General features: G+C 44.0%; 2 protein-coding genes and 1 long non-coding RNA gene across 5 annotated transcripts; 1 reads left to right on the plus strand and 2 right to left on the minus strand.

Moving 5' to 3' along the window:
• Positions 1-6,741: 6,741 nt before the first annotated feature.
• Positions 6,742-13,663, minus strand: yju2 (YJU2 splicing factor homolog). Of its 2 annotated transcripts, none has more exons than XM_042342717.1 (8): positions 13,547-13,663; positions 12,570-12,670; positions 12,314-12,458; positions 10,734-10,868; positions 10,325-10,506; positions 9,304-9,430; positions 8,034-8,202; positions 6,742-7,011 (listed from the first exon to the last, which is right to left on the minus strand). In XM_042342717.1, exons 1-8 carry the CDS (start codon positions 13,568-13,570, stop codon positions 6,896-6,898), a joined length of 999 nt encoding a protein of 332 aa, XP_042198651.1. In that variant the 5' UTR covers positions 13,571-13,663; the 3' UTR covers positions 6,742-6,895. The 2 variants fall into 2 exon arrangements, with proteins under 2 accessions (XP_042198651.1, XP_007899314.1); XM_007901123.2 differs by having other exon boundaries at positions 8,034-8,205.
• Positions 13,664-14,462: 799 nt separating this feature from the next.
• On the plus strand, positions 14,463-36,590 carry LOC103183554. The gene is made up of 3 exons (XR_488427.2): positions 14,463-14,577; positions 16,200-16,321; positions 36,392-36,590. It is a non-coding gene; the product is annotated as an uncharacterized LOC103183554 (long non-coding RNA).
• LOC103183555 (cathepsin L1-like) lies at positions 23,003-37,998 on the minus strand. 2 transcript variants are annotated; one of them, NM_001292822.1, is given in 8 exon segments: positions 23,003-23,527; positions 24,363-24,468; positions 27,479-27,641; positions 28,476-28,697; positions 30,208-30,372; positions 31,160-31,282; positions 34,044-34,173; positions 37,963-37,998. In NM_001292822.1, coding segments are annotated over 7 exon segments (996 nt in total). In that variant the 5' UTR covers positions 34,164-34,173; positions 37,963-37,998; the 3' UTR covers positions 23,003-23,430.
• Positions 37,999-71,881: the final 33,883 nt, after the last annotated feature.

Below are 71,881 nucleotides of genomic sequence, written 5' to 3' on the forward strand. Positions count from 1 at the left end.
TCTGCCCTTTCATCTGCTACTCGGAGACGCAAGAGAACAGATTGATTGGTAGGAGAAAAAAATCTCGATGCGGGAAGCTTTCAGACATCTTTGACATTTTAATCAGAGAAGTTTCCTATCTTAAAGGGGTTATGTCATCTTTCGGCATAAAAAAGGAGCTGTTGCAAGCTGTTTAAAAAAAGACATTAATAGACACAGTGCGGAGAGGCGAGACAGCTTTAATAAATAATCGTTGCATTTGATCCACAGCCTTTTATGCCGAAATATCTCTAAGCGCTTCGCAGGGAATCGATGTCAAGTGAAGTGACTATAATTCGTAAACAAATACAGGGGCTAATTTGCACACAGCAAGGTCCCAAGTCAAGGTCAACACTTCACACCGACTTCTATCTCTTCTTTTGGGGATTTTGAACGAAAGATCAAATAGATTTAAAATATTTTTGCAAATACATTGGGAAGAGAGGCAATCTGGGGAAATATATTAAGTCGAGTGTATCAGGCTTAACTTAACTCTTTCGCTCACAAAGTATTCAGTCAATTCACTTTACAATTTATTCTGTGAAGAGCTTGTAGATATCTCAACGACGTGATAAGGTGCTATAACAAAAGCAAGGATTATTATATTATTAACTCTTCTCTTCCTCCTGGCTTTTCATGTCAGGAGGACGTTTCAAAGTGCTTTACAGGATTCACTATGAAGTGCAGAGACTTTGTATTTTGTAAGTGAATGTGAGAGCCAATTTGAGCACAACAAGGACCCACAAACAGCCAGGAAGTGAATGATTTATTTTATGCGGGGGATTGATTGGCCAGGGCATCGAGAGAGAGAAACTCCCTTCCCTTTATCAATAATGCCGTGGGATCTTTAACATCCACACGAATGGGCGGACAGGACCTCGGTTTAACATCTCATCTGAAGGACGGCACTTCCGACAATGCAGCGGATTCCTGAACTGGAGTTTTTGGGCTTAAATCGTGAGTTCAAACTCCCAATGTGGGGCTCGAACCCACAACCTTCTGACCTAGAGGAGAGAATAACACCGACCAAAAATGGCACAGCTCCTTTAACTCAGGCCGTTCCCTTTTTATAGGGAAGTTAATTTGTTTGATTGCATTTAAATCAAGTGAGAATCAATCGTTCTGTACAAAACCAATCATCCATTCAAAACCAATACAGTAGCTCAGTACCAAGGCAAGAAATAATGTAAATAAGGCAAGAGGCTGTTGCAATGTGGGATAGGAAGCAATGAACGTACAACGTTCATAGATGTATTTAAGGCAAAGATGTAATTAAGGGAAAGCGAGATAGGTACACGAGGGAGAAAGGAATATGCTTTGAAGGTTTAGTTGAGGAAGGGCAGGAGGAGGCTCATGTGGAGCATAAACACCGGCATAGACCTGTTGGGCCGAATGGCCTGTTTCTGTGCTGTATATTCTAATGCATTCTAATGTAATGGGGAGAGGAGACATAGGGACAAATGGATATTGGATGTTTGTATAAAATAATATAATATCCTCGGGGTGTGGGGGATGTAAGTGGGGTCATCTTGGAGCTGAACAGTCTCCAAAGTGACACGTTTGGCAACGGAATATCAGAATCGAGCCAGTCCTCTATTGGGGACTGTCTCGTAGATCTGGTTCCTGAGCCATGCGGGTCTGCATACTCCAGGGCACTGCTGACAGCACAGTCAGCCTGGTTCATGGATAGTACTTGGAGGGGTAGAGGGGTCACCGAGGGCAGGGGTTCTTTCCATTCGGCATCGGGCTCTGCCACTGTTAAGTGCTCCAAGATGCCATCCGGCTTGAAGGGCGCTTTCTAAATGCAAGTTGTTGTTAACTCTGCAAGACAGAGCCCTAACAGGTAGACAAGCAGCGCAAAAAACTTGTGGGACAGAAGGTTGTGGATTCAAATCCCCCCCCCCCCCCCGCCCCCCACATCAGAAGCTCAAAGTCTAGGCTGACATTCCAAAACAGGTGGAATTCTGCAATGTTAGATGTGCCATCCTTTGGATGGGACGTTAAACCTAGGTCCTGTCTCCCTGATCAGATGGATGTTAAAGATCCCATAATAATAATAAACCTTGCACTTGATCCCATAATAATAATCCTTGCACTTGATATAGCACCTTACCACGTCTTCCAGACATCTCATAGACCTTCACAGAATATACTGTAAAATAAATTGACTGTATATTCTGTGAGTGAAACGCGGCAGCCAATTGTGCACAGCAACGTCTCACAAACAGTCGTGGATTGGAGTGACCAAATTATTGGTAATTTCTCTTGGTATTCAAAAAGCCTCCAGACTAATTGGTCATTCACCCCATGGCTGTTCTGTGCCCAAATTGGCTGCTGGATTTGTCTCAATAAGAACTATTGAGACACATGTTAGTAGTTTCCCGAGAAAGAAACTTTCTTAAGATATGACAGAATTCTAGGAGCCGTATGAAATGTATCTGCTGTGTTGTGGAAAGCGGAGGACCAGGGTTGGAGCACCACCTACTGGGCTATTTAACATAATAAATCCTCGCATTTGGTACAGCGTCGGATATCTCATAGCTCTTCACAGGATTTACCGTAACGTGTAAAGGACTGTGTATTCCTAGGTGAATGCAGCAGCCAATTTACACAAAGTGACGTTCCTCAGATGTGAAGTGAACGATCAATTTTTATTTGGGGGATTGTTGGCCAGGACACTGGGAGAGCGAAACTCCCTTCTCTGTTCAAATAGAGCCGTGGGATCTTCAACATCCACCTGAATAGGCAGACGGTTCAAATGTCTCATCTGAAGGACGGCACCTGGCTCAGTTAGTAGCACTCTCGCCTCTGAGTCAGATGGTAGTGGGGTCCAGCCCCTCCACGATGGAATTTGAACTCACATAAATCTAAGCTGACATTTCAGTGTGTTGCTGGGATGTGTTGCAATGTCGGAGGTGCCAGCCCTCAGATAAGACGTTAAACTGAGATCCCGTCTGCCTGTTCAGGTGGACGTTGAAGGTCTGGAAAAGAGAAAGTAGTTTTTCCCACTGTCCTGGCCAACAATCCCACAAATAAAGTGGTAAATCATTTAATGGTTGTTTGCCAGACATTGCTGCGTGCAAATTGGTTGCCGTGTTCTCCCACAAATACACAGTCACTACATGTGTATCCTTTTTAGCGAAGCACATTGAGACGTCCTCTCTTATTATTCAGCACAGCCCTGACTCCCCTCTCCTGCTGGCTTTGTTATCCTACGTGGTTCAGTGAATCGAAGCAGTGTAGTGACATTGCTAGAGATTTGTTATTCTACATAAACCTGCCTCTGTATAGCTATGACTGTGGCTCCAATACACATTGCCCAGGAAAGTCGGAGCAGCATGTTAGTTATGATAAATAATCCTCATAATAATTGTCATGTTTTTATACAGCGCCTCAGCACATCGTCAAAACGTCTCAAAGCACTTCACAGGTTTTTAGTGTGAGGTGCAGTGACTGTTTTTATAGGTGAACGTTGTTAATAAAATAATAACTTGCTAGTGCCTTTCATGTCAGGAGGTCATCTCAAAGTCCACAAAATACACAGTCACTCCACTTTAAAGTATATCCTGTGAAGCGCTTTGAGATATCTCGACGACAAGGGTTCTTATTATTTTATTAATATTATGAAGCACGTCACAAGATTTACTGTAAAGTGGAGTGACTGTGTGTTTTGTGGGTGAATGTTCTCTCGATATCTCAGTGGTAAACAGAGGCGTGAGGAGAAACTTGCCTAAGGCTTTGCCCTGCCAGGGAATTGAACCTGGGTCCTCCGGCTTGCGAGGCGCGGGCTCTACTTCTACCGGGACTGACCTGTTGACACGGCCTGTCTGTGACTTCAATCAAGTGGTCAAGAGCCCTCCTGATGGGCTGTTTACACTCTCGACCCTGTTTGAAATTGGGTTGTCAGTCTGCAAATTGAAAAATAAATCATTTAATTCTCTAACGGAGGGCAGCCCGATGCCTTACTGACATTCTCCATTCTATTTTCCCAATTTAGTTCCACTTTCCGAGGAAATGATGTCCCAGTCATGCACGTAATAGGATTTTCAAATATAAAAAAAAGTAATGATGTACAGCATGGAACGGGGAGCGAAGGAGTCGGGGTTTGGGCGACGTCTAATTTAATAGAATGGAAAAGAAACAAACCTCGAATTAATAATGTTATAATCCAAATCTGTGCCACCTGCAAATAGACGTGCGGTGCATATTCAGCATCGAAAACGGGAGTCGAGGACAAGCGCAGGAGTAATGGGCTAGGATGTCAGATGCGGTGTGAATGTCAGCGTGTTCAACGACCCTGTCACAATCAGTAAAGCAGGCAGGAGAGTAATATTTGAACGCAGCGATTTCAGCCCCCACCCCCCACCCGCAACTCTGCTGCGAACAATTGATCCTGTGTCCGTTCCACTCTGCTGGAGGTTGGGGGATTCTGGAGTGGCAAGAGCCAGCATCTTAACCGAGCTGCTTATATTTGCTGTGTATAATGCTCAGATCAACTAACTCAACAGAGGCCAGAGATCGGGCTTTCCTTTTTACATCAAAAACAAATATCAAATGCATTTCGTGTCATTATTATTCGTGTGGAAATCAGTGGAAATGGTCTAAGAGAGCCAATCAGTGAAAACGACTGCATTGACCAGAGGTCAATGGGAGGCTGGGGACCAGAAGCAGTGAAATGTAATCGGACAATAAATTCATATTAAAAATAACTGGGATTTATTAAGGGAAGGGGTGCCCACTCTGCCCTGCATAACCGTACCTCAGGTGGGCATGGCCCACATTTGCTGGCATTAAAGCCTAAGACATCACCACCAACAAATTGCATTTATACAGCAGCTTTCATGTCGGGAGGATGTTACAGGTTAAGCTCCGATAATACTAGTCCTTTAATAACGATCCTTGTATTTGATACAGCGCCTGATCACGTCAAGATGTCTCAAAGCTCTTCACAGAATACACTGTAACCTGAATTGACTGTGTATTTTGTGGGCAAAATATGGTAGCCAATTGTGCACAGGGACCCACAAACAGCTGTGGATTGAAGTGACCAAATTAATATATGTATTTTTAAGGGATTATCATCCCCGGAAAAGTGATCCGCCAATCGACTAACAACCGAGTTCCCACTTAGATCTGCTAACAGAACAGACTGGGCGAGGATTGGCCTGCATAGCCCAGCCATTGACTGGATAAATATGATAGGGGAGACAAACTGATTAACATCACCAGATATTGAGCTACGTTAACTCGTTCGATTGACACAGCACCGTATCAAAATGTCTGAAAGCTTCATAGGATATAACGTAAAATGATATTTACATTGGCTGCCGCATATACAGCAATGAAGTGAATGACCAATTTTATCTGGGCAGATTGTTGGCCAAAACACTGGGAAAAAATCCCTTCTCTTTGCAAATTGTATCATGGGATCTTTAACATTTGTCCACCTCGGTTTAACGTCTCTTCTGAAGTTTGGCACCTTCAACAATGCAACACCACACCCCCCCACCCCCACCAGCACTGCATCAGAGTCAGCAAAAACTATATGGGGTCCAATTGCTGACGTGGGGCTTGAACCAATCTTCTGACTCAGAGGTGTGGGTGCCACCAACTGAGTCAGGCTGACGCAAGGTAACATGGTGAACTATAAATACAAGAGGCAAAATCATTTATGATAACTCACCTGAAGCCCGAGATTAAGACACTGCTATGAAATCGCTAATTATGTTCCTGACTGGCTGTTGGTAAACAGTGACTGGAAGTTGGATTGTAATGCTGCTCCCTCACCCTATCGTCCATTATTCCCACTTACTGGCTGCATTGAATCACGGGCAATGATGTCCTGACCCGTTGAAACATGGCCACTTACTGGTTGGCTGCATTGAATCGCGGGAAACGTAGTTTTGACCTGTCGACGCATGCGGAGAAAAACGTCATTTCCCGCGATTCCATGTGATTCCAACACTTGGTGGTGAGTGCGCATTCCACGACTGATCGACATGTGTGGATCGCAGTAGTCTTGACCCGTCACCGCATGTCCACTTAGCGGTAAGCGTTGGAATCGCATTGAATCAAACTTTCTCATTCGCACTTACTGGCTGCATTGAATTCTGCATATGTAGTGTCGCATATTGATTAAATCGGATTTTACACGAACTGTAGTTTAGTTTGTCTGTACGACCTTGTGTAAATCATATTAAATGTTATGGTCACGACTGATACGACTTACATAAATTTTACTGTATAATCCCCGTTCCCCCCCCACCGTCCACTGCACAACACTGATCAGATGTAAATACACTAAACTCATTACCTGTTAGTAAAGAGATTAGAGGGGAGCTCATCGGTTTTATTATACAGTATTTGAGATAAAACAGAATTTTAGATCAGAATTTTAAAAAAAGTCAAGAGTAGAAAATCCCATCAAAAGAAGAATTTATAAAGCGAAGAAAATAAATTATCCCGAGGCCAAACAAGAGAGGGAAGAATTTCGATGCATTTCTATTCTGGAAATTGACACAAAGCTCTTTTTTTTCAGGATGGTAATTCAACCCCCCACCACACACACACACACACACACACACACACACACACATATGCACTCATGTTCTTATGCACACACTCGTATGTACTCATATTCTTATGCACACACACACCAATGCGCACGCACACACATACATACATACATGCATGCATTCATACACACACCCACGCACTCACCCACAGGGAAAACACACAACAACAACTTGCATTTACATAGCGCCCTTCACGCCGGTTGGCGTCTCAAGGACGCTTAACACACATAAGGCAAGTTCTCATAACGGTGAAGACTTTCTCAAAAGTACCAGAGCAGCCCTGCTGGGAAAGTGAGCGGCTGTCACTCGCTGCTCTCCTCACTGTCAGAGTAGGCCCCCAGGAGACTGAGCGAGGAACTGCCGCTTGCTGACGAGTGCCTTTCTGGAGGACCCGGAGCTGAATTCCGATCTCCAGCACCTGAAACAGGAATGTGACAAAAGAACAATAGATCCGTCACCATTTTTGACATAATTTCGGTCTTGGATTCGTCACGGTTTCCCCTTGCGCAGTCTCCTTCCTTGTATAGCCAAGCAGTTTGCGATTCATGTCACCTTTTGAGCCAAAAAAGCTGCTGCTTGTTCTGTCTGTGGTGCAGAGGGCCTCCTTGTGGCCCAGTTGGTAAACTGCAAATCGGCAGCTATACAATAATAATCCTTGCATTTGATATAGCGCATTATCACGTCTTCGAGACGTCTCAAAGCGCTCTGCAGGACAACAGCAAAGTGAATGGACTGTGTATTTTGTGGGCGAAACAAGGCAGCCAACTGCGCACAGCAGGGCCCCATAAACAGTCGTGGATTGAGTGATCAAATTATTATTATTTATTCATTTAAACCAACCGTGATTTATGCCATCAATCAAGAAATATTCAAATCAAGATAAAAAAACTGAAAATACACTACCGATGAAACACGGACTTGCCTAGACCTGTGCGAATGTTCAGACGCCTAAAAAAACAACTTTTCAGAATAAGAGTAAGGAGTTGCCCCTCTAATATCTGTACCACATCCAAATTCATCAACTCTACTTCCCCACATCTCAGATCAATTGGTCACTGATCTCATTACCAGTACAGATTAGTTGATCCGTAACAGTCACTACACGACAAAGTAATTCATTGCTGGAAGGGCTTGGCTGTGACCTGATGAGGCACTGAATCGAAAGCAAGGATTTTATTTATTAGTTTACTAAGCCGATTGAAGCAGGAAGCATCAATGCACTTAAGAGGAAACCTAGTTTATATGTGGGAGAAGGGGATAGAGGAGTACGGATGAGTGAGGGGATGTGGAGGCTCGTGGGGACTATTAACAGCAGCACAGGCAAGTTGGCTCGAATAGAGCGCGGAGTTGCAGTGGGTAAATTCCCTTTTATTAACACGCGCTGTGTATTATTTTGAAAACAATAATTTAGACTCGGCTGAACTTCAAGACGACACTTACCATTGCTCGTTGCACAGCCTTCTTGTTTCCCGGTTTCTTTTCCTGGATTCACTTTCATCCCTGATGGTTTCTTCACCACCAGCCCAGAGAGACGGGTTTTTCCGCTCAGCGTTCCCACGCTCCTTTCCCAGCTCTCCGGCTTCAGTTTCTTATTCTGATGATCCGGTTTCTGCTGTGAGGTCACACACAAAAGATGAAAGACGACAGCTAATTCTGCACAGGCCAGTATTGCTGCACTCCCACCCACCCTCGGTAACCAAATTTTCAGTCACCATCTCCCCACTCAGTAGAACTTTACTGCCCTAAAAGCCCTTTTAATAATAATCCTTGCATTTGATCTAGTGCCTTATCACTTCCTTGAGACGTCTCAAAGCACTTCACAGAATATATTGTAAAGTGGATTGATTGTTTATTATTGCTTTTATTATTTTATTGCTAAATAAAATGAATAAATAAATGTATTAATAAATTTATCCACCAATAAGCAGACAATAACTCAGTTTATACAATAAAATTAAAATGGCCTGTTTTATTACTTTATTGCTGTGCGCAACTGGCTGTCACAATTCACCCACAAAATATAGTCACTACTTTACAGTATATAATGCAAAGTGCTTTGAGACGTCTCAATGACTTGATAAGGAACTGTATCAAATACAAGGATTATTATTATTTATCCCACACACTCTCTCACCATTTTCAAACTGCTTCTTAAAAACAATACCGCTTTGACAAGTGCTTTCACTCACCTGCCCCATCCCTTGCTTGCTAAGGAGAGGAACCCTACAGAGGGTAGGAGGAATAGGAGAGTGAGGGAGGCAGGTGAGGAGTCCTTCGGTAAAGGGTTCTACAAATCTCCACTCAATAGCCTCCAACCTGCTCCATATCCCCATCCGGCCCACCCCACCATCGGCCAGGTCTTTAGCCCCAGCCCACATTCCCTCCTTTGCCTCCTTCAAGGCACGTCTCACCATGCCTTTAGCCAACTTCCCTGCGCTCCATCCTCCTCTGATTCCAGCCCCCCTGCTCAGGTTCAAATCCCTGACTGTCTAGCGCCTTGGGACATCCACCCAACGTGAAAGGCGCTATTTTGTATTGTATTGCAATCTCATGGTTATAGGAAAGAATGAGTCAAGAGGGGGATGAGAGCAACTAAGCAGATAATACCTTAATTTATACTGTGACAAGAAGTGTGTGAGAGAGGTGCTACAAAGTTTGTTCATCACTCGTTAGTTAACGTAACTAAAGCATGCGAGGAAATGAGACTTACTTCACTGAGGATATCTGTGGGCTTGAGCGTGGATCGCACCTTCTGGTTGTGAACTGGTTTGGGCACCTCCTCGTCTGAGTCTGAGTCATCCAGAATTCTCTTTTGCTGTGCAATTTCCAACATGGACCTTTCAGGACAGAAAGGATTTACGTTCCTTTAGTGCCTCATTGCCTCCAATCATCTTGAAGCACTTTACGCAGAATAAGGTGGATTGTAAAGCATGGAATACAGACCATTTGACCACCAACTAGCCTGTGCTGGTGTTAATACTCCCCATAAGCCTCCACTTCCCCTCACCCGTACCCTTTATAACCCCTTCTCCCACATGTATATCAGGTTTCCTCTTATAGCTTCTATTCCCCTTTCCCTCACTTAAAGGTCCAGCTTCCTCTTAAAGCATCAATCCTACTCTTAAAGGCACTGATGCTTTCTGGTTCAACCACAGCCTCCGGGAGCAATTGCTACCAAGTGTAGTGAGTGAATTGAAAGGCAAATTTTGCACACAGCAAGGTCTCCCAAAGAGCCATCCGGCGAATGATTAATTTATCTGGAGAATTGTTGGCCAGCTGTGTGATGTTACACGAGGACTGAAACCGGGATGTGAAGTCCTAGTGGGTGGTTGAATGCGCTTCTGCCTCTCACAGTCAAGGCTCCCGTGTCAACCACGGCCATTTGTCTGTGGAGCAGACCACAGCAGAAATGGGGCTAAAAAAATATAAAAGTAAGGAGAAGAGAAATCAGAAGGAGAAATGCTGGGATGGGGGAAGGAAAAAACAATTCATAATAATATTCTTTGCATTTGATAATAGCGCCTTGTCACGTCTTCTAGACGTTCCAAAGCGCTTCAAAGAATATACTGTAAAGTGTAGTGACGTATGTTTTGTGGGCGAAACCCGATGGACAGAAAGCACACAGGGACCCTGCTCAATGCAGGCTAGTGTCAGACTGACACAGTGATGGGTCTTGAATCAAAACAGGCAGGGTATGGAGAAGGCTCTTTCAGTCTGAGATTTGAACGTACTTTGTCTCTTGCTCGTCCTCCTCCTGTTGCCGCTGTTTCTGTTCCTCCTCAAATTTCTGATACTTCTGTAACATGCCCTCAAAGTCCACGTTGGCCTGACGCTGGTTTAACTCCTTCAGCTCCTGCAGGTTCTCCAGAACCTCCATCTCCAGCTTGGAATCTTTTGTCCTGTTCTCCAGCACCTTAAGGAGCAAACAGATTGGAAACTGAACGTCAGCCTGGCTCAGTTGGTAGGACTTCTCGCCTCTTGAGTCAGAAGGTTGTGAGTTCAAGCACCGCATCGGGATTTTGAACTGCATTGTCAGAGGCGCTAACCTTGGGAAGAGATGTTAAACTGAGGTTTCACTGAACAAAGCGCCCTGAGACGCCACCCTCGTGAAGGGCTCTATAGTAATGCAATTCCACCCACCTTCATCGGGTTGTTCAGCTCCTCATCCTCCCGTTCCTTCTGTAGACGTTTTTCCTCTTGTTCGAGCAGCGCTTCCGCCTGAAAGTTGCGCGTTGCTCCGTGCTCCATGAAGTAATCCGTGTTCTCTGGATCGGTCTAAGGGTTACAGAACAACAGCGAATCAAACGAGGTACAGGGAATCAACGTACTGAGAGCAATTCATGACCGAACAAAATCTCTCACACTTTCTTTTAGAGAAGAAAAAAATCACACCTGCCCCGATGGTCTAGTGGGTAAAGACACTCTCCGTGCTGTACTATGCCACTCAAACCAGAGTTGTAAGTTTGACTTAATGTTGTGTCAGTCTGGCTCAGCTGGTAACACTCATGCCCCTGAGTCAGAAGGTTGTAGGTCAAGCCCCGCATCAGGACTTTGAACTAATATCGTTTAGACTGACACTCCAATGCAGAGCGCTGCATGGTCAGAGGTGCCGTCCTTCAGATGAGACTTTAAACTGAGAGCCTGTCAGTTGGTGCCTGTTCAGGTGGACATTAAAGATTGGTTGGCACTAAAGGAAAAGAGAAGGGAGTTTCTCTGTGTCCTGGGCGACAATCCCGCAAACTAAGTTTACTTTACTTCATGGCTGTTTAAGGGACATTGCTATGCACAAACTGGCTGGCTCTTTTGCCCACAGTCACTACACTACGGTGTATCTTTTGAAGCGTCTGAGACACCCTCCCCACGTGAAAGGCATTGTATCAAATGTAAGGATTTTTTAAAACTCCAGTCTGTGTTAGTTGATGTCAGTCGGGGGCTATAATTAGCCTCAACGACAGGAGGAGAGAATATCAGTCAAGGTTCTGGCTTCCGCTTGCTATTCTGCTGAAAAGTCTTTCAGTGAAGGCATGGTGGAGCTCTGCTGTGTCTGGGCAAGATAACACAGCATGAGTGGTGCCCACTGAATATTACACTAACACACAATCACAGGTGCCTGAAGTAGGGAGGAGCGAAAAGTGGGAGAAACAAGTTGGTAAAGCAACCAAAAGCCCCGTGTAGGGATGAGGGCTCACAGTAAAGGGCAACGTTTAATGCATTAATGGGGAAACAGCGATATATTGTCAGAGGTGCCACGTGCTTTGGACAAACTGTTAAATCGAGGTCCTGCCTGCTTATTCAGGTGGACATTAAAAGATCCACTGCACTATTAAAAAAATGGGGAGTTTCTCCCGGGATCCTGCTCACCGATCATCAATTGGTCGTTCACTTCAGTGGAATTAGGTAACTGGGATATTTCCCTCCTGGGACAGAGTGCGCATTCCATCCCAAACACGGGAATTTCCATTTGTAGGTGGCAGACATATCTGGGGACGCTCAACTTGCTTTGCATACTCTTTCGCACAGTGGTGGCTTTCCATTTATGTCAGACACCCGGCTGACCGCAAAAAACGTCATTGCCATTTGTGGGACCTTGCTGCGTGCAAATTGGCTGCTGGGTTCACGCATAAATACACAATTACTTTAGTTTTGAGCTACTACCTCTTTCACGATATTATAGGCGCTATGCCAAGCATTGGATTATATCACAAGTGATCGAGACCTACTTTGAATGTAATTTCTGCCAGACACCGTGTGCACTTGATGTAGAAACGGAAGATGGGGAGTCCCAAGTAGGTCTCGTTCTGCACCGTCTCCTTCCGTGCATTGAATTTCTTCCCTTTGTAAATGTACTCTCCACATGTCTTACACCTGGAAGATTACAACACCCCAACAAGTAAGTTACCCGGCAAACATGTCTGGTCGATCTGTTATTTTCCCTGAAAAGCACCCGAAATGCGCAGAAGGTTTGACCCAACCTACCTCATGTTGAAAGGAGCCATCAGTCGCACCACATACTGACGATCTTTCGGAAGTTTGAGTTTTGGGATCTTTGACGGATCAAAGTCTGGGGGGTAGTATTTCTGTTACACAAAAAAACACAAGAAATGGTCAACTTTAGCCAATTTCAACCGCTCAGATCTAGTTTGGGGGATGGGGTAGATGGATGGAGGGACTGGGGTAGATGGAGAGACAATGAAGAGTGCTCTGGGGCCCCTAAACCTCAGCTCTTGACAGCCTCCGCCTAAGATCAGGTAATCAGGAATGTTCTCCCGAAGTGAAAGGCATTGGGTCAACAGTAATTATCCTTGAATTTGATATAGTGTTTCATCATGTTGTTGAGACATCTCAAAAGCGCTTCATCGGACATATCCCAAAGTGTAGTGACTATGTATTTTGTGGACGAAACACAGCAGCCAGTTGTGTACAAATAGCCATGGAGCGAGTGACCAATTTTATTTGGGGGATTGTTGGCCAGGACACTGGGAGAGAGAAACTCCCTTCTCTTTTCGAACAGTGCTGTGGGATCTTTAACGTTCACCTGAACAGGAAGACGGGACCTCCATTTAAAGTCTCATCCGAAGGATGGCACCTCCGACAATACAACACCCCCCCAACACTGCACTGGAGCATCAGCTTAGACTATGTGATTCCAAGTCCCGACGTGGGGGGGGGGTTTGCACCCACAACCTTCTGACCGAGAGGTGAGAGTACTAGCACTGCGGCAGGCTGGCATACTAAACAATAATAATAATAATAATCCTCGCATTTGATACAGCTCCTTATCAGGTCTTCGAGACGTCTCAAAGCGCTTCACAGGATCCGCTGTAAAGTGAATTGACTGCGTATTTTGTGGACGAAACAACGTGAAATATAAGGATTATTGTAGCGGAATATTATTATGACATATCCCATGTGCGGGGACCGCTGGGTCCGGAGACGGAAGGCGAGACACTCACATTCAAAACCTTCCGTTCCGACATCTTGTCGCAGACAGTGAGCGCAGGGGCCCGGCGCTGGCGAGAGGCCTGTCTGTGTGTGTGTGTCTGTGTGTCTGTGTCTCTGTGTGTGTCTGTGTCTCTGTGTGTGTGTCTGTGTCTCTGTGTGTGTGTCTGTGTCTCTGTGTGTGTGTCTGTGTCTCTGTGTGTGTGTGTCTCTCTGTGTGTCTGTGTGTGTCTCTCTCTGTGTGTCTGTGTCTCTCTCTGTGTGTCTGTGTCTCTCTCTGTGTGTCTGTGTGTGTCTTGTCTCTATCTGTCTGTGTGTCTCTGTGTGTGTCGGTCTCTACCTGTGTGTGTGTGTCTGTCTCTATCTGTCTGTGTGTCTCTGTATGTGTCGGTCTCTATCTGTGTGTGTGTGTGTGAGGCGCTCTCTGGGCCTATTCCCGCTGCTCCTCAACTCAACTCAACACTCACAACCCGCCTCGCTGGCGGCTCCCACCCTCCCGCCTCTCATTGGCCGCCACCTTGCGTCAATCACAGTATTCCGCCTCCCATTGGTCACTGATCACGTCAATCACACTATCCCGCCCCCTAGCGTTCGTCGCACTAGCCCGCCTCTCATTGGCTGCTGCCTCCTCACGTCGATCGCGCACAAATACCTCCTCTGATTGGCCGCCTCTTCGCGTCAATCATACCGGTCCCGTCCATCATTGGCTGCCATCATCGTCACGCCGATCTCAGATCCCGCCTTCCCGTGGACCGCACGTTTCCGTCTCTCATTGGCCACTGCCCACGTCAATCACAGTACCCCGCTTCTTTATTGGTCAGAAACCGACGGCGTCGATCAAACCGACCCGTCCTCCCCCCACCCCCCCCACACCCCCACCCTCCCGCCCTCCACAAGTCAGCCGTTGGGCGCGGCACGTGCGGCGGGGTTTGAATCCGATTGGCCGAGGGGCGCGCCCGGAGCGCGAGGCGAGGCGCTGCCCGTGCGGTTTTCGTTCGAGGCCCCAACGAGAGACTCGGGTGGGGGGGGGGTCGCCGTCACAACGGTACTTGCTTACGTTTGAGAATAATAACTAATAGCAATCAATAATAATAATAATTAATAATTAATAATAATAATAATAATGATGATCCTCGCGTTTGATAGAGCGCCTCTTGGCAGACGTTTATGCCAACAGCATTTTTGTTCGATTTTACCTCAGTTTATTTATCCGAGACGTCGTCACGGGGCGCTTGGCGGGATGATAGTGTGGAAGTGTAGTGACTGTGTGCCTGTGGGGTGGGGGTGTGGGGGTTGGGGGGGGGGGGTATTGTCGGCCGGATGGGTTTTCTTGATTGGTGGTTTCTTGATTTATATAATATTAATAATAATCCTTACATTTGATATAGTGCCTTAAGACGGCTTCGGCACAACACAACAACAACAACAACAACGAAATGACGCCCAACAGAGCGCCCTTCGCGTCGGGAGGACGCCCCAAAGCGCTGAACAGTCAGCTGTCGGGGCCCCGAGCGCGGCGGGGGGGGGAGGGGAGGGGTGGGGTGAGGGGTGAGGGAAGGCAGAGAGGTGGGAGGGGAGACCAAAGGCCACGGTTCGAAGAGAAACGAGAGGCGCGGCTCAAAAGACAAGCGTGTGCCATAAATCAGGAAATATTCCATCGGGCAAAAAATCTAGGACCGCGAGGGCGGACCTGCCGACACTCGTGCGAATGCTCAGGGAGCGGGCGTTTCTTCACGGCGCCGCGGGCCGCTTCTGTGCCGTAGTTTGGCCGGCGCCGGCTTGGACTATATGAGTTACAAGTACTGACTGCCGTTTATAAACGCAAGGGTCCAAGAAACAACTTCCTTTAGTTTTTCAATTTAAAGAAAAGTTAGCAAAAATGTCTTGGCCGTGGAGTCCTGTAGCTCAGTGGTTAGAGCACTCGCTTTGCAAGTGAGAGACCTGAGTTCAATTCCCGGCAGAGGGCGAAACCTTGGGCAAGTTTCCTTACTCCACACAGAGCCTAATAATAATCCCTCCAAAACCAAAAAACAATAATAAATTGGTCATTTTCAATCCACGACTGTTTGTGGGACATTGCTGTGCGCAATTGGCTGCCGCGTTCGCCCACAAATATACAGTCAATTCACTTTACAGTGTGTTCTGTGAAGCGCTTTGGGACGTCCTCCCGACGTGAAAAGCGCTATATCAAATGCAAGGATTATTATTATTATTGGCCGCTTCAAGTTCGTACGGGGATAGGGCAGGGCAATGAGATTGAACGTACGGCCATTCGAACCATCCAGTCCGCCCTGGGATTGAGAGCCATGGTGGACTTGATGGGCTGAATGGCCTCCTTCCTGTGCTGTGCATTTATGAGCATCAGCAATGATGACAATAACAACAACAACTTGCATTTATATTGCACCCTTCATGTGGAGTAGTGTCCCGGATCGCTTAACTGTCTTGGAGTGCTTCACAGTGGTGGTGTCGGACTCCAGGTAAGGAAGAAGGAGGAGAGAAATTGGCCCTTAGCTACTTTTAGAGCTTTATAGCGGCCTGACATTTGTTTTGTGACTCGGCTGGTGTATTTGGTGGCGTGTGAGCGCTTTCATTGTCACAATTCTGAAACAAAATCACAGACTTTTCAATTGTGTTTTTTTTTCTGAATTACTTGGGAAAAATTAGGGCAGACAACTTTCCCCAACTCGTGTGAAACAACGACGTCTCGGAACGCTTCACGGTGTCGGAGTTGGACTCCAAGCAAGAATGAAAGAGGAGGGGAAGTGAACATAGGTGTCGTCGGAGAGGTAAGTTTTAAAGTGGGATTTAAAGATTACATAAAGAGGGGTGTAGCTGAGGGATAGAAGGGTGTGAAGTGATTTATAGGTGGGGGTGAGGACCTTGAAGTTAATCCATTTGGAGACAATGAAGCCTGGCGAGGATCAGGATCTTGAGTGTGTGGAGTTTGGTGCGGATGAGGACATAAGTAATATTTAATGTATCAAAGTAGATGACATAGACTGCTCTTCCCATTCCACTTTGGATAAAGAAAGCTCATAATCCATTCCCGGACATTGTTAGAGCTCAGATGTTGATGCTGTCCAGGATGCTTTGCAGCAATACCCATTCTACTAGGTCGCAGCTCATTTCATCAAATAAAAGTTCTTCAGAAATGTACCTTTCCTCTTTTTGTTCTCGGAGATGTGCTGTTTTGCAGTGTGAACTTTTTAACAAGTTGTGTCCGTTGCAAAGTGATAAGCCTTGTTCGTGCAGTTTCATATTTCCACCAGCTAGTGGAACCAATGTACCTATTTTCTAAAAAAAAGGGAGTATGTCCTGGTATCCTGCCTAATAATCCTTCAAATATTAACTTCATTCACTTCATGAATGTTTGTGGGACATTGCTGTGAGCACATTTACTGCTGCAGTCACTCACAAAGTGCAGAGTCGTTACAGTAAATCCTATGCTCCTATGGCTTACTGTGTGTGTATGGGATGGGTGACTGAATTTGGTTGACACTAACTTGGTGTTAAACAACAACTTGCAGTTATTCAGTGCCCTTCATGCAGGATGTTGTCTTGGAGCTTTTACACTGGTAGGGTTGGACGCCAGGCAAGGGAGAATGGAGGTGACCATAGGCATACAAGTATATGACAATAGGTCTCGAGGGTGGGTTTTAAAGGTAGAGAGGGAGGGGAGACGGATGGATTGAGACATGAAGTTCCAGAGGATAGGATGCAGTGGCAGAAGGCAAGGCCAATAGTGGGGCGTTGTCGATATTTTAAGCACGGTGATGGGTTTCTGCGTGTGTCAGATACCTGGTGGATACAACAACAGCAAAATTACATTTGCATAACACCTTTCTCGTCGGGAGGACATCCCAAGGCCCTGGACAGAGTACAGCATTTCAGACCCGAGCTGGGGTCGGTTGGAGGGGAGGGAGGGGAGGGAAAGGGGGTAGCCAATGGCATGGTCGAAGAGGAGGGTCTTGAGGCGGGACTTGATGGAGGCTAAGGAGGGGGCGAAGCGGCATGACTGGGGGATGGAATTACAGAGGTTGGGGGCAGAATGGCTGAAGGCTCTCACGCCAATGGTGGGGCGGGTGGGTCGGGGATGTGGAGCAGGTCAGAGCCGGCTGAGCGGAGAGAGTGGGAGGGTTGATAGGGGGTTAGGAGGTTGCAGAGGTAGGGTGGGGCGAGGCCATGGAGGGCTTTGTATGTGAGAACCAGGATCTTGAACTGGACCTCTGAAGGATAGGGAGCCAATGGAGTCGGGCGAGAGTGGGGGAGATGGGGTCACAGAGTTTGGCGCGGGAGAGGACACGGGCTGCAGAGTTCTGGATTATATGTAGCCTGTGGAGGGAGGAGTTGGGAAGGCCGACAAGCAGGGGGTTTGCATAGTCGAGCCTGGAGGTGATGAAGGCATGAACAAGAGTTTCAGCGGCCTGAGGGGTGAGGTAGTGGCGGAGTCGGGCAATGTTATGGAGGTGAGGGAAGGGAGAACGGGTCATGGATGGAATGTGGGGGAGAAAAGACAGTTGAGGGTCGAACAAGACACCCAGGTTCCTGACTGGCTGGTGAGTTGTAGTGAGCAACCATGGAGGTTGATGCTGCCAGAGCCTGAGGTGCTGAGGCGCTGGGGCGAGCCACTCAGGAGGGCCTCAGTCTTGTTAACATTTAACTGTAGGAAATTTGCCCTCATCCAGGACCTGATGTCCGACAGTTGGGTGTCATCCGCATACATGTGGAAGTTGACCCCATGTCCCAGGGGGAGCATGTAGATAGTAAAGAGGAGAGGGCCAAGGACAGAGCCCTGGGGGACTCCAGATGTGACAGTGTGGGGGCTGGAGGAGAAACTGTTAGAGGCAACAAAGTGGAGAAGGTGAGAGAGATAGGAATCGAACCAGGCAAGGGCAGATCCATGAAGATTGAGTAAAGCAGAGAGGCGGTGTATGAGGATGGAGTGGTCGACAGTGTTGAAGGCAGCAGAGAGGTCGAGGAGGACAAGGAGGCAGAGGGAGCCCTGATCATAGATGTTCAGAATATCATTAGTGAAGCGCGGAAGCCGGATTGGAAGAGTTTAAAGAGCGACTGGTGAGAGAGAAAGGAGTGGAGCTGGGACACGATGACTCGTTCCAGGACCTTGTTGGAGAGGAATGGGAGGTTAGAGATGGGGCGGTAGCTGGAGAGGAGGGATGGATCCTGGGAAGGTTTTTTCAAGATGCGGGTAATGACGGCTATTTTTAGGGGTGTGGGAATTGAACCAGTGGACAAGGAGAGGTCGATGACATCGGACAGGAGAGGGGCCAGAAGGTGGAGCTGGGAGACGAGGAGATAGGTGGGGATGGGATCGAGGGAGCAGGTGGATCTTGGTGTGGTGAAGCCAAATCTGCCGATGGACCGTTAGTTTGGATTTGGTCCAGGCGTGTTCGGCAGCTCACACTTGTGCCTTGATACAATGCCTTATAACGGGGGGGGGGGGATATGGTGTATTTCCGTATAAACCCAAGACGCTGTTGAACAGTGGTGATCAGCTAATCGTGTCTTTATATCTCGCTTCCATTTGCACAAAGTAATTTCTCAGAAGACCAGTGTCATTTCACACATGTGGACTAAATCATTCACAGGATACTCATAAAATCCACAAAGGCATAGAACTTTTATTGGGTTCTGGTGAGTGTAATATAGTGATCAATCTCCTGACCAGACCATTAATAATTTAGCACTTCAAAGCGCTTCAAAGAAGATTTATGGATGGAAAATAAAATGTCCAGGTGGGGATTCAAAGAATCAATAGGTTAGCTTAGGCCAGGACTGCTGATAGTTCACCTGGGAAGTGGAAACCAAAGACTGCCTCAACAACAGAATGAACTGTCTCCTTAGCATATAACAATATATATAAGAAAGTAACAATAGATCTTGCATCTGATATTGCGCTGTACAGGATTTGATTGCAAAGGGTAGTGAATGTGTTTGGAAGAAGTTACCCCCACAATCCCTAACCGATGCCTTGGAGTCCTCAGAACTCCTCTCCCTCTGGCCTTCAACCCTCACCGACCCCTCTTCTCCTCTCTCCCTCCTCCACAATATCCTCTCCTCCACACTCGATACTCTTGCCCCCATCACTTCCCGCACTGTCTCCTACTCCCGCTCCTCCCCCTGGTACACCACCCACCTCCGCTCACTGAAATGCCAGGTGCGGGCTGCTGAACGCACCTGTGTCAAATCTGGCCTAACGGTCCACCGACAAATCTGGCTGGACCTCCTCAAAATTTACCGCTCCACTCTAGCCTCGGCCAAGTCGTCCTTCTACTCCAGGATAATCCTGGAGGCGAAGAACAACCCCAGGCTACTGTTTTCCACCACATCCCGACTCCTCCGTCCCCCCCGCCACCCCGCGCAGGTCATCTCCTCCAACCTTCACTGCGAGGAGATGCTGGATTTCCTTGAATCCAAGATCAAGGGAATCCGCTCCGCGGTCACTTCCCCTCCAACTTCCACCCACCACCCACCCCTTCCCTCCCACACTCCGACTCCTACCCATCCTCCCCTACACACCTTCGTACCCGTTTCCCCACCCTCTGTCACTGAACTCATCCTATCCCTAAAACCAACCACCTGCTCCCTTGACCCCATCCCCACTCCACTCCTTATCTCCCAGCTCCATTTTCTTGCCCCACATATCACTGACATCATAAACCTGTCCCTCTCCTCTGGCTCTGTCCCCATTCCATTAAAAACTGCCATCATCACGCCCACCCTGAAAAAACCCTCCCTTGATGCGTCGCAGCTATCAAGCTACCGGCCCATCTCCAACCTCCCCTTTCTCTCCAAGGTCTTGGAAAGAGTTGTCGCCTCCCAACTGCGCTCTTTCCTCTCCACCCATTCTCTTTTTGAACCCCTTCAGTCAGGTTTCCGTGCTGCTCATAGCACAGAAACTGCCCTGGTCAAGGTCACCAATGATATCCTGACCATCTGTGACCAGGGCTCCCTCTGTCTCCTCGTCCTCCTCGACCTATCGGCAGCATTCGATACGGTCGACCACGCTATCCTACTCCACCGCTTGTCCTCCCACCTCAACCTTCAAGGCACTGTCCTTGAATGGTTTAGCTCTTACCTTTCCCACCGTCTTCACTTCGTCTCAACGAATGGCTTCTCCTCCACCCCCCGTACTGTCTCATGTGGTGTCCCTCAGGGCTCTGTCCTCGGTCCCCTCCTCTTCACCCTCTATATGCTCCCCCTCGGTGACATCATCCGCAAACATGGGGTTAACTTCCACATGTATGCGGATGACACCCAACTCTACCTTTCCTCCTCTACTCTCAACTCCACGACCACCGATGTCCTGACAGCCTGCCTGTCCGACATCGAGTCCTGGACGAGAGACAACTTTCTTCAGCTCAACGTGCGAAAAACCGAGGCCCTCCTGATTGGCTCACGTCAGCGCCTCCGCACCTCAGGCGCTGACACCATCAGCATCCAAGGCTGCACTCTCCACCTCTCAAAGCCAGTCAGGAACCTCGGCGTTTTGTTCGACCCTGAGCTGTCCTTTCTCCCTCACATCCGCACCACAACTGGCACCGCCTTCCATCACCTCCGGAATATCGCCAGATTACGGCACTACCTCACCCCTCACGCTGCTGAAACCCTGGTTCACGCCTTTGTCACCTCAAGGCTGGACTATGGGAACTCTCTCCTCGCCGGCCTTCCCGCCACCTCCCTCCACAAGCTGCAGGTCATTCAGAACTCTGCAGCTCGTGTACTGTCCCGCACCAGGCTTCGGGACCACATCACTCCTACCCTCGCTCGCCTCCACTGGCTCCCCATCCCCCAGAGGATTGATTTCAAGATCCTCATCCTCACCTACAAGGCCATTCACGGCCTTGCTCCCTCCTACCTCTCCAACCTACTATCCCCCTACCTACCTGCCCGTACCCTCCGTTCCTCTGGCTCCGGTCTGCTCCACGTCCCCCGCCCCAACCGCCCTACTATCGGTGGTCGGGCCTTCAGCCTCTCAGCCCCGAGGCTCTGGAACTCCATCCCCCAGTGCCTTCGCCTTGCTTCCTCCCTTTCCTCCTTCAAGGCCGGTCTCAAAACCTTTCTCTTTGACCGAGCCTTCAGCTCCCCTCTCGACTCTCTTCCTCCTCCTCGCTCCCTCCCTTCCCTCCCCTCACCCTGACCATTTCCCCCCTCCTCTCTCCCTCCCTTCCCTCCCCTCACCCTGACCATTTCCCCCCTGCTCGGGTCATGACCCAACTGTGCAGCGCCTTGGGACGTCCTCCTGACGTGAAAGGCGCTCTATAAATGGAATCTTGTTGTTGTTGTTGTTGTTGTATCCTATGAAGATTTTGGGGGGATATCCACGCCCATTATCTTTACGAAGATTGATTTAAAACTGTATGCTAAATCATACACCGAGTACTAAAGTGAGTGATTTAGTGGTCAATAGAGTCGTGTTGGCTGTTTTTCTTAACATCATTCCTTTATAAAATGTTCCCATTGGAATATCTCTGCAGATTAAAAAAAACTTGCTGTTGATATAGTGCCTCTCACTTTGGGAGGAAGTGTCGAAGTGCTTCACAGGAAATACTGGAAAGTGTAGTGACTGTGTACTTTGGGGGTGAATGTGGCAGCCAATTTGGGTACAGTGAAATCCTACAACAGCCACAAAGTGGCTGATCGATTTTATCTGGGGGATTGTCAACCAAGACACTGAGAGAAACTCCCAGTTTATAGAAGTTCCAATTTCCCTCAGGGTTTACTTTGTTTCAGGTGGTGGGGGTGTGGGGGTAATGAAATAAAGAATCATATTGTCTTGTTGCTTCTTCGAGCAGTTTCTTCAAGCAGTTAAATTGAGCTGTAAGAGGCCTTTAGAGAATTGTATTTTTAGAACTCTTAACCTCCACGCAGCCTTCTCTTCCCCCTACAATCTGCAGACTTCCAAACCTAACCACTAACTTCTCAATTCATCTCATCTTGTCTCCTGCTCTTTCCAGGGTTAGTGGTCCATCCTGCTTTGTGTACCTTGGCCCTTTCGAATAAACTTGTCTGTTTTATTATGACAATAACAATAATAACCAAAAATCCTTGCAGTTTTTACAGCGCCTTTCAAATCAAGAAAACAGTTCAAAGGATACTGTAAAGTGCAGTGACTGTGCATTTTGTAGGCATGGCAACATGGCAGCGTCATGACAGTGCATGGCAATGTCCCAAAACAACCATGGAGTTCATGACCAGTTTTATTTGGGGTTTGTTGGCCAGGACACCGGGAGAAACATAGGATATTTAATGTCTGCTTGAATAGCCTGGATGTCTGCCCATTGGTCTGTCCAGCCAGGGTTTTAGTGTGTATGAGTTTTAAATCCCGATGTGGACCTTGAACCTACAGCCTTCTGACTTGGAGGCGAGAGTGTCATGACTGAGCCAGGCTGGGGGATTAGTAGATCTGAGAAGAGCACTGAACACAGTCATTAAACATAGAAAATTATATTGTTACAACAATGTTTTGCTTTTAATTTATGTATTTCGTGATTACAATTGTTTGCATTGCCTAGGCAGAGAGAGAGATTTATTTTTGCGGCACAGAAAGTAAAAAATAAGCAAGATGCCCTCATACCACGTTTTGAGTATCATAGCTTTCATACCAAACAGTGAAGATTAGTGAAAGCATTTTTATTGGATGCTTCTCTGTACTGTTTCCTCCATTGTCCAGTTATTCTTCTGCAGGGTTAGCTCCTCCTTCAGGCATCACAAGGAAGCTTAATATTTAATGTAGGAAGAGAAAAGGCTTGACCTATAATCCCAATTAATCATTTGGCATCACTATATTCTACCCAAATGGTATCTAAATAGTATAGAATGATATTCAAATGCTAGCTTTTCAGCTAATAGTCAATTGCTTTGGGTATTTGAAACACTATTCAGGATATGTTGCGTACGAGGAAATTCCACAGTGGTTATTCCTGTCCTTTGCAATCCAGATGTAACCTTTCATACCCCAACGAGATCCCCACCTGCAACACAAAAATAGTTTGCATCTAAGTTTGTCTCATCAATTCTGAAGCTAAGAGAGAAAAATGTGCCTAGATATTTGTGTGTACAAATTTGCTACAAAACAAAGCCAGCTTGCTTTTAGTTCAAGTTGCCTGCATTACAAGCAAAGAAGATTTCTGTGAATTTATTCAATGCTCCTTTACCTTCTTCACTGTATATTGCGCTAGCTATATAAAAAAAATGAGTGGGAGCTTGTTGGCTTGAACCCCTGTCTGTTCTGTGTTTACTGGTCTCATCCTGGGCTGTGTGCGTAGGCTAAATTGGGTTCCCAAGGTAAGGGAAGGGAAAACCGGCCAGGATTCCTGTTCCTGGTCTCTGTTCAGTACCTGGTGATGACTTGGGGCTTTTTTTGAGCTCAGAAGGCTGAGAGGGGATATAGAGGTGTAGCAGATGATGGGAGGCTTAGATAAGGTGGACCGGGACTTGATTTTTTGTGGTGATCAAGGAGTCTATAGAGAATAAGAGAGCATTGTGGTGCTTTTTACGCACAGGATGATCGGAGAGCTGGGAGGACCTTTATAGACATTAGGTTTTGATGATTTTGTCTCAAGTTTTCATACCTTATGCTTTTGATTCAAATTTAAAGGTCAATTTCTCCTTTGAACATCACTAAAACTACAGAAAGATAATGATTTGCTTAATTGTGACGCCTCCAGATCTTGTCCAGATATTGCATGTAACAAGACTGTATCCTGATCAAATAATCCTTAGCCAGCTCCATCTATATGTTTGATCTCCTGTATTTTAAAGCCTTGTCAGTCTTTTAATATTTCTATAAAAGTAGATCAAACTCACGAATTTTTAACAATCCAGTAGTGCTCATCCTTCTGAATGCCGAATCCCACCACAAGCATACCATGGTCATAAGTGTAGTTCTTGCAAAGGGGATCATAAAGGATACCTGTAGAATGGAATAATAATCCTTAATAATTATTTTCTTTGCCTCCCTCCCGTGCCCCCAGCTCAGGTGTCCACCTGAGACGTCCTCCTGATATGAAGGGCACTCCTAAGGGGGCACCAGAAGGGAGATGAGGAAAAAAAATTTCACAGCGATTTGCTACATTCTGGAAAGCACTGCTTGAAAGGGTGGTGGAAGCAGATTCGATAATGACTTTCAAAAGGGAATTGGATATATACTTGAAAAGGAAACAATTGCCAGGCTATGGGGAAAGAGCTTGGGAGTGGGACTAATTGGATACCTCTTTCAAAGAGCCGGCACAGGTAAGCTGGGCTGAATGGCCTCCTTCTGTGCTGTAAGATTCTATTCTGTGTAAACTGTATTGAATTGTACATTTGATGCAGTGACTTTCGCGTCAGGAGGAAATCTAAAAGAACTTCACAGGATGAACTGTGAAAGTGTCGTCACTTTATTTTGCAAACGAATGTATCACCTTAGCACAGTGTAAAGAAATTATTCTAATGCTAACTTTCTAAGAGCCTCTACAAGATTGATAAGGTTAAAATATATTGGATTCATCTGCAGGTCACTCACTGTCTAATTTCAGTCTCGAAAGAAACTGCCCAAAAAGGCCATTTGAATATTGTGGAAGGTGTTCCCATCAAAGTACTTACTAAAGGTTATGCATCCTCAGGTCAGTTATACAGTTAGATGCCGATTGAGATTTAATAGTCCTTGCATTTGATAAACCACCTTATTATGTCATTGGAATATTTCAAAGCATTGCTAGCTGGAATAAAACAGCAGGAAGCTTGCCAGACGGTGCCCTCAGTGGCACGCTATGCAGTTGACAAGGTACCACATGAAAGACTCCTGCGAATGTCCTTTAGTACCCTCCTCATTAGTATCCGCAGCTCCACCATTCACAAATTCCAACTAATTCAAAACTCCGCTGATTGTGTCCTCACCTGCACCAAACTCTGCACACGCATCGCCCCAGACCATGCCAGATTAATTAATTAACGGATTAATTTCAAGTTCCACAAATTCCTTCATGTGCTGGCACCTTCCTACCTCTCTGACCTGCTCACAGCCCACTAGTCTACCCCCTTTGCTGCCCCAGTTTGGGCCTTCTCCACGTTCTTGACCCCTCCGCTTCACAATCAGCGACTGTGCTTTCAGCCACTATGCCCTAACCCTCTGGAACTTCCTGCCTCAATCCCTCCGCCTTGTGCCCTCTTGATCCATCTTCGCCCACAAAATGTACAATCAGTTCATTTTACAGTATATTCTGTGAACCGCTTTAAGACGTCTCAAAGACATAATAAAGTGCTATATCAAATGCAAGGATTATTATTTTATTATCTTCAGATTACATCTGAAGACTTTCGACTAAGGTCACCTCCCATCCCTCCCTGGCAAACAACACCATTGTTAAGTGGTCCAAGAAGCTACCCCATTTGTTGGACCATGTATATATAATGTTGTCATTCTTCTACATTAAAACTCACATAAGTCCTATCTTTATAATAGCCCAAGTCGTACAGACACCCAAGTACCATTCAGTTTCCTCTCATGATCACTTAGATTTCTTTGTATTTATAATAATAATAATTCTTACATTTGATATTTATTTCCCTCTTCTATCTTTGCTTTTTCCCAAATGACCACCTCGTTTGGGAAGCTGGGAGGATAGATCATGTGTATTTAGTTGTATTTATCGTTTAACTTGTAATGTCGCTCCCCTATCCTCCATTGAATTGAGGGAAAATTACACCTTGACCTGTCGACGCGTGCAGACTTATGTGAACCATAGTCTTGATCCATCAGTAAGTATGCAGAAGAAATTAATTTCCTGCAATTCAATGTGATTCCAGTGCTTGCCAGTAAGTTTTCATGTGGCGAAGTCCAGGATCAAGCAGTAAGGTGGATTTGTGGCAAACACGGAAAGCAGCTGCAGGACTTCGAAGGGTACGCCAAACACTGGAAGCGGGGAATCCTCCCACTCGGCTTCTGTTAACCATGCAAGCCAAAGCCCTAACAGGTATGGTAGTCCTAGCTGGACAAGCTTGCCTGTTAATGCTATGAATGACAAGCTATGCGATTTTAGCTGGTTAGACTCTCACAGTTACCCCAATGCCCACTCTGGGGTGCCCAAGCCTTAGCTCGTGTCAACGCAAGATGCGTCCCTCCAGAGAGAGAGAGAGTGCGCTTTCCATTCTAGCTATCTCTCTAAATATGTAGGTTGGATGCATGGAGTTCTCAGTTTGATTTGGATACTCTTAAGCACGGTGATGGGTTTCTGCAGTGTCAGACCCCAAAAAAAGGGTAACCAAAAAAAATTAAAGCAAAAAGAAACAATGCATTTTTAAGAGTTGAAGGGAATAGCAGAGGCGATTAGAAGGGTTGTTTTTCCAAACCAGCTGTACAAAATACACTACATAAAAAGAAGGGAATAGGAAAGGCGATTAGGAGAGGTGAGGACTCGTATGGGATATAAACACGGGCACAGACTATGTAACATACTATGTAACTTGTACTAAATGATTTAATTACTCTGACTGTGGATGATCCTTTGTGGAAGTTACTTTACTCCACATGCTCCTGTTTATCTAGCAGTAAGTAAATACCCGCTTGTTAGTCGATTGATTACTTTTTTGACCCAACTGTCCAGCGCCTTGGGACATCCTGCCGACGTGAAAGGTGCTCCATAAATGAAATCTTGTTGTTGTAATAATCCCTTAAAAAAAATCGGTCACTCGATCCATGACTGTTTATGGGACACTGCTGTGCGCATGCAATTGGCTCCCACGATTCGCCCACAAAATACAGTCAATCCACTTTACAGTAGATTCTGTGAAGCGCTTTGAGACGTCTCAAACGTGATAAGGAACTATATCAAGTGCGAGGATTATTATATCTATTGCTTTTGGCCCATTGAATTCCTTACTATAAGGTTTTGAGACATGGTGATAATTGTTGATATTGATTGAAAGGTGTGTAATAACCATACCTGATTTATAAAATTGCCACGAACGGGTTTTGGTATGAACACATACAGCAACTGGTCCAACGGTTGATACTGTTTGAGCTAAAGCTTCTTCATTAGAATGTACTTTTATGTAATGGGACATCGTTGCTACCGTTGAAGATTTGTTATGCCTACAAGTGCCAGCCTTGTAAAGAAAAAATAAATGCATACAGTATTAAAATTAGTCCTAAAATCAGAACTTTTATTTCTGACCCTTTGATGCTCTATGTTGCACTCTATGATGTGTTGGCTTGGCTCAGTTGGTAGCACTAATTTAGAAGTTTGTGAGTTCAAGCTCCTCATTGGGGACCTGGAACTCCTACAGTACCCATGAAAACCCAAGTGATGATCATGCACCATCCCAACATTTCTTGGTGAGTGAGGACATAATTTTTTTTCTTGGGAAAGGAAGAGGTCGATCGCAGACATTTAGCCTCCCAAGGAATTAACATTCCACGTGCCAAAGGAGAGACCAGGCCTTTGACACATTTTCTTACTATTCTAATGTGATGAGACTGTCGAGGCAGGTTGAGGATGTTGGTTAGTACGGCATCCAGCAAGGTGTACGTACGACCTTTGGCCTGAATTGCGTTGAGGATATGGTCTTCCATCCCCTCCTGAACCCCAATCTCAAACCAAACTTTTTGGTGACAGGCGATGGCACTGAAGGGTGATGGCCTTCATGCCGAGGTCCACGTACTTCTTGAGAGCATCCACAATCAGATCTCTCACATTTGATGTGGTTTGTGGTCATGAGCCCACTCAGGAAGATCCTTGTAAGACCGTCTGACTCAGCCTTCTGCTGAGAGTTCTTTCTGTCCTGACGTGGTGTCTTGAACTCCAAACCTTCTGACACAGAGGCGATAATGCTACCAATAGAGCCAGGCTGGCACAAAGAAAGGATGCTAAGCAGACCCTTTTCACTTCTTTGCATTGTTACCAAAGAGAGCCATTGCAAATATTGTAAAAGCAAAAGTACCTTCGCAGTATAGGGATATGTGTCTGCCGATTGAATTCCGTTCTCCATAACAAATTTGTAGGCCCGAATGATTGAGCCCCCAGAGCATCCAAGGTTACCATAATAGCTTGAACAGTCAACAATGCTCTGCTCACTCAGCTTGATGAGTTTACCATATTTCTTGAAAATCATTGCCTCTAATGATCCAGTTGCAGCAAAGCCATAGCAGGAGCCACAGGTGCCCTGGGGAGAGAAGGTTTGATTGGGCAAGGCAATGATTAAAATCCACATCTTGCAGTGACTAAAAGTTTTTGAATTGTTAGATTTTGGCCCCATTGTTTTTTGACAACCTGTGTCTAACATTTTCCAGAATTTGGTAAATAGGATAACTCTGTCGGGGTGTGTGGGGGGGGGGGGGGGGAATAAGTGCTCCATTCAAGGAACAGGGAAATTTCCTTGGAGGTGGCAGAAATGGAACTCTTCAATCTGGCTTGGTACTCTGACACTATGGAAAGCCATCACCATACTTAAGACACCCAGCTGACAAAAAAAAAATATTAAGGAGATGAAGAAGTGGAAGGAGTTTCAAAAGATGGGGCTGAAGGTTCGGCGGGCAGTAGTGAGGCTGGGAACACTCATGAAGCTGAGTGCCCTTCACACCAGTAGCATCTCGGAGGTCTTGAGGGAGGTTGGAGAAGCTCACAGTGAGGTGGAGGGTTGCGAGGAAATGAAGTGATTTGTAGGTAAAGGTAAGGATTTTATTCTGATGGGGATCTCTGCAGAACACCACTCACTATTGCTTGCCAGTCTGAGGAGCCTCTTTTATTATCTTCCAGCCATCTTGCAGGTCATTCTGCAACCTTTGTATAACTTCACATGCGACAGATCTTGATAGATACTTCATATAATATTTATGTATTATATAATAATAATAATTGTCTGCATATTTCTCAGTAGTAATTTGAGGTTGAAATGGATAGGGCAGGGCAGTGGGATTGATGGTTTACCATGCTCTGACATCTGCTTGGGACTTCGTGGGCTGCATGGCCTCCTTCTGTGCTGTAATTTTCTATGATTAATTCAATTTGCTGAAGCTGTCCCTTTTTAAAGATCAGTATTGTAGTCTGAGATTTAATAAAGATCAATTGACACCATGACCTTAATCTTTGAAATTAACCCTCCACTGTTCAGACCATGGAGTCTGCAGCAGCAATCAGACCTGTGTAAGTTTTTCAAACCGCTTTGTACTGTTCGATGCTATTGAACAGGAGATTGACATGTTGAAAACGTTCTTGTGACACAATACACAGGGTAAAATAAACGTTGAAAGTGGGTCCGGTTTCTGAAGGCAACAGGGCATGCCTCGAGTCCACTAATTTTCTAATTATTGGTCAGGTTCAATGACACTGGCTCCTCAAAATCCTCATCCTAGCTTTCAAAGCCCTCCATGCCCTTGCTGCTAGTACTACTAATACATAATTAATAACTATTATTAAATATGGAACTGAGCAGTGCACATGTGCCAGACTGTGACTGGCTGCTTTACACTTGCTGGAATTTTCCATCGAGGATGCTGATTGGCTACTTCCGGAATACTTGAACCGGCGCAAAAGAATTCATAAACTGACACAAACCCCTTGAAAACTTTGGCTCATAGAATTGCGGGTTTCCCCCACAAGTGGTTTCTTAAACGCACGCGACGTCCTGGCCTCAAGCACCCTCGTTGGGAACATTGTAGAAAAGTAATGTCTACCTGGTAATACACTGGGGTAACATAGCCTTTTTTGCGCCAGTCCACGCTGCGTACAATAAACGAGTTGTTAAATGGCAGAAAGGGCTTCACTTCCTGTATGATGTACACGAACGAGCGCTGTTTGAAAGATTGATGGTGGTATATTCTCTGGAACTCACTTGACGACTGTGGAGGGAAAAAAAGATCTTTGTTATGGTATACACTGCAGTAACATTTTTACAGTCTTCAAATATGATGGCAGAACTGTCATCAGTTCGTTGCGTTACCCAAGCTCGCAATTTAAAGCCGGTTTTCACAGGAGTTGACATAAAGATATGTAGTGTGGCAAAACCTCAGATTTCAGCAATGCAGCCTATTGCTTGTACCATGAGCATAGATGTGTTTGGTCTAAAAGTTTGTTTGATCAAGTTGGTAACTGAACTATTCAACTCTGAGGTGTCCTCCTGACATGAAAGGTGCTCCATAAATGTAAATTGTATCATTAATCCTATAATAATACTTGCATTCGATATGGCATCTTATCATGTCATCGAGGCTCAAAGTGCTGCACAGGATATTGTGTAAACTGGATTAACTATTTTGCAGGCGAAAAACAGCAGCCGGTTTGTGCACACAATGTCCCAAAACAGCCATGGAGTGAGTGACCAACTTTATTTGGGGCGATTGTTGGCCAGGACACCGGGAGAGAGAAACTCCCTTCTCTTTTCGAATAGTGCTGTTGGATCTCTTAACGCCCACCTAAACAGGTGATGGCACCTCGATTATCCGAAATGTGACATCTCCAACAATGCAACTAACTCCCAGCACTGCATTGGTGTGTCAGCTTAGGCTGTGATTCCAAGTCCTGATGTGAGGCATGAACTCACAACTTTCTGACTCGGCCGAGAGTGCCCCAGACACTCTCAGACACTGCCCCAGGATGACACCACAACCTGATTCTTCAATAACTTACCAAATCTCCAAAATGATTCATGCCCATTTTAAATGATACCCTTCGTCTTTTGTACTCCATATTGTGTGTTTTGATTTCCTGCAGGTTTGCCTGCCATATTATTCTCCTGTTAGTCTCTTCCACCTAAAGTAAAGAACACTGAGTTACCCCAAACACTGCATAAAATCACTGGAATTCGCTAAACACAGGAACCTGTGTATTAAAAAGGGTTCAAATGAATGTTTGTATCTGAAAAGGTCACAATTAACAAATCCCAAGCAAGATTTAAGACTTGCTGGACTTCCATCTGGTTTGGAATGGAATGATTGCCACTAGTAATAGCACATCAGAGTATTTGCCCAGCTGGGACCACCTTATCTATTAGGGCTTTGACTTACACGGTGTGGACCTGGCATCTCCAAACATGTTTTACCTCCCAGAAGCTCTTTTAAGAGTTCAACACGAGAGAGCAATGATAATAACCTGGGCCAATAGAAATGTGCGGCCCTACTTTTTCCATGGAATCTACGACAAGTGCCCTCCTCCACGAGAAAATCCGCGATAAATGTAGTTTGTGGCCCGCCGACCTCTTCTGTTTACGTGATGTCAATGTGGAAGGGGTGGATCAGGTCGCGATTGCGCAGTGCGGCGCAAACGGCAAATGGGCTGCGTTCAGAGGTTGTGATTGTGTGTGTCTCTCTCGATGTGTATGTGAGTGACTGTGTGTGTCTCCTCTCTCTGTGTTTGTGAATGTCTGTGTATGTGTCGCTCTTTTCTCTCTGTGTTTGTGAGTGTCTGTGTGTGTGTCTCTCTCTGTGTTTATGAGTGTCTCTATGTGAGTGTGTATCTCTCTGTGTGTCTGAATATGTCTCTGTTTGTGAGTGTCTATGTGCATATGTGTGTCTCTCTTTCTGTTTGTGTCTATGTGAGTGTGTCTCTCTCCTCAGTATGTGTGTCTGTTTGTGAGTGTCTCTGTGTGAGTGTGACTGTGTGTTTGTGAGTGTTTCTGCGTCTGTGTTCTCTATGTATGTTTGTTTATGAGTGTGTCTGTGTGTATGTGTGTGTCTCTCTCCTCTGTCTGGGTGTGTATATATCTCTGTGTTTCTGAGGGTTGTCTCTCTCTCTTTGTCTGCGAGAGTGTCTCTCTCTTTGGGTCTCTGTGTCTGTCTGCGGTGCCAGGTTCTGAGAGGCAGGAGGTGATGAGCGCCTTTAGCCTCGCTGGTGTCCACCCCCCCGCAAAAAAAAATGGCCACCTAGTTTTTGTTAACGAATCAATTAATTTTTTTGTAACAATCTAGTATGTGTTATTTCCTCATGTTTAGTTTTTATCAATAAAATGAAAAAATGAGGTTAGTAGTAAAATGTACCTTAATAGCAGCAACCAGCCCCCACCATTTTCCGCAAAATTAGCAAATCTCCCCGGAATTTTGGACAAAGATGTCCACACTTTTCTATTGGCTCAGATAATAACCCTTGTAAATAATGTAAAGAGCTTTTCAGATTACGGGGACATCTCAAAGTGCTTCATGGGATCTTACTGTAAAATGTAGTAACTGTGTCATATTGTAGGCAAAGGTGGCAGTCAATTTTGGCGCACAGAAGTGTCCCACAAACAGCCATGAAGTGAATGACAAATTTCTCTAGGGGATTATTGGCCAGGATAGAGGGATAAACTCATACATTTATTGTTTATTGAACTTGAAAGGATTGAGTGCATCACATGGATTCAAAGCTCAAACTTTCTGTATTCAGGATTGCTGTTCAACCAACAAAACTATCCAAGATGATAGGTTGTGGGGAGTAATGTTAATGGTTCTTGAATTCTTGAGGCCTTATCAAGAAAATGGAGTGTCAGTGATTCGGAGCTGTACTGTAGGATAAGTAATCAGGGATTTTACTTGATTTTTGAGTACTGGGGAGTGTCAGCCTGCCTCAGTTGGTAGCGCTCTCACATCTGAGTCAAAGCGCTGTGGGTTGAAATGCCTTATTGGAACTTGGAAATCATATAGTCTAAGATTATACACTAATGTGGAGTCGTCCTTTGGATGAGATGTTAAACTGAGGTCCTGTCTACCTGTTCAGTTGTATGTTAAAGATCCCACAGCACTATTCGAAAAGAGAAGAGTGTTTTTCCTGGTGCACTGACCAACAATCCCCCTAAATAAAATTGATCATTCACTTCATGACTGTTTGCAGGCATTGATGTGTGCTAATTGACTGCTGTGTTTGCCTACAAAATACACAATAACTGCACTTTACAGTATATCTTGGTTTGAGATGTCCTCCTGATTGAAAGGCGCTGTATCAAATGTAAGATTATTATTAATAAATATTGCAGAACCTTTCCTTAGTACAGAGATGGGTCGGGTGTAGCTCAGTGAGAAATTCTCAGATGTATTCTGTGATTAACCCAATGGCTTTTCCACTTGTGTATTAATGTGTTAATACATCTAATTTGCTTCAGTTGGCTAACGGGATCACCGAAAGAGCAAGTTACTGTGTTAATTAACCGAGGTACTAGGATTTTAATTTTTGACTTTCTTGAACACTAGCAACTTTTTCATGAGGTTGTGAGCTTTCTAAATTTTGGTATTTTGCCTAATTTGGGGAGAATGTTAAACTGACTTCTGGGATTTCCAGTTGAATATCTTGAGCCCAGATTTAGAAGAGGTTTATTGAGGTACTCTCAAAGATCTTCAGTCTTGAGGGTGACCAATTCTGTAATCTCTCACATTTTCCTGTTAAATATTATTCATTGTGGTTGGAATTGTCAGTTCCCATTGTAAGGACATGGTGCGTAAATTTTTTTGTGTGGCGTTAACAGCAAAAGTGAGTGCGTGTGAACAAAGGAAATAGATATGCATCTCTGTTTGTATGGATTTTCTCTAATGCGCATTCGGCTTACCAAATTAGCATACTGCTTCCTGTGAGTGACTTTCCACATGCTCCATTTTGCATCTGAATTGAATTTACTCGAACCAATGGCAGCGTTCAGAATGTACAGAATAAAAAGGCAAAACTTCATAGTTGATTCTCTTATAGAGACAAAAGAAAGACTTTTAGTTTTAAAATTGAGGTTAAATGAAAACCCTTGTGATACTGTTATTGCAACCTTTAATGTATACTTCTCAGAACTGTAGTTGTTAAGTAAAATTCCCCATAGTCAACAAGTATATATCCTTCCAATGCTAAAATTACATTTAAAGATTACAGATTACATTAAAAAATTACAGATTAACAGTTTCACATTACTGTGTTTTCATTGGTAAATCCGGGTGAGCTGTCAAGGATCATTGTACAGGTCTCACCCAAAGAAAGTGAGGTTAGTTGATCCCAAGCTTGGGTTTAAAAAGCTTCTTTGGTCCCCCGCAGAAGGGAGGACTTAGTGTTATAAGTAATGATTAGACGAGCTGGGGCACTTCAGTCTTGAGAGTACATGATGTAGAGGGAAATGTATAACATTTTAAATGGCATTGAAAAACGTAATCCCAGAACAGTACTTCAGGGATTCAGCAAGCCAGAAGAACAGGAGGACATGAGTTGAAAGTTGTAAAGGGCAATTTCAGGACAGACACCAGGAAGTTGTTCTTTACCCAGCAGGTAATCATTGCCTGGAATAATTTCAAAGGAAGGGTGGTTGAGGTCAGGACACTGGATTAATTTAAAACCAAAACATCTTGATGCTGTAATGAGAGGACATTGCAGCGGTTGTTCTGGAAAGATGAGATCAGTTGTGTCAGCCCAGAGGATGGATTTCAAGATCCTCATCCTCACCTACAAGGCCATTCTCGGCCTTGCTCCCTCCTACCTCTCTGACCTACTATCCCCCTACCTACCTGCCCGTACCCTCCGTTCCTCTGACTCCGGTCTGCTCCACATCCCCCGCCCCAACCGCCCTACCATCGGTGGCCGGGCCTTCAGTCTCTCAGCCCCTAGGCTTTGGAACTCTATCCCCCAGTGCCTTCGCCGCTTTCTCCCTTTCCTCCTTCAGGGCTGGTCTCAAGACCTTTCTCTTTGACCGAGCCTTCGGCTCCCCTCTCGACTCTCTACCCCCTCCTCGCTCCCTCCCTTCTCTCCCCTCACCCTGACCATTTCCCCCCAATGCTCAGGTCCTGACCCAACTGTACAGCGCCTTGGGACGTCCTCCTGACGTGAAAGGCGCTCTATAAATGGAATCTTGTTGTTGTTGTTGTTCAGTGATAGTACTCTCGCCTCTGAGTCAGAGGGTTCAAGCTCCATGTTGGGACTTGGAATCACATTGTCTAAGATGATACTCCAATGCAGTGCTGGGGCTTTTATCCCCGAGGTAAAATTGGTTATTCACTTCATTACTCCAATGAGATGCCATCCTTTGAATGAGATGTTCAACTGAGATCCATCTGCCTGTTCAGGTAGACATTAAAGATCCCATGGCACAATTTGAAAAAAGAAGTGAGTTTCTCTCTCCTGGTGTCCTGGCCAACAATCCCCCAGATACAATTGGTCATTCACTTCATGGCTGCAATTTGGCTGCTGCGTTTGCCCACAAAACACACAGCCACTCCACTTTACAGTATATCATGTGAAATGCTTTGGGATGTCTTCCCACATGAAAGGCAATATACCAAATGCAAGTATTATTATTTTTTATCATTGATAAACCTATGTTGTACTCTTTTCATCACTGCTATAAATCTCTTGTAGTATGTGACCAGAATTGGAGACAATACTTCAAGTGTCGTCTAACCAGGGTTTATGTATATTTAACATTCCTTTGTCAATTCTATGCTCTATCCCACTGAATATAAAACCCAAGACCCCATTTGCCTTTTTATGTACTTATCTCTCTGTGTTGCTACTTTTAGAAATTTGTGGTTCTGAATCTCTAGATCTCTTGGCTTCTCCATTCCTAGCTTACTACCATATTAGATGGCTTCTTTATTTTTTCTGCCAAAGTGAATTACTTCACATTTTCCTGTGTTAAAGTTAACTTGTCATCTGTCTTCCCATTTTGCTTCCTGTATTCTTCTGCATTCCTCTTCACTATTTACGCAGTATACCCCTCAATTTGATGTAATCTGCAAATTTTAACAACACACCTCCTATATCTAAGTCGAAATCATTTAAATATATGATGAACAGTAGCGGTCCTAACTTGAATCCCTGTGGAATACCACTTCCTACCTTTTGCCAGTCTGAGAAAATGCCCTTAACTCCTACTCTTTGCTTTTGGTTTCCTAACCATTCTTTAATTCATTCTGCTACCTCTCCCAGGTCTCTACATGCCCTGATTTTAGTCATGAGAAGAATGATAGGAGGAAGAGAATGGAGTCGGTGGGACTTCAATAAAGTTGAAGCGTTTTCAAGCTTGGAGCGGAAAGTGTTTTCATTTTATTGAGAGGTGTCACACATGGGTCCAAAAAGACATGGAGAGAAAGACACTGAAGGATAAGAAGAAACCGACCGCTCATTGATGGGGGCCAGAGCCAAGTCTCATTCACCCATCAGGTGAAGGGGAATGAATTCAGGATGGACCACAGATGACGGGGAAATTTGCTTGCTATGAATACTGCAGCAGCCAAGTGAGTTATAATTTTCTGGAAACATAAGAGTAAATTGATGAATGTTTAAGAAGTTACATTGCCTTGGCAGTAGGCCTACACAATAGGCGTCAATGGCAATATGCAGTATTTTTAAACGTCGCCGGACTGGAAGCAGTTGAAACATATGATGTTGAGCCGCTGGTAGACCAGCAGACATTTGAGGGCCAATGTGTTGGTAGAACCAAAGTTATAATAGATAGGTTCAAGTTTGCGAGACACAAATAAACTGAAAATGAAATGTGACCAGTACATTCAAGTACTAAGACAGGTAATCAGAATGTGCGATGACAGTGATGTGAGAGATGAAATGATCAGGGACCAATTGGCCCTTGGGAATCAGAAAAAATTATTCAGAGAAGAAAATTTAACATTGAATAAAGCCATAATAAAGGCAGCCACAATACCCCAAACAATGCAAATGTTGTAAACAGCTCAGAAATTGATGAAATGGAGGTGGACATAATAAACGTTACAAAGAAAGGTTCTCAGTAACCAGGCATGCAAGTCAAACACAACGCAGGGTGGCCTCTGGCAGTAGGGAAGGAGTGTTTCCTGGGGAAAGGGGACAACTTTACACTAGAGTGCAGGAGAAGCAAAGAAATGGGCAGAAGATGGGAGATTGAGGCAGAGAGATAAGACAGAAAGATAAGATGGTGAAGAGGAAGAGAAAAGTTGAGGCAGAGGAAAGTGTGTTGCATAAATCACATGAAAATAAGGAAGAATCGATGAGGGAGAGGAGTGCTTTGGAGAGGATTTGGAATCACGGTTGCATGTGGATATCATAGACAAAATTGGAGAGGAGGAGAGAAAAAAAATCTTCAAGTTATAAAGAGGTAAGAGCTGGAAGGAGAAAATATACATAATGAAGACGCAGAAAAAGTTGCCATTTAAACTCATGCAACCAAATGTAATATCAAAACGCAAATATAAGGCAGCCAGTAGCAGATCTGAAAGGGAGTTTAGGATGAACTTCTCACCACGAGGCTAGTGAGAATGAGGAACTCACTGCCGGAAACTGTGGTTGAAACAAACAGCATCAGTGTATTTAAGAAGAAACTTGATGCTTACGCAAGGGAGAAAGGGTATAGAAGAGCAGAAGGAGGAGGAATGAAGACGTGTCCCGAACAAGGTCTTACGGTGGCTCTGACACACTATAAAGCAGTTCTTGATGACATGACATTGCAGTCACAGACACATTTTTAAAATAAGAGAGACTCACCTCAGGAAATCTGAAATTCATACCTGTAAAGGTGATCATTCAATGTTCTCTTTCAAATGTGCATGCAGTTTGCATGCACACGTTTCGTTTAGATCTGAAAATAATGAGCGTTGGATTCCCCAAACATTAACTGAAATGCATTACCACCATGTATTATTTACCCAGAGACTTCATAAGGTAGCTTTGCAAAATGTCATCATCACCACAGTAATTCTGTTGGAATACTGCTCCATGGAAACTTTGTTCACTTTATCTTATCGCTAAACTTACCAATGGACAACCTTGTGTATGAATGTTGGGGTAACATTAGTGGTTTTCTTTAAAGAGTTGTTTAACTTATTTGAGCCAACTCTTGGTAAGTGTTCATCTCAGGGTCTTTAACTGGCACCGCAATACAAATTTACATTGTGCATAAATTGTTAGATAAATTTACAAATCTATATAGCCCCTTTCAGCTGATGGACGGACTAGATGCTGGACAGTTCAGGGTTTGCACTTGAGCTGAGCTGAGGGGATGGGCAGGGAGAAAGATGACCAAGTGCACAGTCAAAAGAGGGAAGTCTTGAAGCAGACCTTGAAGACCTGGAGTCCTGTAGCTCAGTGGTTAGAGCACTCGCTTTGCAAGCGAGAGACCTGAGTTCAATTCCAGGCAGAGGGCGAAACCTTGGGCAAGTTTCCTTACTCCACACAGAGCCTAATAATAATCCCTCCAAAACCAAAAACAATAATAAAATTGGCATTTTCAATCTACGACTGTTTGTGGGACATTGCTGTGCGCAATTGGCTGCCGCGTTCGCCCACAAATTTACAGTCAATTCACTTTACAGTGTGTTCTGTGAAGCGCTTTGGGACGTCCTTCCGACGTGAAAAGCGCTATATCAAATGCAAGGATTATTATTATTATTATTATTGAAGCAAGCGAGAGCGGGGCAAACCGAAGGGATATCCGAGATGGAATTCCAGAGAGTGAGAGCAGATCCTGTGAAAGCCCGACTAAGATCTGAAGTATGCCAGTGCTCACTGAATGAGGGTTTCCGGGAAACAGAACAACGAAGGTGGGAACCAATGACTCATTCTGGTAATTTTGACAGAAAAGGCAGTTTGGAGATGAATAGCAGTTACGGAATAAGGATGGGTTGAGGGAAGGTTTTTAAGATGTGGTGGGTGATGACGGTTGTTTGAAATGGGTGAGACTTTATTGCTGGACAGAGAGCTTTATGATATCCATTAATGGGGTCTTATATGGAAGATGATAAAGGAGAGACTCGGTTGAAAGTGTAGAGGGAATGGTGGAAGGAAGCTGGAAGGGGAGTTGAGTAGTGACAGTGGTAGAGACAGCAAAGTAGATCCTTTCAATTTTGGACCTTAGATCTCCTCGCATTTGGAATTTAGCTAGAAATGTACAGCACAGGAAGAGGCCATTTGGCTCAGCGTACCATGTCAGTTCTCTGAAAGAGCTCTCAGTTTAGCCTCATTCTTCTGCCCTTACCCTCCTCTCCAGACGTTGATCCAATTCCCTCCTAAAAACTAATATTGACTCTGCCTCAATCATGGTTCCACGTTGGGCGTTCTAACAACCTTTCGTATGTAAAGAATTTGCTAACTTCTCCCTCTGATACTTAATTGCCTTAAATCTGTGCCACTCTGGTTGCTGACTTACTAACCAGCTTCACCAGCAGACTGATGGTTTCCATCCTTGAACTTATTTGGAGGGAATCGGCAGCACTGGTCACCCATGTGAACATTGTATGAGGTCCTGCACTCAGCGCTTGGCCCCTGGCTGACATGGTCACATCTCTACACATCTCTTTTCCCCCCAACCCAGCTCGAAGCATAACTATATTGTGAACCTGTGGCAAAAACGATTTTTATTTTCTAGATCTTGGGTGCTACATCTGGCTCGAGGTTCATTTTGCTTAATTTTTTGCCCAGGGGTAATTCGTTTTTCTTTTGGTCAGCTGGGTGTCTGAGGAAACCAATGTTAGTACTTAAGAGTATCCAAACCAGACTGAGAGTTCCACATATGTATTCTACTTCCACATGGAAATCTCTCGTGTGTCTGGAATGGAATGAATACTCTTTCTCCCTGGAGTGACGCACCCTTTTTACCTAATTCGGATAGATTTAGGTTCAACTTGATGAGAGCCAAAGCTTGGGGGACCATTGTGTGTGTGTGTGTGTGTGTGTGTGGTATCTTTGCTAACTAAAGGCTATTGGGTTTAAAGGATCAAACTAGTTGACAGGTCTGAAGAAACAAACATTGTTTTGAAGGTCTTTCTCCCCCACGCCCCTACCTGAAAACACATCATTGTGACCTATAGACATTGTTCAGTTTGGCATATTGGCATCAAAATATGTCATATACGCAATACATTCATGAAATAATTTTGTAGAGGCATTCATTTAAGGACGACAGCAAAACGTACCGCAGTAGAATCTGCTCCATTACCCCATATACCTTCAAGCCTCCATATTTCATACACCTGTCTATCTGTCTCATGGAACTCATACTGGACTCTATGCCTCTACCACTTAATTTGGCAGGGCATTCCACAAAAAACTCCTAAACTCTCCTTTCACTCTTATAACCATCTTATCACTAGATGACAGAATAGTTCGGATGAAGAAGGCCCATCTGTTCTTATCCCTCCAGAATACCTCCTTACCATACTCTCATCACAGAATCATAGAATCGTACAGCACAAAGAGAGGCCATTCGGTCCATCGAGTTTGTGCCGGCTCTTTGAATAGAGCAATTAATGTCAGTCCCAATCCCCAGCCCTTTCCCCATAACCCTGCCGTCCTCCTCAAATACACCGCCTTTTTAAAAGTAGTTATCGAATCGGCCTCCACCACCCTTTCAGGCAATGCGTTCCAGATTCGAACAACTCGCTGCGTGAAAAAATTTCTTCTCACCTCTCCTCTGCTTCTTTTAGAGACTATTTTGAATCTGTGACCTCGAGTCACCGACACACCCACCAGTGGGAACAGATTTTCCCTTTCTAACCTATCAAATCCCCTCATGATTTTGAAGACCTCTATCAGGTCTCCTCGTAACCTTCTCTGCTCCAATGAGAATAATCCTAACCTCTCCAGCCTTTCCTCATAATCAAGGTCCCTCATTCCTGGTCCCATCCTCGTAAATCTCCTCTGCGCCCTTTCCAATGCCTTACATCCTTCCTATAGTGTGGTGCCCAGAACTGGGCGCAGTATTCTAACTGAGGCCTAACCAGTGTTTATATTGGTTAATCATAACCTCCTGACTCTTGTACTCTATGCCCCTATTTATAAAGCCTAGTATCCCATATGCCCTTTTTACAGCCTTATCTACCTGTCCTGCCACCTTCAAGGATTCATTTACCTGCACCCCCAGGTCTCTGTTCTTTTACCCCCCTTAAGATTGTATTACCAGTCTGTATTGCTCCCCTCATTCTTTCTATCAAAATGCATTACTTCGCATTTCTCCACATTGAAACTCATCTGCCATGTGTCGCCCATTTTACCATTCTGTCTATGTCTTCCTGCAGTTGGCTCCTATCCTTCTCACTGTTTCCCACCCTACCTAACTTTGTGTCGTCCGCAAACTTGGAAATGGTGCTTGCTGTACCCAAGTCCAGATCATTTATGTATATTAAGAAGAGCAGTGGTCCTAATACCGATCCCTGGGGGACGCCACTGTACACTTCCCTCCAGTCAGAAAAGCAGCCGTTCACCACAACTCTCTGCTTTCTGTTACACCATAGGCTTCTATCTTTCTTACAAGTCTTTCATGTGGCACTTTGTCAAATGCCTTTTGAGAGTCCATATAAACAGCATCAAGCTTTTTTTTAAATGAGTCCCTCTGGATACAGAAAAACTTCCTGGTGACTGTCCTGAAATTGCCGTTTGCAACTCTAATCCCATCGCCTCTTGTTCTCCTCTTGATGCAATCTGAAAGTATTGTTCTTTCAATTCCATTTGAAATTTTATACGCCTCTATGAACCCTGTGGGAACTTGCTATATAAAAAGAATCAGCTCGTTTCAGCTGACGGCACCACCCACAATGTCCTCGGCACTTCATAAATCCCCATTTTAATTAAAACAAAGATAACACCTAATTGATTTTACTCGAACATCTAAATTACTGTAATTAATTCTGATCAATTAATCACTATATGTGGACATGATATTTTGTGAATTAATTTAACAATTTACAACATACTGTGGGGGTAGTAGAAGTGAAATACTGTCTCCCATCAATTTTTTCACACCCTCCTCTCCTGAAGCCGTTTGACTTCTTTTCTCTGTTTTCCTGGAGTCTCCTTCCCCCGCACCAGCACCCCACCCCCACCCCACCCCTACCCCCCCCAATACCTCACTGCCCGCACTTTCCATGGGATGGTTGCTGGATGTGGATCGGGATTAGGAACCCCGGCTGATTTATTCCTCCCTTAACTCCCTCGCTTGTAGTGTCCCAAGTTCAGCCTAGATTGAGATCAGGTTACTCGGCACGGAAAACAACAACTTGCATTTATGTAGTGCTCTTCATGTACGATAAGTTTTTGGAGTGCTTCAGAATGGTTGGATAGCGAGCAAGGAAGAAAGAGGTGGGGAAGGTGACCATAGGCCCGGTTGAAAAGGTAGGTTTTAAGGTGGGATTCATAGAGAGTGGGTGAGGAGCAGCGATACAGTCAGGGAGTTGCAGAGTTTGGGGGCGTAATGAGTGAAGGTTCGATGGTGAAAGCGATGGTGACCAATCATTAATTACACTCTGGGTAAAGAAAAACTTCCTGGAATCTGGCCATAAATTGCCCATTAGTTTATATGCTCCATAATAATTCTCCCTGGACAGTGGAGAGACAGTTCAATGTCTGAGGTCTCTGTCTGCTTGTACCCTACTCTTCTGCCAGTCTGTGTTACCCCAGTCTTAGCTCAGCTAACACAGGTGTGTTCCCCTGCATAGAAGCTACCACTTGTGCCTATGTGTGTCTGCCTGACTCTGTTGGTGCAACGTTTGTCTCTGAGTCAGAAAGTTGTGGGTTCAAGCCCCATGTTGTGACTCAGTGAACTCGTATAGTCTCAGCTGACACTCCAGTGCAATATTGGAGGTGCCATATTTCGGATGAAACATTAAACCGAGATCCTGTCTGCCTGTTCAGATGGACGTTAAAGATCCCATGCACTACTGAAAAAGAGTTGCAAGTTTGTCACGGTGTCCTGGCCAAACATTCCCCAAATAAAACTGCTCATTTATTTCATAGCTATTGGTTGGACATTGCTGTGTGCAAATTGGCTGCTGCACTAACCTACAAAATGCAGAATCATTGCACTTTATAGTAAAATCCTCTGAAGCGTTTTGAGATGTCTTGAGATGTAAGGTCCTGTATGAAATGCAAGATATATTACTAACAGTTTTACATCCACACAGTACTGCGGACTTATCCTATTTTCTTTCTGACTTCTGAATTTCAGTAATTAATTCAAAATTTGTGCACCATTCTAAGATGGTGTAATTATAGAAAGGAAAATTGTTTTTTCTGTTTGATTACATTTTTAGGTTTGATAAGTTATTGTTTGTGTTAATGAATATGAGAAACAAGAATTCTTTTCAATTTGCAAATTGTATATCCATTCACCACAATAGAAGCTTCACCAAGTTAAATGTATTCATGCAGAGCAGTTGTGTATTTTTATGTAGCATGATGACAAAAGGCTAGAACATAATTGTGGCTCTGCAAGACTTGGGAGAGGACCTTGAAGGTATGACCTGGAATATAAAAGAGCCATCAGTCCTAATTGTTGGTTCTATTCAGTATCTGGGGCTTGGACACTGTCCTGAGGAACTTCACACTCGCCTCTTCGAGGACATCAAGGTGCAAATGCAGGTTAAGAACGTGGTGTGTGAGACGTGTATAATAGTTCTCCACGGTTCTGAATTTCTGGGAATGCAGTGAGAGGCTTCCTCTGGCCCATTTGTGAAGTCCAGGATCAAGCAGTGAGTTGGATTTGTGGTAAACAGGGACTAACTAAACTAACCCTAAGTGTTTGCGGGGAAGGAGGTTCTCTGGCCTATACTGAGGTATTGCTGAGCACTCTGGGAGGGGAGTCAGCTTCACAGCGGGCACATCTATTTGCCAAAACATCAAATGAGGACGTGGGTTAAGCAGTTGGTGTTGACTATGCCTGGTATTCGGATCGGATTTGGAACGCGAGAAAAAGGTAGCTGTCATGTAACAAGCTGCCCTGTAAGGTTCTCCCATGCTGAAGGCAGACATCCGTCAGGCAGCTGAGACTTGGGGCGACAGTTGCTGTTTTTTTATGTAGCATGATGACAAATGGATGGCGTTCAAGTTTGTGAACAACCGGTTCCTGTGTCTGGGGCTTGGATTCCACATTGATTGTTGTGCAGAGAGGTAAACAGCTCAAACTCCATACGTCCAACTGTTGGAACCATCGCTCAATGGAAACCCATCACCAAGCTTAAGAGTATCTAAACCAGACTTCTGAATAAGGTACAAGACCAGTACTGAATTCTCACTGTGCCGAAGGCCTGCTCATTCAGCTCTGTAGTATTCTCCAAACAGAAGGCAGAACTGACTCTATTTGCAGAGAAATCATACAAAGCAAAGAAACTGACATCCACGCACTATACTATTAGTTTCCTTGCAAAATTAGCCATCTGCAAATAGACTTGCGATGTTGCTTCAGTCATGTTTTGCCAGTCAGTAATGAGTAGTTGGATTGCCAATACTGTAATTTACGCTGAAGACCGATCTTGCAATAAGGAGTCAAATCATCTTGCACGTAAATTAAGATTATTTATTCCAGGGACAATGTAATCAATAAACATGACAAAATCTCAACAATGCTTTCCAACTTCTCATTATTACCAGCTCCTAATTCATGTTTTATTGCTCTTTCAATACGCACTTTTGTCCCTGCACTGGCAGCCTGCATTTGGTACAAACTTGGTTTGCTGACTGGAGGTGTTATTGTATAAATCATCCTTGTATGCATTCTGGTTCAAAGAGAAGCTTGCAAGACAACTTTGTTCATGGTGCACTTATTTTTCCGGTGCTGACAGTTCCCTCTCTTCCCTGATTCCTTATTTCTGATTCTCTTCCCTTCCCTCCTGAACAACAACAACTTACATTTATAGCATGCCCTTCATGCAGGGTAGCGACTTGGAGTGCTTAACGCTAAAGGCACTGACCTGGGTTGTGGTAGGATTCCACCTCAACCATTCACCCTCTTCTACCTGGCTCAAGTGGTGCTTTATCTGACAGTCTAGAAATGAATTGCCAGCAGGCTATGTGATTGGGGATAGATAGATTGGTGGTGGGAGGGAAAGGAGGGAGAAGTCACAGCTCAGCCCGCTCTCCATGCTTACAAGCATTTTATGCGAATGGAGGTCACTGGAAATAATTTCTAAGTGCTCCAAGGCTCTATCCAGTGTGAAGGGCACTATATAAATGCAAGTTGTTGTTGGAGATCAATCAGAATTGAGAACCATGACTGACTTCCCCCTTAATAATAATAATAATAATAATAATCCTTGCATTTGATATAGCGCTTTTCACGTCGGGAGGACGTCCCAAAGCGCTTCACAGAATATACTGTAAAGTGAATTGACTGTATATTTTGTGGGCGAACGCGGCAGCCAATTGCGCACAGCAATGTCCCACAAACAGTCGTAGATTGAAAATGACCAATTTATTATTGTTTTGGGTTTTTGGAGGGATTATTATTAGGCTCTGTGTGGAGTAAGGAAACTTGCCCAAGGTTTCGCCCTGCCTGGAATTGAACCCAGGTGTCTTGCTTGCAAAGCAAGTGCTCTAACCACTGAGCTACAGGACTCCACACCCACCCTTAACCACCCTCCCCCCCCGCTTCTCCTAATCCGCAGCAGCGAAGCCACTTTAATACCCGTATTGTCACAGTGATGTCTGAGATCAGTTAACCCGGCACAGTGAGGATCGAATCCCAGCCCATCTAGATCTTTCATATTTGCCAGGGCCTTTACCAAGTGAGCTGCTGGCTGATCAGTCGGTTGGTGTCAATAACTATTCTTGCATTTAATTTTTTTAATGTACCCATTCGCTGCAATAAAACGTAATTGATCACTGCATTGTCTTCTGACAGGTTTATTCATCTCTGAAACGCATGGTACCTGGCGACATGCTGACAAGTCCGCTTTGCTTGGCAACCTTGTCTGTGATTTGATGCACAAACTCACCAGCTGCAAATAGGTCAACTTTCAAGGTCTTTCAATTGGTGGAAAAAAATGTGCTGGACAAGTACTGAACAGATACCATTTATTGTCTCAGTCTGGGCATACCCCTAAATCCTTCAATGCTGTTCTCAAGTAGAAAATCATCCAGTTATTATTTGATGGAGTTAATCAATACAGAGCAAACGATTTACTACCCATTTTATTGTCAGTTTCAACAATAGGCTTTCAGCCCATTTTTCCCCGCTCTCTGGACTCCATCCTTGAGTCCCTCTGTTTCACTCCCTCATTCAAAGGCCATCTCTTTGACTATGCTTTTGGTCATCTTTTGCCCTCCATAGCCTCCTTGGCTCCCACCCCCAACAGGCGCTCAGCCAGGTATGGGACGTCTCTGCGATATGAAAAGCTCTGTATAAATGTAAAATTGTATTGCAATTTAAAGTTTGGAATGGACCGAAGCGATGTAGCAGGCACAGAGAATACTGATAAGACAACGTAATTCAGACTAGCTGTATTGGTAACCAGAGTATTTCTGCTGATTGGAGTTTTCCTTTTAAAATCCAAAGGAAGAGGATTCTGAACAACAGGGTCAAGGTGATAAACCAGAAGCTGCTATCACAGAACACCTCTATCATGTTGAGCTACAGGGATCGTGCTGGTCCCAGCCTCTCATTAATTCCCTCTGCTTGGAAATGTCAATCATCCCAGGCACTCTGCTCTGCTCAGCCTTTTCCCCAAGTGCGGGATTAGCTGACGCAGAAATTGAGTCTTCCAATTTACGCATGGAAATGTAATGTCGTGACCTCCCGAGGGATCTATTCTCTGGAGAGCAGCACAATTGCCCCACTGGAGTGGCGTTTTGTGTCTGAGGAGTCGGGACTGAAGCAGGAAAGAACTGCCCTTCAGTGTGCCCCAAACTGTAAAGCAAATCCTATTTCCTCAACTTTCATGTTTCCACTTTCAGGGAAACACCTTCAATTTGTTTTTGAAAGTAAGCCGGTCTTTGGAGCTGAACTGACTCCAAGGTGACATGCTTGACCACGGAATGTCAGAATCACCCTCTGTGACAGTTTCGGTAGTCCAGTTCCTGAGCCAGGCGGATCCGCAGTACTCCAGGGCAGTGCTGATCAGGGCCCACCCAGCCTGGCTAATCAGCAGGACTTGGAAGGGCAAATCTCTTGCCGTGAAGTTTATCTCACTCAGCTTCTATCAACCTTGCAAGCTAAAGCCCTGAAGGGTAGGGTTGCACTAGCTGGACAAACAGCGGAAGCTTGCCAGACACTTCTTTCAACAGTAAGCTCTGTGGTTGATTTTAGCTTGTTAGACTCCAGCAGTTACCCCAGGGCACACTCTAGGATCGCTAAACCTTAGCTCTTCCTAACCCGTGCTTAATACTCTCCGGAATTAGATAAGTATAATGTGTCCCTTTGAGGACAGAGCCTGGGAAATTTCCGTGTGTAGGTGGTGTACATGTGTAGCAACTCTGTCTGATTTGGATATGCTTCAGCACAGTGATGGGCTGACTACCTGTGGCCTATCAATTTAAAAACTGCAGTTAATACAGTTTAATTTTAATTTAAGCGAATGACACAAGTTGCATCACATAGGGCGATATAATATGAAAACGGGCCATTTGGCCCATCTAGTCAGTGAGAGTCTTAGAATGTCTCGAATTTAGCAAATTTGTAAAGCATCCTGAGTCTTGAAGCCTGTTTTTTGTTTTGGACACTCTAAAATGCTTCTTGAATTAAGCAAATCTAGACCCAGGCAGAAGTTTTCATTAAAATGGCCACTTGGATAAAATAGCAAAGCATGACAGACATGAAATTAAACAGCGAGATAAGCACAGAAACTGGCCATTCAACCTAACTGGTCCATGCTGACATTTATACTCCACACGAGGCCCCAGGCTTCCTATTCCCTTCTTCCTCGTGTATTCGTCAAGTTTTTTTTTCTCTAAATACATTAATGCTTTTTGCTTCAACCACAGCTTCTGACTGAGTTCCATATTCTCACACCCTCTGCTTAAAGAAGTTCCTTCTAAACTCCCTATTAGATCTGTTACCCGCTACCTTATATTTATGCTCTCTAGTTTTAGACTCAACGACAAGTGGAAACAGCCTATCAACTCTCTAGTTTTAGACTCAACAACAAGTGGAAATAGGTTATCAAACCCTTTCATAACTTTGCTGATATCGCCGAATTTTGAGACTGAACCTCCTATATCTGAGTCCAGATCAGTCCGAGAGTGGATTCCTACAGAACTCCACTTCCTACTTCTTGCGAATCTAAAACACTGCTCTTAATTCCTACTCTTTGTTTCCAATTTTCCAGCCATCTCTCAATCCATTCTGCTACCTCTCCCTTGACTCCACGTGGCCTGATTTAACCGTGAGTCTTTAACGGGGCACCTCATCAAAGGTCTTGCAGGACTCGTTAATACACCACATCCACTGGACTGTCCTCAACAAAGTATTTCTTACATTTATGGATGACGACCTGGCTCAGTTGTAGCACTCTTGTCTCTGAGTCGGAAGGTTGTGGGTTCAATCCCTATATCGGGACTTGGAACTCATAGTCTAAGCTGACACTCCAGTGCAGTCCTGGATGTGTGCTGCATTGTCGGAGGTGCCATCCTTCAAAAAAGATGTTAAACCGAGGTCCTGTCTGCCTGTTCAGGTGGATGTTAACCTGAGAGAGCCTAAGGCACTATTTGAAAAGAGAAGGGAGTTTCACCCAGTGTCCTGGACCAACAGTCCCTCAGATAACATTGTTCATTCACTTCATGGCGTTTGTGCATGTTGTTGTTATTATTTGGTATTCTGTGTTGTAATTACTAATTCAGTAATGGTATTATAATTGCTCAGATAAAATAGGGCATTCGCTTCATGGCTCTTTGTGGGATGTTGCTGTGCGCAATTTGGCTGCCGCGTTTGCCTACAAACAAAAACTGCAGCTGACGGATTTCTAGCCTAAAAGATAAGCCACTCGTATGGACAGGGGCTGGAGGGTGCAGTGGCTGAGAGTCACCACGAGGTGCCAGGCAAACCTCACCCCATATCATGTCCATGTTCCAAAGGTGGTTCTTATCATTTCTGTTCCTGGGGATGGTGAGTGATATCCTGAGCTGACTCATGAAACAAGCCAGCAAGCAGAATTTATGTGCAGTTTTACCAGCCTTATTGAGGCAGAAAATAGTTGGGGATGGGAAAGGCATCTGTGTGTCACTTCAGTGGAGACTAACTTAAATGAATCAGGGTGGAAATCGCTGACACAGGCCATCTGCATAATTAAAGGTGCTTCAATAAAATTATCTAATGAAAGCGATCTAGCATATCAGCCAAGTAGCTAATTCACATTTACCTGAAGAGTAATGAATCTGCTTCCAGCCAGATCTTTTCAATCACCTGGCTTGGACAGCTGATATCTCTTAAGGATACTGCAAGTTTTACAAGGATATTCCAGTGCCCTGAGGTGGTTGTCAGATACATCAGATACTCTTTCCCATTATTTACTGGCTCGGTTTTATGTTAAAAACTTACTGTCCTTATTTCCGTTCCCTTCTCTCCACTTTCCTGCTCCTCATTTATTTATCCAACTCTTTACTCTCAAATTTTTCTCCATCACAATATCTCCTGCATCACCCTCTGCAAACCTGTCACCACCATCCCCACTGGCCCCTAGCGGAGGATCGAATACAAGATCCTTGTCTTCCCCTTCAAATCTCTCTCTACAATCCACTGTGGTGACCTCCTGCAACCTTACTGCCCCGGCTACCTCTTTATTCAAGGAACACCAGCCTGCTTCATGTCCTCCTGCCTGCTCAACCCCACCATTGGTAGACTCTTGTATCTGAGTGAGAAAGTAGTACATTCAAGCCCCATGTTGGAATTTTCTAGGCTGACACTCCAATGCAGTGCTGAGGGTGTGCTGAATTGTTGCATTGTTTTTCGAATGAAACGTTAAACCGAGGCCCCATCTGCCTGTTCGGGTGGATAATAAAGGTCGGTTGTGTATTTGAAAAGAAAAGGGAGTTTCTCCCTGTGTCCTGGCCAACAATCCCCTGAATAAAGGGTTTATTTCCATCGTTGCTGTTTGTGACACATTGTGTGCAAATTAGCTGCTGCCTTCGAAATACAGTCACTGCACTTTATGGTAAATCCTGTGATGCGCTTTGAGAGGTCTTGATGACATGACAAAGTGCTGTATCAAAAGCAAGAATTATTATAGAACATGAAAGTTATTGAACATCAGAACATGCTGTTGACTGGATTAGTAATTGTGCTAAGTGTTTTATGTGTGGAGAATATGAGGGGGAAAATTACATTGAGCAATGTCACAGTTGAATCATAATGCAATCACAGCTCCAAACCTTTAAAGCTCTTTTTACAGTGAGCTCCAAACTGTTGCATTTCCTCTGTCCTTCACCCTTTAATCCCTCAATGCTGATTGCAATCCAGTATTGGTGCTCCATTTTCCCAGAGATGGTTAACCTTGAGGAACCAGTGAGAAGGACAGAAAGCAATGGAATTTCCAACACACAGACAAGCTAGGGCTCTTCAGTGTTGATCAAGACATCTCAGAGGGGACTGTATAGAGGTGCGTAACAGTTTTAATGAGATTGAAAAAATCAAACTAGAACAATACTTCAGGATGCATTCACCAAGACATGGGAAGAAGAGGACACACTTTATTTAGGAAGTATTGAGGGAGGCACAGTATTGGTTAGCAATGGGCAATTATATAAAGCTTTTTAATAAAATTGCTGGCTTTTCCATTTTAATAAAGCTGCCAGCATTGAGCTGAAATTGTAGTCAAGTACACTTTTAAGGGTAGATGCTCCTATGATTCATTATTCAGAGCCAATTTAATCCGATCTTTAAATATATAACACACAGATTGTTTCCCAGTTGTGTAGCGTAGCCTTGTGACATTAATTAGTCCTGGATTTGAACATGATTTACTATTATGACCTAATCTTCACATTTCTCATGATACATGAAGTTGGAAATATGGGAATTTGTCAAAAATGTACTTGTACTTTAAATAGCACCTCACTAATGTATCTGGGGAATAAGACAGTGCCGTGGATATACAGTATATATGACAAAGAATGTATTCTTGACATTGTCAGTATTGATGATTTGAAAAACCAACCATGTATTCTCTCGACGTGAAAGGCACTATACAAATGTAATCTTGTTGTATAATTTAATTGGACTCGTCAATAAGCGCAAATGGAATGATTTAAATTAGTTGCACAGGGATCAGCTCTCTGTAATTCATCGAAACCCTTTTCCTAGTTGCATTATATGTCAATCGGTGCTCTGGTATCTCTGAGCTAAGTAACTTGCTCAAACCTTTCCAAATCCTCTGAGATAATTAATTTTTAAAGCAAAGTATTTGGATATTTTATCTTTTTTTTATCTGTTAGAGCCAGTCTGGCTCGTCGACCCAATTTGAAGAGGAAAATTGTCACTGAGGGTCAGGAGTTTTCCCATTCAGTTCCTGGTAATTCTGCAAGCCAAAGCCCTAACAGTTAGGGTGCCCTAGCTGGATAAACAGCGGGAAGTTGCCAGATAGTGGCAAAGAATGTTTAACTTGTTAAACTCCAGCAGTACTCCATCGCAGACTCTGTGGTCCTGAACCTCGACTCTTGCCAAGCTGTGCATAATACTCTCTAGAATGAGGTAAACAGGGTCCGTCCCTCCTGGGAGAGAGTGCGTATTTCATTCCAGACACGGAAATTGCCATGTGTAGGTGGCATATGTATGTGGAACTCTCAGTTTGGTTTGGATACTCTTAAATGTGGTTATGGGTTCCACATGTGTCAGACACCCATCTGACCAAAAACAACCTTTTGATTAACTGCTGCATTAACAAATTCTTTCTGTTTTTATTGTCGAAAAATTGCTCTTCGAAACCTTGAGCCTGTGAGGTTTTGTCTGGTCACCTTGGCATAACTCTGAGTCCCCCGTCCCCCAATCTATCATTAAATCTTAAATCCCTCCTCAAGGCTTCCTTCTTTTACCGTGTCTGTGGTCATCAACCCCCCGCCCCCCCCCCCCCCCCCCCCGGTTTGGTGTCTAACCTCGCCACAGTACAGTTCTCTGAGATATAAATGCAAATTGTTGTATTTGGGATGATTGTTTGCAGTGTGATTCCAACAATGTCAGATAGTAAAGGTGCCAGTATGCAGTGCTTTATCTGTTTAACCACTTGACAGGTATTGCATGAATATTGGGTTATGATGTATAGATTTAATCCAAGTCATAAATTTGGATCTAAAATCATATCCTCTAAGTGTGTGCAACCAATTTTACCTTTCAACTACTGGAGGCCTTTTCCACATCCAATCTTAGAACTGTGAATGGTTCTTTAGCTTCTATTATAGCTAACAATTATCTAGTGTTGCAATATGCCTATCTCTGATTAAAGGCCAACGGCTGGTAATTTTTGAAGATCAAGTAGAGCTTTGAGAAAGCATCTGCACGCTTTCTGTCCACAAAAGACCAGAGCAAATGCTCTCTCACCACAAAGCACCTAATCAAAAAGCCTGGACAACAAAGCATTGAAATTCTATTGATGGATTTGGTGACCTTGAATGGTGATCCGGGCAGGAATCCTGATTGATTTTTCTCTTTCGAAATCCGCATGAGCTGAGTGAGGCCAGTTGAGGCCTCATTTGTTGCCTCAGCTGAGTTACAGCCTGGCCAGCAGCAGCCTGGCTCCCAGAAAGGGCTCGGGATTGTCAGGTAAAACATCAGCAACAACAAATTATGTTTGTATAGCACCTTTCAGGAGGATGTCCCAAGGACTTCAAGTTGTGCGGGCATATAACTGCGAGTTTCGAAACTTTGTCAGGGCTTAAATGGAACTTCTAAACTAGACTGTACAGAATGGTAAGCATTGGTAATCATTCATGGGTATGGATTTCCCATATCGCCAGTCTCTCATGATCCTGGCTCAGTTGGTAACACTTTCGCCTACAAGTCAGCAGATTGCGGGTTCAAGTCCCCACATTAGGATTTTTAGCTCATGGACTGTGCTGATTCTCCACTGCAATGTGCTGGGTGTGCTGCATTGATGGAGGTTCTGACCTGCGGATGAGAATTTAAACCAAGGTCCTGTCTGCCTGTTCAGGTGGATGTTAAAGATCCAAAGGCGTTCTTGGAAAAGAGAAAGGAGTTTCTCCGGTGTCCTGGTCAACAATCCACCAGATACAGTTGGTCATTCACATTATGGCTGTTTGTGGGACATTGCTGTGTGCAAATTGGCTGCCGTGGTTGCTGACAAATTGCACTATCAATGCCCTGAGACCTTTGAACAACGTGAAAAGGAGCTGTATCAAACGCAAGGATTATTATTATTTACAAACTGAAGCATCAAGGGAGCTAGCATTTCAACATTCCTCATTCACTGAAGAGTATCCATAACCCCTAGCTGTTTTTTTCTGGTGATAAAAAGAGCAAGGGAAAGAATATGTATTGCACAGAAAAATATTTCTGATAAGGCCGGTGCCATTCATTTACAGAAGTCTCTGCAAGCAGCTGTGATTTGTACTTCCGCAGCTGCATTGAGTGCTGCGTGAGATTGAATTTTGTGGACTGTGAACTGCGTTTGCAATATCGGAATTACTTCTCATCAAATCCAAAGTTTCATACACGCATAAATGCACAAAAAAAACACATTTTGATACTGCATTATTTTTTGAGGTTTACGACCTTGCCAAGGAGGAGAAAAAAATTGATCATTTATTTTCTTGGACTCTTAAGCAGATGTCCTTCCTTCTGTTTCTATTACAGAAATTATTGATTTCCCCCCCCCTTCCCGTTTTCTCTTAACAATCTTGCAAGCAAACGTCCAGCTCTCCCGCTGTTTTCATATTTTTCATCTAAATGTGTCGCGCGCTTCTCGAACCGTCAGCAAATTTCAAGTGTGAGCTTGTTAATGGGTTTGGTTTAAATATAGAATTGGTCCTCCACTTCATAACTGTTTGAGTCGTTGCTGTACGCAATTCGGCTGCTACAAATATACAGTCACTACACCTCACTGTAAATCCTGTGAAACATTTTGAGATGACCTTTTGTCAATAACAACCTGCATTTATATAGCATCCTTAGAACCATAGAAATCTGCAGTGCAGAAGGTCATTTGGCCTATGGAGCCTACACTGGCTCACAGGGCAAGGATATCACTTCAATCCCACTGCTTGGCCTTATCACAGAGACCAAAACTAAGTTACACTTACACTAAATACAGTAAGTTGCTGGTTAACACGAGCTGAATCCTATTTTCAATTGTACTCTTTACCCCCGTTAAGCTTAGTTGGTAGCACCAGATATTCTGTCACCATGCCTCTTGAGTCAGAAGGTTGTGGGTTCAATCCTCACAATGGGACTGAGCTCACTGTCTCTGAACTCATTGGCTAGGATTAAGGAGGTAAAGAGTACAATTCAATACAATTTATACATAAATACTAGAAGCATTTGGAATAAAATGGGGGAGGGGGGAACTAAAGGCACTGGTGGCAACGGGTAATTACGATTGAAATCAGACAAAACAGTGAGCGAGGTGGAGAAGCAGGGCGTTCCAGAAGCTTGGGGTAGAATGATTGAAGGCTCAAATGCAAGGAGAATTATTTCTTATTTTGGTGATGGAGCGGGTCGGTATTTTTTTAGTCGCCTTACGTTTAAACTTTGCCATCAAATGGGGATTATTTCCAGTAGCAGCTGCTGAGCTGTGAAAATTGCACTTACACTGAAAAATCGAGGTAAAGGAACAAGATCCGTGAACCACGATGTCACTTCGGACAGAAAAGAGAAGAAAGGATGAGATGTTTAGAATTTGCGACTAAGTGCCACCGAGGTTGGGGTTCAAGAACCTGTAGTTGAAGGAAGGAGGGATTGTGTGTGTAGTATGATTGTGAAGAGGGGTGGGGCAAACATGGGCACAGAAGGCTGGGGATTTCAGTGTAATGATTTGGGGGATAAAGAAGAGGGTGGTTTTGCACCTTGGGAGGATTGAGTATATGAGACTTTATTTTATCATGGTTCATCTTGATTGGACTCTGCTGTAAAAAAAACTTTTAGTGAGTTTAAAAATAAGCAGTGATCCATCAAATGCGTTCATTAATTGACAACTTGACTGCTCCAATGAACAGGATTTATTTAGACCTTGACATTTACAATTAAAAGTACTGGGGACTAAAACATATGTTTTTTCCCCCTCCACTTAAGGATATCTATCATTAAGAGGCATCGTAACACTGAATGAGAACACTTAGCGCTGAGGTTAATACACAGCATTAATACTGTGCCCTTGGCTCTCGTCATCTTTATATGGTAATGAAAGTTGCTGTGCGAATTTTATTAACATCCAGCAGTTAAAGGTTTCATTATGGCTAGTTGCCATCAGGGTAGTTAGCAAAGGTTCCATGAAGCAATAGTATAAGCAGTGCTAAGAATGCTAACAATAGCTGAATAAATGATAGACTATGTGGCCATGGTATCAATAATAATAATAATCCTTGCATTTCATTCAGTGCCTTTCAAGTCAGGAGAACGTCTCAAAGGGCCACTCGGCCATACTGCACTGTAAAGTGGAGTAATTGTGTGTTTGGAGGTCCTTCCTCTTTGACCGTGCCGAGAGAGCCTACACTCTCTCAGCCCCAAACTCCACCGTTAAGTGCTCTTAGTCATTACCTTGCGCGCAGGGCGTTATATAACTGCAAGTTATTGTTTTGTTGGTATTGATATGGAAGCTTAGCTCCCTACCTACAAATAATAAAATCCACTTTGGTTCTCAGCTGTCAGTCAGTCATCATCTCCACTGCTTTCAACAACTTGCACTTAACGCCTTTCTGCAATTAAACATCTCAAAACCCAGGGCAAGGATTGACTGGGAGCCTGAGCAGCGTGGGAGATAGGAGGGTAGGAGGAAGTTAGCCGAAAATATAAAAAGAAGTGGGTTTTAGGTAGGTATTGAAAGTGTATTGGGAGGTTTTAAGGAGAAGGTAGCAGAGAGCGATTGCAGAATGGCTGAAGGTTTGCCCATCGATGGTGAGGTGGAGAACTTGGAGCACATGGAGTTGGCTGAGTAAGTAGGACAGCTGAAGATCCCAGAGGTGATATGGGGAAAGGGTGTGGAGGTGTCCAGCACTTAGAACTAGCACCTTAAAGTCAATCGCTTGGGCTGCCCTGGACAAAACTTTACTGATTCTCAAAGATTACAACTTCCTGAGGTTGTGGGGGGATGCAGAAAAGAAAAATATCTTTTAACAGGTAGGGCTTGTTTTATTCCTCGATCATGGATGAGGCAAGAAATTGACTGTAGTGGATGTATTTCCCTGTAGAGAGTTCCTTCAACCAATTCAGAAGGGAGAGCATGGTGTTTGAGTAAATGTAGTCTCTGACAAACACTTACATGCTTTCTTGTCACCCACCTCCAGGCTAAAGTCAATACAACTGCAAATTAAACCACTAAAACTCTCTATGTCTCTTTCCCATGCAATCCTCCCTTGTGGGCTGAACTAATCTCTCTCTCATTGTTGCAATTAAATGTGCTACAGATGAGATGCCCGTTTGAAACTGGAAAAAACCCCAGCAGAAAACACTTGTAGGAAAGGAAGCAGATGGCAGGCAAATCAATAATTATTTCAGTTCATCAAGACCAGGCTGACAATTAGACGAAGCAAAGCCAGTTCCTGTCAGTTATCTTGCTTCTTGACTGCCGGCTCTTTCACATTCTTAATCAATTCTCAATCAAACCTCCGTTGTCTTTTCTTAATGCAACTTGAAATTGGAATAAAAGTATTTTTAATTCAATGTCTGGGTTTTGTGAAGGTCATGGTGACCAGAACTAAGTTCCGCTTGCACTAAATTCCACATACAGTTAGATGCTGATTAACACAAGCTGAATCCTATTTTTAATTGTTCTCTATACCCCAATTAAGCATAGTTGGCAGCACCATATTTCTATCACTCTGCCTCTTGAGTCAGAAAGTGGTGGGTCCAATCCCCACATTGGGATTGATCTCACTGTCTCACTGAGTTCATTAGCTAGGTCACTCCGGTGCATTGCTGGGGGAAGTTCTGCATTGTCGGAGGTGCCAACCTTCAGTTGAACAAAAGAGACCAAGACATAGGGAAAATATCTAAATCAAGAGAACTCGGATCCCAGAAGGCTCAAGATCAGGGAATAAGACTGGAAGATTAAAGAGCTAAAGAGTACAATTTAATACAAATTTATACATAAATAATAGAAGCATTTGAAATAAAATGAGAGAGGGGGGAAACTAAAGGCACTGGTGGCAACGGGTAATTACGATGTAGGAATCACAGAGACATGCCTAAACCAGGATGATGGAAGTGATCACGTACAGTGTTCATCTATAAAACACCTAAAAAAAAACTTATTCATCATGCTAACAAAGTTGGTAGCAAATGTCAGTAATAGGTTGATTCTGTAGCATTAACCCTAAACTATAACAACAACAAGATTCCATTTATAGAGCGCCTTTCATGTCGGGAGGAGGTCCCAAGGCGCTGTACAGTTGGGTCAGGACCCGAGCAGGGGGGAAATGGTCAGGGTGAGGAGAGGGAAGGGGGGGAGCGAGGAGGGGGTAGAGAGTCGAGAGGGGAGCTGAAGGCACGGTCAAAGAGAAAGGTCTTGAAACTGGCCTTGAAGGAGGAAAGGGAGGAGGCGGCGAAGGCACCGGGGGATAGAGTTCCAGAGCCTCGAGGCTGAAGGCCCGGCCAACGATTGCATGTGGAGCAGACCGGAGCCAGAGGAACGGAGGGTATGGGCAGGTAGGTAGGGGGATAGTAGGTCAGAGAGGTAGGAGGGAGCGAGGCCGTAAATGGCCTTGTAGGTGAGGATGAGGATCTTGAATTAAAAATGGACATTAAATCCTCTTTAGCTTTTTTTAAACACATTCTTTGGTGATTGTTTAGTTTGGGCTATTATGCTGTGAGTGTTTCTGTAGGACTATCCTCCATGGGGGGAGGCAAGTGGGGATGAACTCGCTCCAAGGTGATGTACTTGACAATGGGATGTTGGAATTGTGTCAACCCTCTATGGTGGTGTTTCAGGTAATTCAGTTCCTAGGGCACTGCTGATGACAGGCCACTTGGGGCAGGGATTCTTCCCACTCAGCTCCCATTAACCCTCTAAGCCAAAGCCCCAACATGTAGGGTGGTCATAGCTTGATGAGCAGCGGGAAGCTTGCCAGGCAGGACTCTCAATGGCAAGCTATCCAGTTTTAGCTGGCTCTTGCCAACCTGCGCCTAATATTCTCTGGAATTAAGTAAGCAGGTTATATCTTTCCAAAAAAAACAGTGCTTATTCGAGTTCAAACACAGGAATTTTCATGTGAATGTGGCATATGTGGAACTCTCAGTTTGGATACTCTTAAGCATGGTGATGAGTCTCTGCATGTATCAGATACCCAGCAGACCCCAAAAAAGTACCTGAGGAAACGTTTTTTGAAGAGGTCTTGATGGATGGTTTCCATATAGCAATGTAAAGCGAATCTATTTTATCATCAAACTCAGTACCATGATAACTAATGAAGGATACACCATTGACATATTTTAATCTGTTTTAGCCCTGTTTTGAATGTGTAATTTGCTTGCAATGTGAGCTGGATTTAGTTGGTGTAACACTAGTTAGTCCAGGGGGCTCAATTTTAACATGCCTGGGAATCCCAAGCAGTTGAGCTTTGATATACTCCCACTATTAAAATGCCAAGAGCGCCTTAAATAATTATTTTCCTTTGGAGTCTGTAGCGTAGCAGTTAGTGCGCTCGCCTTGCAAGCAAGATGACCCGGGTTTAAATCCTGGGCAGGGTAAAACCGTAGGCAAGTTTCCTTACTCCACACATCTCCGTTTAGTCGGCAGTAAGTAGGAACCTGGTTGTTAGTCGATTGGCGGATCACTTTCCGGGGGTAATAATCCCTCAAAAATAACATTTGGTCATTCAATCCACGATTGTTTGTAGACACTGCTGTGTGCAATTGGTGGCCGGGTTTCACTCACAAAATACGCAGTCAATTCACTTTACAATATATTCTGTAAAGAGCTTTGAAACGTCTGAACAATATGATAAGGCGATATATCAAATGCAAGCATTATTATAATTATTTTCCATTGTCAAGCCAGAAAACAGATGCTGCGTTATGGACTGTGTCAATGGAATTAAATGAATGTAAAGACAAAAACATACTCGCTGTTATTATTCCACTTGATAATCTGCCTCGAGGGGATGAAAAATGTGCTTGATTCAATTCACTTGATTTAAATGCTGAGGCTACAGCATGAGCCAGTATCAATGGAATATTAATATAAACTTGTTATGAAAGTGAGCTGCACATCATTTACCCTGGTGGCGCTTGATCCTTTTATAAAAAAATAAGCTGTCACACTGCACAATATCTTTTGCTGTTTAATTTTGTCTAAACTTTTATTTTTTTGCCTCTTCCCACATAAGGATACCCACATCAGCAGCATTTTTTGCGATTTAAATGCCCCAGAATGCATGTTGGGGCATTCTTGAAGTCTATCCAGCTAAAAATGCTTAGCTTGCCATTGAAAGCACTTCTTGGCAAGCTTTCTACTGCTTGGACCACCCTACCCGCTTGCACTTGTATGTAAACAATATATGGCAGCCATTTAATGGATGAATGCTTGCAGAATAATTGTTTAAATAATTTAGTTAATTTTCAGAGCTAATCTTATTCAATTAAACTTTACTGTAATAATAATCCTTGCATTTGACATAGCGCCTTAGCGCGTTGTTGTAACGTCTCAAATGATACAATGCCTTTCACATTGGGAGGATGTCTCAAAGCACTTCACAGGATATACTATATAGTGTTGTGACTGTATTTATTGACTGTTACATGAATTCAAATGCAAGGATTATTATCATCATAATAGAATCATGGGAATCATAGAAATTCATAGGACATCATGTTTCTGCTGGCTCTTTGAACGACCTATCCACTCAATCCCATTAAGCTGCCTTATCTCTGACATATCCCTGCAAATAACTACTCTATACATAATATATATTGTTTCTTTTTGAAAGCTAATGTGGTTTCTTCCTCCACCAATGCGCATGTCAGGCATCCTCCTCATTCCTCCCTTTGCTAATTACCCTAAATTGATGTCCTCTTCTTTTCAAATATCTTAATTATCTTAAATTGATACCCATCGCCTCTTCCATTATTTCACAATGGTGCATTGCCTTTTTAAGACTGCAATATTGTGCCTTCCTCCTTCTACCTGCTCCTGTCTCTCACGTTGGTGCTTAATTAACCTCAGGCTGCCTTTAATTTCAAACATTGAGACAATTTGTTGCACCTTTGAAAATGCTAAAGGTTAGTTCTCGTGTTGCTGTGTCCTTATTAAAATGATTAGCGTGATTTATGATTATCACAAAACGAAATTAAAAGAGGCCAAAAAAGATTGCTGCAAATTAGCATAGATTTTAAATATCATAATTATCAACAAATTACAGTGGTGTGACATCTCAATCCTGCAGAAAAATAAAGGGCAGAAACGATTGACCCTCAGAGCAAAGCTAACAGATTTGTCCCTCTGCCTTAAGTATTTTCACCTTCTGCAATCCTGGTAATGCTTTGAAGCCACGATCGCCATGTCTATCATAATTTCGACCAAAGCTTCCTAACTTTAATGACTGAGACTCCGTAAGCACGGTCAAAGAGGAAGGTTTTCAGGCGGGACTTAAAAAAGGTGAGGGGGGTGGGGGGGCGAGGCAGAGGGACTGAGAAAGAGTGTTTCAGATTTTCGGGGTGTAGTGGCTGATAGCGCAACCTCCGATGGTGAGGGGCGGAATGTGCGAGGGAGGAGCAGGATGCCGGTGCCAGTCGAGCAGAGGTGCTGGGTGGTGGATTTGGGAGTGAGGAGTTCGGAGAGTTAGGAAGGTGCCAGAGAGTGAAGGGATTTGACTCTTAACATTAGTTGTTAGACAGTATGCAAATTGTCTGCTGTGTTCGGCCATAAAACACAGCCACTGCATTTTACAGTGCATCCTGTGAAGCGCTTTGGGACGTGAGAGTGCTTCCTGACGTATCAAATATAAGGATTATTATGGGATTATCATTGTCCTGCCTTAATCACAGTTTAGAAATCTAGCCACTTGGACAAAGCAGCCAGGATGCCAGCAGTAGCTACAGGATAGAAAGGATTGAAAAGGTATTCGGCTAAAAGACTGGTGAAATGCAAAGACTGAATGATAAGAACACTTTCTCTTTAAAATGAAAACAGAATAAAATAACATTGCACGCAGTGATTATTTAATTGCGCGGAATCCTTTCCACAGAACCAGTTGAACACACTGATGCTCATTCGATATACCACAGGAGGATGGACATTAGTGCCTTTGACAATGTGACAAGACAGAGTGTATGGCTGGGGCAAGCTGCGCAACTCTGGTGTGTAATCTGCTGAAGAGGGGAGGATTAATTGGGGTTAATGGGGCACTCCTGACTATGTGAGTCACTGCCGGAACTATCAGGACAGCGTTACTTCATTGTCAGTGCCGGAGCTGGTGATTAACCCTCTCCTTCCTACAAAGTGCAATAGAGGCCTACGGTGTGCAATTGTGAACAAAGTGCTTTTATGGTCAGTCGTGGCTACTGCCCACTGTTCCATCCCTAATCGTACCCTCAATAGTTCAACTCTCCAAATTGAATGCTGCCATTAGCTGCTGAAGCAGATGAAGATTGCAGAGGTCGACAATAGTAGTTGAAGGCTCAGCCAAAGATATTGGCCTGGAGAGCGCGTTGGTGGAGGTGAAAGAGGGTAGCAAACCAGCAGAATAGAGGAGTGGGGTAGTAGAGTGGGCAGTAAAGGGTTTACGCTGTTTTAACTCCGGTAATAGACCAATGCACACTCTGGGATTATGAGTAATAATAATAGTAGTAATAATCCTTGGATTTGATATAGCTTCTTATTATGTGGTTGAGACATATCAAAGCACTTTATTATATTTTACTGTGTAGTCTCGTGACCGTGTATACATAGGTGAATGTGGCAGCTATTTGGTTCACAGTAATGTTCCCACCAACAGACATGGAGTGAATGACCAATTTTATCTGGTTTACTACCTCCGTGCACCATAGAGTATTAATTTGGGTTTCCTTTTCCAATCCCATTTAAGTTTCACACACCTCTACAAAGACCCTATCAAGGGTGAAGAGCCCTAGCTTGTCTAATAGTTGCCCTTAGCTCATTTCTCTAACACTGGGGATTATCCTTGTTGCTCTTCTCTGCACTGCCTCTGGGTCCTGGGCAGCCGATGACCTGAAATATATGCAGTACTCAAGTTGCAGCTTGACCAGAACACTATCCACACCACCTCAGTCAGTACATAGGCCAAACAGGGAGAACCAGCTTTTGGATACTTAAAACAGTAAAGTTCCATTTTCTAGCAATTTCTAGCTTTGGATTTCAAGATATGCTTGCCTTCAATCGGTAACATTACTCACATCAATAGAAATGAGATTGGAGCTCCGCAGCATGTCAAAAGTGAATAATCTAGGCTGATTTGGCAAATTGTTGAATTCAGTCGTAACTTTGAAGCCACATAGATAGATTTACCTCGGTTGTACTGCATGGGAACAGGTCTTTTGACCCAACTAGTCCATACCAGTGTTTGCACTGCACATCAGTCTGAGTTGGTTTTCAGTTGTTCTTAAAAGACACTTAGGGTACGGTGACCATACGTTCTGGATTTGCAGGTTCAGTCCCTGGATGAGGTATTGTGTCCCTGTCTTGAGTTCAGCAACAAACTGAGCAAGAATAATAATGGATTTGGTTTACAAACTGCAGTCATGCTAAATCTTAGGGGAAACTGGCCTCAAAATTCGCACTGCAATAGTTAAGAATTTACCAAATTCTAGACAAATCTAGACCCAGGTGGAATTTCTACCCAACTAATAATCCTTACATTAATTTAGCACCTTTCACGTTGGTAGGAGGTACGGTACTGGAGCGATTGTGTGTTTTGTGGGTGAACACAGCAACAATTTGCAACAACAATTTATAATAATCCTTGCATTTGATATCGCGCCTTATCACATCTTTGAGGCGTCTCAAAGCGCTTCACAGAATACACTGTAAAGTGAATTGACTGTATATTTTGTGGGCGAAACGCGCAGCCAATTGCGCACAGCAGTGTTCCGCAAACAGTTGTGGATTGAGTGACCAAATTATTATTATTTTTTTGAAGGGATTATAATCCCCGGAAAGCAATCTGCCAATCAACTAACAACCAGATTCCTACTCACTACTAGGTAAACAGGTGTGTGGAGTAAGGAAACGTGCTTAATGATTGTAGCTTTCAGCACTATTGCAGTGCTGAAAGCTAGGCCACCGATGGTGGACACATGAATGTACCACAAACAACCATTAAGAATGACAAGTTTATATATGGGAGATTGTTGGCCAGGACACTGAGAGAAACTCTTCTTTCTCGAATAGCACCACTGGATCTTGAACGTTTAACCTGAACAGGCAGACGGGGGCTTCGGTTTCACATCTCACCCGAAGGACGGCACCTCCGACAATGCAGCACACCCCCAGCACTGTATTGGAGTATCAGCTTAGACTCTGGGTTTCAAGTTCTGATATGAGGCTTGAACCCACAACCTTCTGACTGAGACGCAAATGTTGCCAACTGAGCCAGACTGACACACAACTAACATGAAAGGTAAAAAATATTTCCTGATGGTTATTCTGTGATCCCCAGTATCGCTGGCCCATTCTGTTTGGGACTTATCATCCTCTTGTCCCCACGAGAATGAAGAATGGTTCCTTTGGAAGGATTTTACGGAAGGAAGCACACCTCCCTTGCCATTAATTGTCCTTTTCCCATTTACTATTGTGATATGACAGATAAGGCCAGGCATCCTCTGGTTAACAATAATTACCCTTATAATTATAATAATGACATTTACAGTGCAGTCTATCGCATAGTCATTACCTCACTCTGCAGCGGATACAAATTAAAATTATTCACACGCAATTTTAACAAGGGACTAATCTTTTTCATGATACTTGGGGACATTTTTACATACCATCAGAATAATTAGGATAGAGTTGGTGGTTCGCTGGCAGAGCGCCTGGGTTGTTTTGAGACCTACATGTGGAGACTAAAATACAGGAAAATGATGCAAAAGATTTTTTTTCAACTATTAATCATTGATCAGTTGCCTAAGGCAATCGATCGATTTGAAGCAGCAATCTGCGGCTGTGTGTTCTGTCTTCTCAAACTACAGATAGCTTAGGTCAATAGTCGACAACCTTTATGATCGGCTAACCCAATACACTTTTCTTTATTGAATTTTTCTTCATTTATGGCTGGGCCATGTGGCTCGGTAGCTTCTGGAACCTTAATGGACTTGCCTGGTCTGGTGTAGGGGTTTGGTGGGGCATCCTAATACTCCAAGAGGTCGATTATGATCGACCAGTTGGAGACCCCTGGCTCAGGTGGTTGATGGCTATCTCTTCTTTGATTTAGTCCTGATCCTTTTGAAGAAAATTGTCTCATCGATACACTGAAAGATACCGAATATCTTGTTTATTTCCTGCAGCTGGGCATACATACATTTCTCTGGTCTTCTTACGCCTCTCCCCACTCCATGCTCAGTTATCAACGACTTGCTATGTATCCTCCGACCCCTCCCCGCCACCCTCAGTGGCACCTTCAGCCACTTACCCCATCCTCTGGAACTCCCTGCCTCTATCCCGCGCCTCGTTTCCTGCCACTTTATCTTTAAATCCCACCTCAAAACCGTGAAACATTCAGGATACGGGAAAAGTGCTACATAAATGCAAGTTGTTGTTGAAATCCCATTTCTACTCAGCCTGCGTACTTCACAGAACAATAAAATAAGAGGACATTGTGCGGGGAGCTGTAGAGGAAATGTACTCTTTGATAGAACTGAAATGCATCCTAAATTGCCCAGGCTTTTTTCAACTGAGAATGTTATCTGGCGGGTGAGGTAATTTACATGAATGCAACTTGATTGGAATGAATACTCCCCAACAGCTAATTGTGTGGAGTTTAATCGCAGCAAGCAAGATTTAATCGCCTGTATAATATGATTGTAGTTGTCAGAACCATCTGGTTTTCGCTTATGCGGATGGGTTGATAAGGAAGTGAGGTTTCATTTTTCTTGACAATATCATCAGTCTGGAGACAAAGAGAGATAGAGAGATTAGGGAGGCAAATGCGAAATGCTTCAAGCTAATGTTGCAGTACTGTAAAGATGCTCCACTTATTTTTAATAATAATCCTTGCAATTGATACAGTGCTTTATCACGTCACCACAACTCCTTAAAGCGCTTTATGAAGCGAACTGCAGTGACTTTATGTTTTGTAGGTAAACAGGGCAGCCTATTTGTGCATCGCAGTGCCCCACAGACAGCTCTGAAGTGATTTGCCCTGTGTTATGACAGATTTTACTTGGAGAACTATTGGCCAGGACACCGGGAGAAACTCCCTTCTTTTCAAATAGTACCATGGGATGCTTAACACTTGCCTGAGCAGGCAGACAGGACATTGGTTTAAATACTCAACTTGAAGTATGCCACCTTTGACAATGCAGTGCTCTCCCCCGCACCCCCCCCCCCCCCCCCCCCCGCCCCAGCACTGCAATGGAGTGTCAGCCTTGACTGAGCTCAGAGTCCTATTGTAGAGCTTGAGCGTACAATCTTCTGACTTGGAAGCCAGAGTGGTAGCATTGAGCAAGACTGCTAATTAAAAAGGAACATGTTTCATATACTCCTGGGAACAGGAGTAGGCCATTTCAGCCCCTTGAGCCTGTTCTGCCATTCTATTAGATCATGGCTGATCTGTACCTCAACTGCATTTACCCGCCTTTGCTCCATATTCCTTGATACCCTTACCTTACAAATATCTATCAGTGGCAGTCTTGAAAATTTTAATTGATCCAGCATGTTCACATAGAACAGTTATGTACGTAAAGGATAATTTTAACATGCCAATTGAGCATCTATTCCATTTCTTTGGCAAATCCCTTCACTCCCTCACTGCTCCCTATCTCTTTGGTCCTCCTACCTCACTCCTCTGCCCACCCATCCCCACTAATTAGCTAACTTGCTGCGTGTCCTACCCATGTCACCATTGGCGGCCGAGCTTTTATATTCTGCATCCCAAACCTCTGGAACTTATTCCCTCAGCCCCTTCATCTCTCTTCTTTAAGCCCATCCAATCTTATCCCTCTAGAATCCCCACCCTAAAATGCTCCTTTTACAGGATCAAGCTACTTTACAGACGAGTCTGACGTTAGTTGTATTATTTGTTTTTATTTGTTTTCAGACCATCATTCAGACTAGTCTATGCTGTCACTCCAGTGCTGTATTGTAGGTGTGAGGCATTATCAGAGTATTGTTCTTTGGATGGGACATTGAACCGGTTCGTCTGCCTTTTTAGGTGGAGTTTAAGATCCCGTGGCACTACTTGAAAAGGGAAGGGAGTTTATCCCAGTTAGATTCTTCCCCCTGGCTTGACGTTCAATTCGTCACTGTTAAGCGCTCCGAGACGCTACCCTGTGTGAAGGACGCCAAATAAATGCAAGTTTTTGTTGTTTATTCATTTTAAGTTCCTTAACATTTTACACTATTTCAAACATGGGTGGACTCTTTCTCTTTGTTCCTTTCATTTATACACCACTTCCAATCCAAATTTTCCCCCAGATTTTAAAATTGTAAGGTGCATTGAAACTTTAGTTTTACGACAATTTACTTTTATATATTTGTCCTTGCATTTCTGATACGATACCTTTTCGCCCACAAAATTTACGGTCAAATCCCTTTTACAGTATATTCTGCGAAGCACTTTGAGACGTCTCAAAGCCGTGATAAGGAACTAGATAAAATGCAAGGATTATTATTATCATGCAGTGGAGATGCCTCAAAGTGCTTCATAGGATAAAGGTGTGTGACTTTATATTTCGTGGGTGAACGCGGCAGGCAATTTTCGCACAGCAGTGACCCGTAAACAGCTATGGAGTGAATGACCAATTATATTTTGATAGGTATAAATTGAAGTGGGAGAGAGCATGCCGACGTTAGATTGTAACCCAGTAAGAAGGAATAGGAAGTTCGATTCTGAGCTTTCAGAGGAGAAATGGCCACAAGTAACAGTACATAGGAACCATTGAAATAGCTGAACAACCAACTCAAAGACTGTGATCAAGCAGAGAGAGAGAGACAAGAAAGGTTGTTCTGAAGAGAAAGAGGTTGGAGATTGGAGTTGATAGAAGGAACATGTATCACACTTTTATTCTAGTGGGAGAGAGGAGCTGGCAGACACAGCCCAAATAATGGAAGCAACATTTAAATCTTGGGTGGACATGTTTGCTGAGAGATAAATATTATTGAATTGAATGGAAGTGTTTGGCAAAGAGACTGTGTTAATTATCAAGCAGAAACAGCAAATACTATAAGAAAAGAACAGATTGTACTTAAAGGAGAGAGGAAAGATTACATTTGCTTTGGGTTGCAATTAATTCCTTTAAATCTTTTGAATTATGTAGGATAGTTTAGGCTGATCAGGAAAGCACTGCACAAATATATTAAAAGTAGCTTTAATTGCGTGCACTTAGAATCCTGCGTTCCTTGATGAACCTTAATTTTAAATTAATTCAAGTATTTGAAATATAATATCAGAAAGATTTGTGCAGAGTAATTAACTGGAAATCCCCCAATGGAAATCAACGTCATTGTACTGTTTGTTCAGACATAAATAATAGTAATCCTTGCATTTTGTACAGAACCTTTTACTGCAGAAGGATGCCTCAAAGCTCTTGAAAGGATTTTACTGTAAAGGACAGTGACTGTGCATGCAGCAGCCAGTTTGCACACAGCAATGTCCCTTCATGCCATGAAGTGAATGACTAATTTTATTTGGGAGAAACTCCCTTTCTTTCGAGTAGTGCCTAGGGATCTTTAACGTCCACCTGAAAAGGTAGACAGAACCTCGGATTAACTTCTCTTCCGAAGGACAGCACCTCTGACAGATCAGGAACCGCCCAGCACTGTATTGGAGTGTCAGTTTAGACTGTACAAGTTCAAAGTCCTGACGTAGGAAAATACATTTATTGCAAACATCCAGTGGGTTACAGTGAGTTCTACTGTACTCGAGCAAAGGGATTAAAAGCTTAACTCAAAACTGAGAGCTTTTCGCAAGATAATATATTCATGAAAGGAATTGAGTTGATAAGGGTTATCACAAGGTTTGAAAAGGTTTTTGGAGCATTTGGATGCTCTATTTTTGGGATCATTTTGGAGGTGTGATGAGCTCTCATTTGGAAAAAAATTGTGACGTTCATCCAGGCTGCACTGGAACATGGCCCATGGAGTTCAACAATGTGAAAGAGGAAAACTTTCTACCAATGGAACATTGGAATATTTTCTGAATGGGGAGTGCTAGGTAGAGGGATGAGCAAAGGATTCTGTTTCAGGGTCGCAGATCACTGAAAATGAGTTCACAGGAACAAAAANCAGATGAGATGTTGATTTTTATAACAAGAGGGCTGGAATTTAGAGACATAGAAACAAAGAAATCTACAGTGCATAAAGAGGCCATTTAGCCCATTAGGCTTGCACTGCTCATAGAGCAAGGATCAATTCTACTTGCCTCGCATTATCCCCATACCCTTCAAACATCTCTCCTTAATATTCCTGTCTACTTCCCTCTTGAAAGCTACGATGGACCACTACTCAGCAGGATGTTCCAAATCCCCAAATTATTCTCTGGATGAAAAATCCCTCCTAAGTTCCCCTTTTGCTGTTCTTGTGGTTATCTTAATGTAAGACAACATACATGGTGTTACAGTGTATAACAACAATTTGCATTTACGTAGCGTCCTTCACATGGGGTAGCGTCCCAGAGCGCTTGATAGTGGCTAGGGGGGAGAAGGGGGGTGAGGTGACCATAAACACAATCAAAAACAAAGGTCTTTAAGCAAGATTTGAAATTGGGGAGGGAGGGGGCAAGGCAGAGGGATTGAGAGAGAGAGTTCCAGAGTTTTGGGGCGTAGTGGTTGAAGGCACGGCCACCGATGGAGAGGAGGGGACGAGGGACGAACAGGAGGCCGGAGCCAGCCGAGCTGAGGCTGCGGGTGGGTAAGTGGGGGTAGGCGAATCGGATAGGTAGCAAGGTGTGAGGGCATGACGAGATTTGACAACGTGTGAGAGTATAATGCTCTGGTCAGACCTTGTTTGGAGTTTGGGCACCACTCTTAGAAAAGTTGTACTGACTTGGGAGGCTGTGGGGTGTAGTTTCATCAGAAAGATATACATTTTAAAATATACAGGGGGAATAAATTTGTTGCACCCAATCTAAAATCAAAGCCTTCATATCAAACTCTTTTCAAAAGATATGGCCAGAGAGTCATCCCTGTGCAGGCACTGTGATCCAGTACAAAGGCACATAGCTACTCACTGCTGAATGGAATTTCTGCTTGTATTCATTACTGTAGTGTTGGTCTGGACTATTGTAAAACGGTCATGCTGATTGTAATGGGATGTCAGTTTCATCAGTATACACTGTTTGTTACATTTTCACATAGTTCCTGACAGTTTGATCTAAAGATCTATTATCTCCGACGTGCCTTTAATGTCTGTTCTGCGCAGGGACATGTGAATGCAGCAAAGGTGGAGGAGTCAGCTTCTTAGTTCTTTGCATTTGATATAGCGCCTTATATTGTCAAGAGCTTCACAGCAATTACTGGAACTAAGTACTGTGCCTTTGTAGGCAAAGGCATCAGTCAGTTTGCACACAGACAGCCATGAAGTGAATGACCAATTTTTATTTATGTTTATTTTATTAATCCTTATTTATTTATTTTATTTGTTGGCCTGAAAACTGGGAGAAACTCTCTTCTCTCTTCGGATGGTACCATAGGGTTTTTGATACCCGCCTCAGCAGGCAGACGGGTTGGGTCCTCTGTTTAATGTTGTATCTAACAATACAAGATTTTTTATCTTGTATCTAACAAGACCTCCTAACCCCCTACCAACCCGCCCGTTCCCTCCGCTCAGTCGGCTCTGGCCTGCTCCATATCCCCCGACCCACCCACCCCACCATTGGCGGGAGAGCCTTCAGCCACTCTGCCCCCAACCTCTGGAATTCCATCCCCCAGTCACTCCGCCTCGCCCCCTGCTTAGCCTCCTTCAAGTCCCGCCTCAAGACCCTCCTCTTTGACGATGCCATCGGCCACCCCCCTTTCCCTCCCCTCCCTCCCTTCAGATTGGGTCTGAAATGCTGTACTCTGTCCAGTCCCTTGAGACATCCTCCCGACATGAAAACTGCTATACAAATGTTATCTTGTTGTTGTTGCTGTTGTATCTGAAGGACGTCACCTCCGATAATGCAGCGTTCTCCCAGCACTATATTTGTTCAAAATCCTGACATTGGGCTTGAACCCACAACCTTCTGGCTCAGAGGTGAGAGTGCTAGGCTGATTATCCCACTCTTTGTTAATTCTGAATTTGTGCTTTGAAGTCCGGTATAAAATACCTTGTTCCTTAAGATTAAAAAATTTAAATAATAATAATAATTGTTATATTTAGTAAAGTACCTTTCACTTTGGGAGGATGTTTCAAAGCGCTTCACAGATTTACCGTTAAGTGGATGTTTGTGGGTGAATCTTTAAGTTAGAAATATTATGCCAAAAAAAATCACCAGGACTTAGATCCATGCATGGGGATCATCCTGGCTGTGATCTTGTTGACACAACACCACTCGTGCCCGAGAGCCCACCTGTTTAAATTCCTGTATCTCATACCCGCAGAGAAGACTGGCTATGGAACTTCATCTGAACCAATATTGCCGGGAAATGAGCCAAGCAAATTCCTGGGTGTGAAAACACACATATTGCGCTCTGCATGAAACACATTCCAGGCCTAAATTTAGCACAAATCGTCAAAATGAAAAATTGATGAAAAGGCATTCATTTATTTGAAGACATTTTCCAAGTTATTTCATGGGAAACCCATTTTATTTTCACGCATGAGCTCTAGTCTCCTGTTTTACTGGCTTAGACCTCTCTGCCTTTCACAGACCTTATTTTCCGGTATATTAATAATAACCATCAATTGTGCATGCGGGCCATAAGTATTATATGGATACACTATTGTGATTGGTCGAGAAATTAAGATTTTCTTTGGTGTAACACAAAAGATTTGTCTCATTTATCATGTCTGTCCTGTCAGCTTTTGCATGCTATTTGCTCTAGTCTTTACATATTGCACTTTGCATCATATATTTTTGATGGTGGGAAGGGCTTAACTTATTGAAGTGAACATACTTAATTTTTTTGTGGGAGGTAGTCAGTACTGGGGACTTCGAGTCTCTTTTATATTAAGAAACTAAGTGACATTTTTATTGGTCAGTCGGGTGTCTCACACATGCGGAAACCGGTTCCATGCTTAAGTTTATCAAACTGGATTGAGAATTCCATGCATCCCACCTATACATGAAAATTTTCCTGTGATTGAAATGGAATGCACTCTTTCTCTCCCATGAAGGACGCACCCTTTATACCTAATCCCGGAGATTATGGGGTGCAGATTGGTAAGAGCCAAGGGACAAGGCTTGGGGGACCCCAGAGTATGTGTTGGGGTAATTGCTGGAGTTTAGCCAGCTAAAACCCCATAGCTGCCTCCATTTAGC

The sequence above is a fragment of the Callorhinchus milii genome, unplaced genomic scaffold (genome assembly GCF_018977255.1).
Source record: "Callorhinchus milii isolate IMCB2004 unplaced genomic scaffold, IMCB_Cmil_1.0 Scaffold21, whole genome shotgun sequence".
Taxonomy (NCBI): Eukaryota; Metazoa; Chordata; class Chondrichthyes; order Chimaeriformes; family Callorhinchidae; genus Callorhinchus; species Callorhinchus milii.

Bases quoted from the DNA above. Each gene is read 5' to 3' on its own strand.
- yju2 (XM_007901123.2), bottom strand. From the start codon at position 13,570: ATGTCGGAACGGAAGGTTTTGAAT. The intron at 10,507-10,733 runs GTGGGTGGAATT...TTGCTCCTTAAG, and splicing joins AGCTGAACAACCCGATGAAG to GTGCTGGAGAACAGGACAAA. The intron at 7,012-8,033 runs GTAAGTGTCGTC...TTCCTGTTTCAG, and splicing joins AGGCTGTGCAACGAGCAATG to GTGCTGGAGATCGGAATTCA.
- LOC103183555 (XM_007901122.2), bottom strand. From the start codon at position 34,163: ATGAAGTTTTGCCTTTTTATTCTGTACATTCTGAACGCTGCCATTGGT. The intron at 28,698-30,207 runs GTAGACATTACT...TTCTCTCCCCAG, and splicing joins TTACCCCAGTGTATTACCAG to GGCACCTGTGGCTCCTGCTA. The intron at 24,469-27,478 runs GTATGGTTATTA...TCCATTCTACAG, and splicing joins GTGGCAATTTTATAAATCAG to GTATCCTTTATGATCCCCTT.